Genomic DNA, 72,089 nt, shown 5'->3' with positions numbered 1-72,089 from the left:
GAGGGTGAGTATGTAGTGTTTTTTTTTTACTTTTACAATGGTAACCAGGGTAAATATCGGGTTACTAAGCGCGGCCCTGCACTTAGTAACCCGATATTTACCCTGGTTACCATTGTAAAACATTGCTGGCATCGTTGCTTTTGCTGTGAAACACGACGATACACGCCGATCTGACGATCAAATAAAGTTCTGGACTTCTAGCTCCGACCAGCGATATCACAGCGGGATCCTGATCGCTGCTGCGTGTCAAACACAACGATATCGCTATCCAGGATGCTGCAACGTCACGGATCGTTGTCGCTCTCGTTGCAAAGTCGTTTAGTGTGAAGGTACCTTTAGAGCAGTGTTTACAAGTGGGGAATGCTTGACTTGTTATGCATCCTTTCTTAACCCCTTAATGACAGAGACAAATTTTAAAAATCTGACCAGTGTCAATTTATGTGGTAATAACTCTGGAACGCTTCAACAAATCCCAGTGATTTTGAGATTTTTTTTTCTGCGACACATTATACTTTATGATGATAAATTTAGGTTGATATGTTTTGTCTTTATTTATTAAAAAAAATATCAGAAATTTGACAAATGTAAAAAAAAAAAAAAAAAAAAAAAAGCAATTTTCAAACTTTGAGTAATTATCCCTTTAATTCAGATAGTCATACCACAGCAGAACATTAAGGCTGTGTGCACACGTTGCGTTTTATTCGCAGTGAAAATGCTTAAACGCTTACAAAACTCTTTCCATTATTTTTAATGGAATTCTGCATTGTCGTGCCCATGCTGCGTTTTTTTCCGCGAAAACGCATCGCGGATAAAAGCACAGCATGTTCATTAATTTTGCGGAATTTCGGCAGATTTGCCACTATATTATTGTATTGGGAAGCTCCGAAAAAAAACGCAAGCAGATTTCCTGCAAAAGGAGTCCGGTTTTTATCAGGAAAATTCTGCAAACATTCTGCAACGTGGGCACAAAGTCTTATAAATAACATTTCCCACATGTTTGCTTTACATTGGAACCATTTGTATTTTATTTTGTTAGCATTTTAGGAGGTTTACAAATGTAGCAGTAATTTTTCATTTTTTCAAGGAAATTTACAAAATAATTATTTAGGGGCCTATCCAGGTTTGAAGTGACTCTGGGGGTCCTATATATTGGAAAACACCCAAAACTGATACCATTTTAAAAACAACACCCCCTAACATATTGAAAACTGCTGTCAGGTTTATTAACCCTTCAGGTGCTTTTCAGGAATTAATAAAAAGTGGCATGATAGGAATTAAAAAGTTGATTTTTACAACCTAAATGTCGTAGACTTTTTAACAGACAACTGTAGCCAGCAGACTCTAAGGCCGCTATTTGCTCGTGAATTGCCATGGAAAACAACAGGACCACACAGTCACGATCTCAGTGTGCTGATGGGGATAAAAAGGCAGAAGCCACACTGTTAACCATTTATATGACATAGTCGTTATTGACAGCAGAATATAAGGGATTAAACAGATATGGACGGTGACAACACTGATCGTGGCTGATGCAGCAAATTGTCAGCTATAGTGTCCAGCTGATGGCTGCTGGATTGTCTCCTGTATGGGGATGCTATTCTCTTATATCTTGGGTCAGATAAAAGACGTATCGGCGGTCATTAAGGGGTTAAAGGGACTGCAGGTATTAGCTGGTGCGGGGTCACGCAGGACAGAATCACTGAAGAGCTGCTACATAATGAGCTCACAAGAAAGACACCGGACACTGCTGCTCAGGGGTACTCACTGCCGGGAAGCGGCGTCACAAGGTGGCTACAGTCATCACATAATATCATGTAATAATGGCATAATCACCGTTGACACTGAGAAAGCTTCAACTGTCAGAGCGCCCCCATAAGCAGTCAGGGAGTACACATAAACGATGCCAGAGCGCCCCCATAAGCAGTCAGGGAGTAAAAATAATACCAGAGCGCCCCCATAAGCAGTCAGGTAGTACACATAAACGATGCCAGAGCGCCCCCATAAGCAGTCAGAGAGTAAACATAGCAATACCAGAGCACACCCATAAGCAGTCAGGGAGTACACATAATACCAGAGAGCCCCATAAGCAGTCAGGGCATACACATAATACCAGAGCGCCCCCATAAGCAGTCAGGGAGTACACATAACAATACCAGAGTGCCCCCATAAGCAGTCAGGGAGTACACATAACAATACCAGAGCGCTCCCATAAGCAGTGAGGGAGTACACATAATACCAGAGCGCCCCCATAAGCAGTCAGGGCATACACATAATACCAGAGCGCCCCCATAAGCAGTCAGGGAGTACACATAACAATACCAGAGCGCCCCCATAAGCAGTCAGGGAGTACACATAATACCAGAGCACCCCCATAAGCAGTCAGGGAATACACATAACAATACTAGAGCGCCCCCATAAGCAGTCAGGGAGTACACATAATATCAGAGCACCCCCATAAGCAGTCAGGGAGTACACATAATACCAGAGCGCCCCCATAAGCAGTCAGGGAGTACACATAATACCAGAGCGCCACCATAAGCAGTCAGGGCGTACACATAATACCAGAGGGCCACCATAAGCAGTCAGGGCATACACATAATACCAGAGCGCCCCCATAAGAAGTCAGGGAGTACACATAATACTAGAGCGCCCCCATAACAGGTCAGGGAGTATACATAATACCAGAGCGCCCCCATAAGCAGTCAGGGAGTACACATAACAATACCAGAGTGCCCCCATAAGCAGTCAGGGAGTACATATAACAGTACCAGAGCACCCCCATAAGCAGTGTCAGGTTGTCCATATAAACAGTGTCAGACCTTACACATAAGCAGTCCTAGAGAATACACATAAGTGCCAGAGTGCCCCCATAAACAGTGCCATATTGTCCCCAGTGTCATATGGTCCCCATAGACAGTGTCAGACAGTACACAAACAGTACCAGAGTGCCCCAATAATCAGTGTCAATTGTCCCCATAAACAATGCCAGAGAGCGCACAGTGCCAGGGTGCCCCATAAACAGTGGCAGACAGTACACATGAACAAATAGTGCCTAAGGGTCCCTATGAACAGTACCATTGTCCCCATAAGCTGTGCCAGCCTACCCACACTAAGTGCCAGAATGCACCATAAACATTGCCATGGTCTCCCTATAAAAGTGCCAGAGTTTGTGACGGAGCCAAATTTTTTAAATCTGACCAGTGTCACTTTATGTGGTAATAACTCTGGAACGCTTCAACAAATCTCAGTGATTTTGAGACTGTTTTTTCGTGACACATTGTACTTTACAATAATGGTAAATTTAGGTCAATATGTTTTGTGTTTATTTATAAATAATATCAGAAATTTGAGAAAAATGTAAAAAAATTAGCAATTTTCACACTTTGAATGATTATCCCTTTAATCCAGATAGTCATACCACAGCAAAACATTAATACATAACATTTCCTCCATGTCTGCTTTACATCAGCACCATTTGTAAAATGTTATTTTACTTTGCTAGCATTTTAGGAGGTTTAAAAATGTAGCAGCAATTTTTCATTTTTTTAAGGAAATTTACAAAATTTATTTTTTTAGGGACCTAGCCAGGTTTGAAGTGACTTTAGGGGTCCTATATATTGGGAAGCCCCCAAAAGTTAAACCATTTTAAAAACAGCACCCCCTGACATATTGAAAACTGCTGTCAGGTAGTTTATTAACCCTTTGCTTTTCAGGAATTATTGCAAAGTGTTATGATAGAAATGAAAATGTGTATTTTTACCACCTAAATGTCTCTAACTTCTGAACAGATTACTACTGCTGTCAGACTCTAAGGCCGCTATTTGGTCGTGAATTGCCACGGCAAACATCAGGGCCACACAATCATGATCTGAGGGCACCAATTGGGATAAAGAGGAAGCCCCCACACTCTGTTAACCATTTATAATGATGTAGTCACTATTGACAGCAGCATCTAAGGGGTTAAATAGATATGGACGGTGCAAACACTGAGTGTGGCTGATGCAGCAAGTTGTCAGCTATAGTGTACAGCCGACAGCTGCTGGATTGTCACCTGTATGGGGAGGCTAGTCTCCTATATCTTAGGTCAGTTAAAAGACGTATTGGCTGTCATTAAGGGGTTAACAGTACCCAAACAGTGCCAGGACATCCCCATAAAAGTGCCAGTGTGTCCCATAAAGGGCCTGAACCCAGGAGCTACAATCTGAGAAAATGTCTAAAAAGCCTTCACTAGACCCCTGAACAGCCGAATAATGAGGCCCAGGTTTTATAGGTAAGGGACTGGAGTGATAACAGTGGGAAGAGTAGCACTATGTGCAAGAAGAGACATTTTTTGAGCCAAAAAGAGCCGGACTGCCCATCACTAAGTGAAGTGTCCAGTGTCCACCCACATCCATACATCCCCTATCCTGGCTGCACAGACTGCTGTAGAGTCACTTATATTTGTTTTGTGTGTGCATGGTATGTGATAGTATGGTCTTCAATGAAGTATTTAAAGAAGAGGTTAGACAAGGAACTGACATCACGATTATTTCATTTATTTTTTGTTAAATAATATATCTTTATTTAGCTTACAAAAACGCATACAAATCTGCAGAGAAAGCCGCATGAAAATACGCATCCAATCCACGGGGATTTTTACATGTGTTTTCTGGCAAGAGAGGAAGAATCTGCGCAGCAAATTCCCCAGGCAAATCCGCAGCATGTGCACATAGCCTTATAGTGTCTTATAGTGTCGTTGTCTGGACTTTGCAGCCTCCTGCCCAGATCAGGACTCAGATATTTAATTACACTCCATGCGGACATCACATATTGGATCCTTCTTTGCATGTGAGTCACCCGCCAGGGCCGTGGGGTACCCGGAACCGGGTCCGGTGTTCACAGGGGGATGTCACGGTGGCGACCCGGTCCATGGCCCTGGGCGCCCATGTAAAAAGGGGAATTGAATAATGTTTATGTTCATGACGCCACCTGTGGTATTCGGCCAGTGGGGACCGACGCTGCTTTAAGGGGTCCTCTGGGGTGATGTTATGGCAGCTAGATGGTATAACTTTCCACAGGTGAAGTAGGTCCCCAGGGCTCCCGGTGTGTAGATGGAAGATGGTGAATGGTGCAGTAAAGAATGAGGACACAGGTTTGCAGTCTCTTTACCTGGTTTACTGTAGCTTCAGGGAGCCACAGTCCAGGGTACCAGATCACAGGGCAGGAGGGGTCCGGACGGCTTGGAAGCGAATCCAGAGACCCCTTTACCAGGTGGAGTTAAAAGCCTTCCTCTAGCGCGGTGGTGTTGTAGTCCCTTACTGCCTATGGCTTTAGATAAGGTCCTCACAGTTCTCAAGCCTTTTTACAGGGACTCTATCACGCCCCGGGCTCTATGTGTTACTGTGTCTTCAGGTGTGTGTGGCAGACAGGTAACTTGCATTTCAGCTGTCCGGCCGGTTTCTGATGTAAGTCTTAGAGTCCCTTACAACCTCGGTGGTCCAGCTACCGGTTATCTGCGCTTTGCCAGGGAGACAGTCTGCTCGCTGCTGTCCTCCCCCTGGTGTCACTCTCCTGTGCTTTGCTCTCCTGCACGCTCACTGAACAATGTTCGGCTTTCTGTCTGTCTCTTTCTTTAGGAGCTGTAGTACTTCAGACTACAAGGCCCCTTTGTACGTTCTTCCTGCCTCAGACTGCTCCAGTCTGCTTCCTGGCACTTTCTGACTCCAACAGAAACTGAAACTCTCTTTCCCTCCAAACCAAAATATATATGCATATGAGGATAGTCACCTAGAAATAGGATCAAAAGCTCCCCCTTGTGGCCTGGAGTGTGAACATGTTGTGTCTATGGTGATTATCTGATAAAAGATATCCTTCATCACTTCCAAACGTAACATCACTCTCCCCGTGAGGAAAGCAATGCTACTGTGATGACCAGGACCCTGGGGCGCCACACATGTATTCTGGTTATACAGTATTTCTTTCTCACTTTGACTGCTAATAATATAGGCACACAGATACCTTTGGGTTTTGAATAGCAAAATGAATTAGATGGTATTAACAGGAATATATACAACAATAGTGTTTGTGCCAGTCTTATTAGTGCATTTGCTCAGTAGAACACTTAAAATCGTCTATCTGATATTTATTGATTTAAAGGGAATCTGTCACCTAATTTTGGGCCTATTAACTGTCATCAGGGGCATTCTGTAATGCTGTAGATAAGCCCCCGATGTAACCTGACAGATAAGAAAGACCGGGAAAGGTCAGCGATGCCCCGGCTCCTGCGCACTGCAGTACTTTACGCTGCCCTCAACAGGGCAAATCAGTACGCCTGTGCAGGAGCCGCAACAGAAGTAACTAGGATGACGTCATCGTATGAAGATGGGAGGCGCTGGACGCGGACCACGACGCCCATCGGACCCAAACCGCACCGGGACCGCCCCTGGGTGAGCATAATATAACCTGTTTTTCTTATCTTTCAGGTTACATGGGGGGGCTACTACAGGAGACCCAAGCCTTAAGATGCCGCGTCACAGTGGGCCACTGCATTGTGCTTGACCCCCAGGCTAAAATTTGCCAGCCAGCCCCGGAATCTCCTGATGATAAAACTGTGATATTAGTTAAACTGCACCAAGCAGCCCAATACATGACACATTGATCAAATCAGGGTTTCTATCTCTACATTATGCTGCTCAGATTAGGTGTCAAAAACCTGCTGACAGATTCCCTTTAAAGGGAATCTGTCACCCCAAAATTGGCCTATAAACTAATGCCACCGTCATCAGGGGCTTATCTACAGCATTCTGTATCTGTATTCTGCAGTATCAAATATAAAATATGCTGCTAAAAACTAAAGTAGTTTTTAATTACTTCTGAAGAGTCCCAGGGACTATACAGATCATCCACTGATTTAGTAATACAAAACAAAAGTTCCATTTTCTTTTTTTCTTCCACCCACAATAAATTTTACAGCAATTTTTATTTGGTAAAAAAACCCTCTGAATTCGGCCAGCAGGAAGTTAATTTGCATGGTAAGAGAAGCAGAAATGTACGAGTATACAGTGTTGTGTAACTTCCTTGTCTGTTACTTCACAAACAGTAGGGTGAGGTGGAGCTGCAGAATCATGGCCATGATTGTGTTATATACAATATTGATTCGCTGCTTATGCAAACTTTTACTATTTTCCTGTCTGCATTCATTGAATGGGTCTTAGGGACCTCCCACACTATAACAAAATTCTTAAAATATCCAATCGTAACATACTCCAGATGTTGGAGTAACTAATGACTGAAAATACCACATTAAACCTTTAAAACGAAGCTTTCAACAAAGTCATGGTGCCCTTGCAATGGGCAGCATAAAAAGGACAGTTCCTTACGATTAGAGATGAGCAACTTTGCTCAGAGCCCTACAAACAGGATCTCCAAGCATGTGTCGTGGTTGTGACACAGCCGGGACACATGCAGCTGCGGCGCCGATCAGCTGGAGCGATCCAGGAAGCCGGGTTCCCTCTGCAGCTTGTCGAATAAAAGGGAACCCGAGCTAATTCGCTCATCTCTACTTATGATCAGGGAACCTATTAACTACTGTGAAACACTGTAGTATTTAAATAAAAACATAGGGAGGGTCTGACTCATTAAGACCGGAGATTCGTACACTAGTTTTTATGATGCACCTCTTAAAAAATGAAAGGGGTTTTCCCACGCACAAAGTTAATTTTGAAGTTGATTTTAATCAATAGATCTGTGTACTGTGTAATGGCCGTGTCTGACCGTGCAGGAACATGGTCTGATCATACCACAGCTCCTGGGCAGGGGAGGAAGCAAAAGAGCATACGGACAGGACAGCACAGGATCACAGCTGACTATTTTTGTGACATAAAACATTTCACTGCCTGGTTTAAAACAATGTTTTACCTCTAAGAATCAGCTGTGATCCCATGCTGTCCTGTCTGTATACTGTTTTGCCTCCCCCTCTGCCCAGGAGATGTGGTATGATCAGACCATGTCCCTGTACAGTCAGACACGGCCATTACACAGTACACAGCAGGGGCACATTTATAAGATTATCTCAGCACAGGACCATTTTATTTAAACACATCCAATTGTGGAAATTCTTATTATTCCAAAATGTATTAATTAAAATCAACTTTGTTTGTCGGAAAAGCCCCTTAGTACATCTTATTCTTGCAGGTTCATCATTATCAGTGGCGTGTGAAAATTTCAGAAAATTTGTCAGGCTCTGCTCAATTTTTGGATCTGGGTGAGCATGGTGTGAAAACCGTTGAGCACAAATGTGCGTTTTCAAAGAGTTTACACCAGAAATCTAGCAAAACGCCTTTGATGAACTAAGTCCACAGTTTTAAAAAGTGCAGGAATCATGGGGAATTGTCTGCTGGTTGGCTCCCTTCTCGCTGCTCACCACCCAGCTCAGCTGGATTGACAGGTCTTTTATTGGGAGCAGGATAGTGGACACTGCTCTGGGTGTCAGGGTGTCTATCCATATTTTATGTTGGCTATCATAGGGCACCATGAATCTGCTGGCAGGTTCCCTTTAAGAACATTTTTCCCATAGGGTGGAGTTGTTAGAAAAATGTCTGCAGCTGAAAGTACCTTGTGTCCATCTTATTGTTTCTGTAGCAGATGTGAGGAGTTTTACTGACGCACCTACTGTGGCGCTCACCCTCACTGCGGTGGACACCGCTTCTTCACTTCTGCGCTTTCATCTGAATTGAGGCAGGCTCTCCCTGGCAATCTGTGTACAGAGGAAGGTCTACGTCGGTTTATTTCTGGATTGCTGTTATCAATAAGAGAAAATCGTCTATTCAATATATCTGAGCATCCGACACCAGCAGGCCTATACGCCCGAAAATGATGTCCGACAGAACACATATTGACTGTCGGGATCAATGGTCCCATCAGCGCACACACCCAAATTCCGTTTTATGGGGGTTTGACAAGAACAAAAAAGGTAGGGAGCACTACTATAGGGCATGTCTAAGTAAGGACTAATATGAGGCTGCTGCCTCGTGCACGGAGAGGCTAAACGTGTGGAGAGGAGGAGAAAAAGATCCGTGCATACAAGGCGCACACCCAAAATCACAAGACAATGTTGAAATTATGTGCACTATTTATTAGTAGACATAATAAAACCATTAAAAGACAAAACACATAGCCAGAAGTCCCATATGACTATGACATAACAATACAATGTCAAGGCAAAGTGCAGCATATATATATACAGTGTATGTGTGCACACATGGATAATTAGCCCTGGAAAACAATATCAATGCCAATAAATCTAAAATCACATGAAGTCTCACACCGGGCGTCCCCAAGTAGACAGAAGAAAAAGGACCTTAATGGAAGATCACCATAAATCCTGATATAGAACTCTAAACCCCTCTTAGCACGTAGAAAAGTGAGCAGTTCCCTGGTTGTGTAAGAAATGGAGGACGCTGAAAACAACTGCAAAAAGAGAGGGGAAAAGAGAAAAAAAAAAAAGAGGACATCCAGGATGAAAAAGCCATGCGATTTACCAGATGAATCAGTGAAATGGGCACCAGGGCATGAAGTCCAGGGGTCAATAGCCAAGGGACCGAGGCGATGTGGGGAGCCCCACGCTTATCGCTGCAACCGGCAGCTTCGTCAGGGGAAGTTTGGACACAAGAACTTTTAGGAAAAAGCTGGAGATTATGTTTTGGAATTTTGCGCTGGCTTCGCTGCTGGAGTCTTCTCCTTGCACTTTCAATTACTTAGAGTGGGTGTCTTATGATTGAGGCCACAAAATTTTTTTTACCAATTTTAGCTTCTTATGGTTTCCAAACCCTCATGCACATTAAAATAGGTAACGAATCACTGAACATGTGCACAGTCTTTTTTTTTTTTTTTTTTAACATTGCTCTTCTTCAGTCTTTATCCACCTGAAAATAAAAAACCACATACCCTACTATGGTGAAAAAAAAGCATGCCCTCACATGTGGCTCCATTAATGAAAAAATAAAGTTATGGGTCTGAGAAATTACCACAATTTTTTTAATAAAGTATTAAATTTTGTCCTCATATGATCTCGAGCGTGGGAACTTTTCCAAGGCTCCAGTTCATGAGGACATCCAGCAGAGGGCGCATCACCGCAACTCAATGTAACTACAGGTCATTCCCCTGCAATCCATTCATTCCCGGGGGTTTTAGGGTTTGTGTCCACATTTGAGCCGTAGCGTCAAAAATGCAGCGTCCAGATGTTACAGCATAGTGGAGGGGATTTAATGAAATCCCGTCTCCATTGTGCATTAAAAAACGCATGCGGAATTCCCGCAAAAACGCACATGCGGTGCGTTTTTTCAGAACGTAGCATGTTGCTACAATGAGCAAAACACGCAGGAACACCGCAGGTGACCTGCCAGTGACCTCAGGTGCATTTTTGGTCAGGATTTTACCTGCATAAAATCCTGACCAAAGCCTGAAGCAAACCTGAACGTGGACACATACCCTAAGGGTATGTTTCCACGGTCAGTAAACGCTGCTTTTTTGACGCTGCGCAGAGCTGCAGCGTCAAAAAAGCAGCGTCCAGATGTTCCAGCATAGTGGAGGGGATTGTATGAAATCCCGTCTCCACTCTGCGTGGAAACCCGCACGCGGCGGCCCTGCGACTACGGACATGCTGCGCGTCTTTTCAGATCGCAGCATGTCCGTACACCTTGCGGGGACGCAGCGTCCCCGCAAGGCATATCACAGGGCCCTATGGGAGCGAGCGATCATCCAGGATGTGAAGAGTTAACACATCCGGCATGATCGCGTCCCAGGAAGGGGGCGGGGCTTAGCGCCGAGCGGCTTCGCCGCTGCGGCGATACCGCCGCCCCTCCGGACCGTGGAGCCATACCCTTAGGGTATGTGTCCACGTTCAGGATTGCATCAAGATTTGGTCAGGATTTTCCATCAGTATTTGTAAGCCAAAACCAGGAGTGGAACAATTAGAGGAAAAGTATAATAGAAACATATGCTCCACTTCTGTATTTATCACCCACTCCTGGTTTTGGCTTACAAATACTGATGAAAAATCCTGACCAAATCCTGATGCAATCCTGAACGTGGACACATACCCTAAGGGTACGTGTCCACGATCAGGATGGCCAGCGGTATCGTTGGAGCGGCAAACCCGCTCGGCGCTAAGCCCCGCCCCCTTCTGGGACGCGATGATGCCGGATATGTTCATTGCACACATCCGGCATCATCGCACCCCTCACATAGGGCCCTGTGTTATTCCTTGCGGCGGCGCAGCGGCGCCGCAAGGAACACGGACATGCTGCGATCTTAAAAGACGCGCAGCATGTCCGGAGTCGCAGGGCCGCCGGATGCGTGTTACCACGCATAGTGGACACGGGATTTCATAAAATCCCCTCCACTATGCTGGAACATCTGGACGCTGCGTGTTTGACGCTGCGGCCCCACGCAGCGTTACCTGAACGTGGACACGTACCCTTACAGGCACGAGCGTCGAGCACTGCTTTAGCAAAGCTGCTGGCTGTAAAATGATTTAACCCCTTCAGATGGATTTACTTCGTGGGACTTGACCTGAGCGACGGAAGGTATGAGATATTGTTGTTTTTTTATTTTTCCTTTGTTACAGAACGAGGGTCTTCAGGTGGATTACCAGTATAATAAAATATTACAACAACCTGTGTCTTTATTTCATTAAAATACTTTTAAATAATGTGTGTGTGTTTTATTAACCATTTCGTACTATTGGATTAATAATGGATAGGTGACATAATTGACGCCTCTCCATTATTAATCTGGCTTAATGTCACCTTACAATAGCAAGGTGGCATTAACCCTTCATTACCCCATATCCCACCGCTACAGGGGAGTGGGAAGAGAGTGGCCAAGTGCCAGAATAGGCGCATCTTCCAGATGTGCCTTTTCTGGGGTGGCTGGGGGCAGATGTTTGTAGCCAGGGGGGCCAATAACCATGGACCCTCTCTAGGCTATTAATATCTGCCCTCAGTCACTGGCTTTACCACTCTGGCGGAGAAAATTGCGCAGGAGCCCACGCAATTTTTTTCCGCGATTTAACCCTTTATTTTACAAGCTACAGCGCCCAAATTTTGCACATACACACTACTAACATTAGTAGTGTGGAATATGCAAAAAAAAAAAAGGGGGATATGAGATGGTTTACTGTATGTAAACCATGTCTCATATCCTGTCGCGTTTGGGAAGGAAAAATGAAAAGCCGGCAATTGAATTACCAGCTTTTCTCTATAACACCGCTGCGTATTTCTCACAGGTCACACTGCTGGTCCATGTGTAATCCGTATTTTTCTCGCCCCCATAGACTTTCATTGGCGATTTTTTTGCGCAATACGCTGACAAATGCAGCATGCTGCGATTTTGTACGGCCGTAGAAGACCGTATAATACGGATCTGTAAAATACGGCTGATAGGAGCTGGGACATAGAGAATCATTGTGCCGTATGTAATGCGTATTTTACGGATGTATTTTCTGCGCTCATACGTCCGTAAAACTCGCTAGTGTGACGCCGGCCTTAGGGTATGTTTCCACGTTCAGGATGGCCGGCGGTTTGGACGGAGCGGAAAACTCGCTCCGCCCCCTTCGGTACGCGCGGTGATTCCTGATGTGTTCATTGCACACACCCGGAATCTCCGCACCCCATACATAGGGCCCTGTGATTTACCTTGCGGCGCAGCGTCGCTGCAAGGTAAACGGACATGCTGTGATCTAAAAAGATGTGAAGCATGTCCGGAATCGCAGAGCCGACGGATGTGTGTTTGCACGCATAGTGGAGACGGGATTTCATAAAATCCCCTCCACTATGCTGTAACATCTGGACGCTGCGGATTGAACGCTGCGGCTCTACGCAGCGTTCAACCCGCAGCTAATCTGGATGTAATACGGCCCGTGGACACATACCCTAACTGAATGTAAGAACTGCAGCGTTTGTTTGAATTCTGCAGCAATGTCCAATAAATAATAATGAATAATTCTTTCAGGGTTTTTGCAGGATCTTTTCACCTACAGAAAACACTGAGGTGAAAAAATGCAACTTTTTTTGCAGCATTTTTTGTGACTGAAACTAACTGTATTATACATGTACTATAAGCAAAGCGCACATAATCTGTACCTAAATACTGCAAAAACGGTGAAAAATGTGTTTTTACTGCCAAAAGAGCAGGTTTTGGCTGCAGAGACAAATTCAGCAAAAACACTGTGTGTGAACATGGCCTTAGGAGGTTGATCCTGCTGACAAGATTTAGGCTGCGTGTCCACGGTCAGGATGGCCGGCGGTATCGCCGTAGCCGCTCGGCGCTAAGCCCCGCCCCCTTTCTGGGACGCGATCATGCCGGATGTGTACAGTACACATCCGGGATTATCGCACCCCTCGCCATAGGGTCCGTGAGATTACCTGCGTCGCCGCAGCGTCGCCGCAGGTAGCATGGACATGCTGCGATCTGAAAAGACGCGCAGCATGTCCGGAGTCGCAGGCCCGCCTCGTGCGGGTTTCCACGCATAGTGGACACGGGATTTCTAAAAATCCCCTCCACTATGCTGGAACATCTGGACGCTGCGTGTTTGACGCTGCAGCGTCAAACAAGCAGCGTTTACTTACCGTGGACACACGGCCTAAGGGTATGTGCACACGTTGTTTTTTTCGCGTTTTTTTGCGATAAAAACGCTATGAAAACTCATTAAAAACGCATACATCATGCATCCTGCATGTTTTGTGCACATGGTGCGTTTTTTTCCGCGAAAAAAACGCATTGCGGTAAAAAAAGCAGCATGTTCATTAATTTTACGGATTTTCTGCGTTTTTCCCGCAATTCTATGCATTTGGAAAAAACGCACAAAAAACGCGTCAAAAACGGTGAAAAAAACGCATGCGGAATTCTGGCAGAAATGTCCGGTTTTTGTCAGGAAAATTTCTGAGAAATCCTGACGTGTGCACATTAAATCTACTAAGCCAGTAATACAATCCCCGTCCAGGCCTCGCCCTGATGCGAACAATCATTGTCAGAGCATTTTATTTGCACAACGATCACTGTCTAAAAACGAAACAAAAAAAAACCTATTGTGACACTGGGGTTTTTCTCCACCATGTCCCGGCACTTGAATTTTCCCCTGTATTTCACGACATTATCTGGTAAAGTGATCGGTGTTAGTACAACTACAGCACGGTGAGGGGAGGGAGTTCTGGCTCTCGGTAGAAGAGCGACTACACAGCCCGTAGCCGGTGCCGGGAGCAGCCTCCGCTTCGGAGCGGGTGAGCGCGGCTCCGGCACCTCCGCTATGGGGGCCGCTGACAGTGACAGCTCCTGGCGGTGGTGGACAGCGCAGCACGGGAGGAGCGGCAGCGCGCCTGCGCCCTGCTCAGGGGTCATGTGACCTGCTCGTCACCGCCCGCGTCGCTGGTATTTTAGGGACTTTCCTGCGCTCCCGAGTTTCCGCGCCGTCCCTCCCTCTGCTGCGCTGCTCCCTATACACACTGCACTTGTTTTCCGGAGGGTCGTCACTAGCTCGGGCTGTGTGCAGTGGCGCCGGGAGACGTGCCGTCCTGTAGGTGACCACTCTTGTTTCTGGCAGAAGGAAAGGATTTCCCTCATGTCGGTCTTTAAAATGGAGCCCTATGATCCCGTGAGTATTCTATTTACAGGAGCACTTAGAAAGCTGTAGAACTACAACTCCCAGTAGTGGTGAGACTGCAGTGTGCAGTTGTGGTACTACAACTCTCAGCAGCAGTTGGACTGTAACTGTCAGTTGCTGAGGAACTACAACTCTCAGCAGCACTAGGACTGCTGTTTTCAGTCGCTGGGGGACCACAAGTTCCAGTAGTACTCGGACTAAAAGTTCTGTTTGCTGTGGAACTACAATGCCCAGCAGTGGTGGGGCTACAAGTTTTAGTTACTGGGAAACTACAACGTCCAATAGTAACGGGACTACAATTTGTGAAGTAGAACTACAACTCCCAGCAGCAGGACTACAATTTTGAGTTGCTTTAGGACTACAACTCCCAGTAGTGGTTTGGCTACAAACTGCAGATGATGAGGAACTACAACTCCGAACAGTTGGGCTACTAGTTTCAGCTGCTGGGGGACAACAACTCCCAGCAGTAGTGGACTACACATTGCAGTTGTTTTTGGAGCTTACAATGTGCAGTTGCTGGGGGACTACAACTCCCAGCATGTTGACAGTCAGCGCTTGCTGGTTGCAGATATTTCTGGGGCACGGCATTATTCCGGTGGGGAGATGGTGCAGCCTGGGGCCGCAGTGTGCGCACACAGCAGCCAATCACATGCCAGCTCTTGTTTTTCTTTATCCGTTTGGAAATGAGAGCCGCCTCCTGATTGGTCGCTATGGGCTTTGCCCCCTCCTCAGTTATCTGTGACTCTCCACCATGTTTCGGCGTAGCTTGTCTTTCCTCCCAGGTCATGTGCCAGTGAGGGTCCGGGCCTTCCTTGGATTGTCGCCAGCATTATGGGTGGTGGTACATGCTATGACGGCGTCCTGCGTGTGATTGGTCCAGTGCCCAGGGTATATCTTCTTAAGAAATCACATCCGACTCATAGGTGTTCTCCCATTTTAGAAGACGCAGACATTGTATTATGGGGGGCATCACATTGGTCCAGAAATCCATGGATTTATCAGGATTTATCAGTTCTGGGGTCAATACAAATACAGGGAATATTGTAATGGGGCAGTGTGTAGAGTAATGCAGCGTATCGGGCAGATTCGGACGCTCCGCACCCCTGGATGTGCACGCACTGCCTTCATATGGTTTTGTACCTAGAGGAGTTAAAAAGAAGAAAAGGCGTCAAGGAATAAAAGAAATGCAGCAAAGGTGGGCGAGAATGGTAGGGGTAGGGGTGTGTGTACAGATTTTGCAATCGTGTCCTAAAGCAACCAGTTACACCTCGGCACCATATCCGTAATAACTTGTGTACTGGTTTTTCTGTGCTTAAAGGGATTTTCCAGCATTATGTAAATAAAGATTAAAGGGGATTTCCCACATCAGAGCTCTGTTGTCTGTACTCCTCACCAGTGTGCTCCATGTTTCCTATAGAGTATAGTTGACTTTTTTTTTTTTTTTTCAAGGGTTTGATGGAGCAGGATTCCAGAAAGTAATTTTCCTGTGTTGGCATACTGAGGGGCCATGGTGCTGCCCATAGCAGTGCCAATGTGTTGTAGACCCAACTGCTGTAATGTATAGTGCAGGGCAGCTGTACTTGGTACATTCCCAGCCTCCCTCCTCCTCTAAAATCCGACAGACCAAAACATTTGTATTTGATCAGATGTGCTATGGGGGAATCCGTTTCTTCTATTGTTTGTATTTCATCATCTTTCCATTTTCAATGTTTTATCTTTGTATCAGAATGGCTACATTCATTCTGTGTAGTGTCGGTGTGCTGTGTGTGCGCATAGGCCTCCATCCTGACCAGTAGGCTTCTGCAGGTGTCATACTGCTATACATCAATATACCATTTTTTGCAGCTGTGTGTAGTCACTCAGTCTGCTGGCTTATACCATACAGAGGCACAATGGAGACAAGTTGCAGGGTAACAGATCGCACTGTGGACCTGCATGCAGGGCTGAATTTGCCAGTAGGCACTTTAGGGCAGGTGAACAATAAAATAACCTGCATTAAAATGAATGCCTGTCCCAGGATATGAAGAGTCCAGCAGTGTAGATTAACAATATATTTTTATTAAATGATGAAACCTCTAGGATTGCACCCATGGAATAACTTATAATAGCGCGGTATGGTCTTTAGTAGGGCACAATCTTCAATGCTTTCAGCTTTGTCAATATCCCCTATGTGCTCCCTGGTAGTGAGTCCAACATATACTTTATAGCATGGGCATTCCACATGATATAATGACGCCCTTGGATGCACAATTAAGGTGTTTTCTTATTTCATAAGTCCTGGATCCATTGACATATCATGACTGGTTTAGCCTTGACCAGACAGGCCTTGCAGAGACCACATGGAAAAAAAATCCATCTCTAAATGCCTCCAGACTTCACATGGAGCTTTTTTTTATGATGGGTCCATTCAAATTGTGTTTCTTGCCATCAATTTACTTGTGCAAGCTTTACTCCCCACCAGCGCATTACATGAACCTGAACATATCTGGGGGATGTACAGACTGACAGGTTGTGGGGTAGGTGTGAAGCGTTAGGAGTTTACCACTAGTCATACACATACTGTTGGGCTGAATTCTTAAAAACCCTGGGAGAGTCCATGGCTGCACTGCACATCTGATCTTTTTACAACCTGATTCATTGGTTTTTTGTTTCTTACTAATTTCTTGCAAAAGGAATAGTGTTCAATAGAGTCTCATCTCTGATTTTAACAGTTGGTTTTTGTTGGGGTTTTTCTTTTCTTTTCTTTTTCCACTGGTGATTTCCGTCATTCAGCCAGACGTAAGCAAACTGCTATGAATTAGAGCTAAAAAAGGAAAAAACTCCTCTAGCTGCGTCCTCTTATCTGCTGGTAACCTCATACTGGTGATCTTTACCTAGGACCCACCACATAGCAATGCTGTTAGTATTATCAGTAGGTTCACAATACCAGTCTTAGATATTTTGACAATGAAAATTGAAGGGTTTTTGGAACTACGTCCTGGTGTAAGTTGATAGTTTGGCGGGTATAAATGGGCATCTTGTAGATTGTGAGCCCTCGCGGGCAGGGTCCTCTCTCCTCCTGTACCAGTTGTGACTTGTATTGTTCAAGATTATTGTACTTGTTTTTATTATGTATACCCCTCCTCACATGTAAAGCGCCATGGAATAAATGGCTCTATAATAATGATAATAATAATAATGTGTTTCTTTCATGTTCTCATTGACAACTAAATACAGTTGAAACCAGAAGTTTACATACACTATATAAAAAGACACATCCATGTTTTTCTCAATAAATGACATGAAATCAGAATGAAACCTTTCTAGTTTTAGGTCACTTAGGATTACTGTATGGTAATTATTAATATTTGCCAAATACCAGAATATTGAGAAAGAGAGAATGTTTTAAGGCATCTTTATTTCTGAAAAGTCAAAAGTTTACATACACTAAAATTACTATGCTTTAAACAATTCTGGACTGCCCATATGATGATGTCATGTGTTTGTAAGCTTCTTTGTTGGCAACATCTGAGTTAGAGACACCTGTGGATGTATTTTAATGCACACCTGAAACACACTGCTTCTTTGTGTAGCACCATGGGAAAGTCTAAAGAAATCAGCCAAGATATCAGGAAGAGAATTGTGGACTTGCACACGTCTGGCTCATCCTTGGGTACAATTTCAAGATACATGAAGGTGCCTCGTTCATCTGTACAAACAATTATACGCAAGTACAAACAAGATGGAACTGTCCAGCCATCATACCACTCAGGAAGGAGACAGGTTCTGTGTCCCAGAGATGAATGTGTTTGGTCCGACATGTGCATATCAACCCAAGAACAAAACCAAAAGACTTTGTGAAGATGATGGCGGAAGCTGGTAAGGTTGTGTCAATATCCACAGTGAAACGAGTGCTGTATCAACATGGGCTGAAAGGCCCCTCTGCCAGGAAGAAGCCATTACTCCAAAAGAAACATAAAAAGCCAGATTTATGTTTGCAGATGCACACAGGAACAAACCTTTCTTTTTTGAAGACATGTCCTGTGGTCTGATGAAACGAAAATTGAACGTTTTGGGCATAATGATCATCGTTACGTTTGGAGAAAAAAGGGAGAAGTTTGGAAGCCTAAGAACACCATCCCAACTGTGAAACACGGGAGTGGCAGCATCATGTTGTGGGGTTGTTTTGCTGCTGGAGGGACTGGTGTACTTCACAAAATAGATGACCTCATGAGAAAAGAAGATTGTGGCAATACTGAAGCAACATCAGCCAGGAAGTTAAAGCTTGGGTGGAAATGTGTCTTCCAAATGGACAATGACCCTATGCATACTGCCAAAATGGTAACAAAGTGGCTTAAGGAGAACAAAGTCAATGTTTTGGAGTGGTCATCACAGAACCCTGATCTCAATACTATTGAAAAGTTATGGGCAAAGCTGAAAAGGCCGGAGCGAGCAAGGCGACCTACAAACCTGGATCAGTGACACCAGGTTTGTCAGGAGGAATGGGCCCAAATTCCGACCAACTATTGTGAGAAGCTTGTGGAAGAATATCCCAAACGTTTCACTCGAGTCATTCAGTTTAAGGGCAATGGTACCAAATACTAATGAAATGTATGTAAAGTTTTGACTTTGCAGTAAGTAATTAAAATATCTTAAAACCTTCGCTCTCTCATTATTCTGTCATTCTTCAAATATTAATATTCATGTCAGATATTGAGAAAAACATGCGTATGTGTCAACTGTAAATCCTGATTGCGTGTAAGATTGTAAGCAGAAGAACATGAATGGCAATTAAATTACTGTGTAATCCAGTTATAAAATATAAATATATACTGTATATAAAATATTCTTAATTTGCTTTTTTTTTTTTTTTGTCCCCAAATAGCTTATTCACAATGGGGATATTGATGAAAATGGTTATGGCTATTCACATTTAATTGACCACCATGAACCAGATTCGGATATTCGTAAGTTACCTAATTTACCTGTTATGTCACCTATTGAAGATGTTCTCTTTCCTGATTTCTATTATGTTAGCCGTATGGACATTACCATATTATGGCTCTGAGCAATGTTTTGAGTTGTATGGAGCAGTAACATGGGGCCCACAGATTTTAATGGGTTTTACTATACCTACAATACAACTTGCCATGTTTTTTTTGTGATGGATTCATATGGAATGTGCCGAAAAAAAGTAACAAGCTAAGATGGAATACTAACACTGCTTTATGATGAGCACCATTTCAGTAAAACTACACCAGCCTGGACTCCAGACTGATACCATTAAGACTGGTTCTATTCCTCTGATGTCGGCATTGTGTCGAATAGATGACAGCTGCAGCCAAACGGCAGTCACCGATCAGCTGCAGCCTTAAGTATTCAGTAACAGCAGAATTTTAATCAGCTGCGCCCTCTGGGAAATGCAGCGCTGTCATTGGAGGAACAGTGCCAGTCCGGGAGGTAAGTATAGCGTTGTTTTATTATGTGATGCATCTTGGGGATATTGAGAAGGCATGTAACTGTTACATAAAGCTGTGTTTGCCATAGGCCACAGCCATCATATTTGCATTGTTCCTACTGCCAGCTAAATCATTTTGGCTAATGCCAATCCATCAAGGAAGTGCAGTAATGTAGAGACCTAATAGTTAACAGGCAGCTGTCACAGTGGACATGTAGTCTAATGTGCAGGCGGCATGGTATAAAGCAGGAGGAGCGGAGCAGATTGATACATGTTTGTGGGAAATTGTTCAGTATAACTTTATTCAGATTCTTGCTCTTTCTGGACTTGGGGCGGATATACATTGCACTATTATCAGGAACGCGCATTCCTATGAACGCTCATTCCTGAAAATTGTGCAGTGGAATAATGCTGTCAATCACCCAAAAAACTAGCAAAATTGTTGTTCATCTTTAAGTTTTCTTTAAAAAAAAATGCTTTGAAACTGTTTTTGTTTATTTGTGTCTCTCATGTGACCTTTTTTTTTCTTTTGTTCCAGAAATTGGCCCATATCTGTCAATTATTGAACAACCCAAGCAGGTAAATATATTATACTTGTAACAAAGTTTGTTCAAGGTTGACCACTACATTTCTGAGGGTGTTAAAAACAAAGAACATATACTCGCCTAACTGACCCCTGCCATTGTCAAACAGTCCTTATCCTAAATGTATGACACCTCATCAAGCAGGCATAAAATTAATTTAGGTGGAAGTCAGAACATTGTGCCCCCCATGCTGATGAAGGGCTTCATATCCCATTCTCCACTGTGCAGCAACCCCAACACACACATAGAGGCATACCAATAAATGGGGGATATCGGGATCAGCTATGGGATATATATATATATATATATATATATATATATATATATATATATATATATATATATATATATATATATATATATATATATATATATATATATATATATATATATATTTAACATTCGAAAAACGCACAAGGGCATTATATTTAAATTGATTTGATCTTTACAGCGTGGCTTTCGGTTCCGCTATGTATGTGAGGGGCCATCTCATGGAGGACTGCCTGGAGCTTCCAGTGAAAAAGGAAAGAAAACCTATCCAACTGTTAAAGTAAGTGTATTATTATATATTAGCTGTAGTGTTATTTAAGTGTGACATTTTACTAATACTTGTACATCAAATTTTTTTTATGTTGAATTGGACACAGTGGAATAATGGATGCAGAGTGGAAGAAATAAGCCTTGTTTTCCTTCTCATTTTGCCTCGCCATTGCAGAGTTATAGCATTCAAATATTTGACATCTAATGCGTTAACACTCACTTGGAATTAACTAAAGTTATCAGACAATTTTCACTGGGGATGTGTACTTTTCCTTGTGTGATGCTGACCAATCATAAGCAGGAGCAAGACTTAAAAGAAGAACACGTCACCACCGTCGCTTACAGCAGATTTCTTAGTGAGCTGTCTAATGGCAGACAACTCTGATGACAGATAGCTCTGATCTCCTGGTTTAACCTCCTGCATGAGTCAGTGGGGTGTGGGCTCAGTACAGCTGAGTATACCTGTGTCACATTACAATCCCTTCGATCAGCTCTCCTGACTGAGTGTGTCAGTGTCACACTTATGTCTGCTGTGCTGAGGCATCTTGTAATGGCAGCCATGATCTGACAAAGCGATTTACATTTCAATCAAGAGCAGCCTACCTGTTCTGGAAAACTCACATGTGAGAGGTAATGATAGCTTGCTCTAATCTCACTACTTGAGCTGAGCACAATATGTAAATGGCAGTGCAGCAGAGCTGACAGCACAACAAGAGGAGGAGAGAGCTGAGTTTAGCTGTTCCCACCCCACAAACGGGAACCTTATCTGAAAGGTGTTAGGCTGCTTTCACACATCAGTTTTTTGCCCTCAGTCACAATCCGGCGAATTTTGAAAAAATCAGATCCGGCAGATGTTGCCACCAGATCCGTTTTTTTTTTCATAGACTTGTATTAGTGACGGATGGCCTCACGTGTCATCCGTTTTTTGATCCATCGAAAATTGTATTTCGGGCGGCCGGAGAAAACAGACATAGTAAAGTTTTTTGTGTCCGTCGAAAAAACAGACAGCTACGGATCCGTCGCCGTCCACCGTTTGCTACAGTGGTACCCTATGGCGCCGGATCCGTCAAATGACGGAATCCGGCGACGGATTCCGTTTTTTTTAACTGAACATGCTCCGATTTTTTTAGGATCTGATTAGCTGAAAAAACAGGTCAGTCGCAACAGTTTTTCACAATCTGCGACGGATCCGTTTTTTTTTCAACATTTAACGGATTGTGACTGATGGCAAAAAACTGATGTGTGAAAGCAGCCTATGTCATCTAGTCATCTCTGCTTTAATCTCTTATCCCTTTCTAATCATGCAGGAGGTTAGACCAGGAGAACAGAGCTGTCTGACATGCATCTCATATACTGAGAAAAGTAACTCATAACTTTTTCTTAAATCTAAAGGTGTTATGAGATACTTTTCTCAGTATATGAGATGTATGTCAGACAGCTCTGTTCTCCTGGTCTAACCTCCTGCATGATTAGAAAGGGATAAGAGATTAAAGCAGAGATGACTAGATGACATAGGCTGCTTTCACACATCAGTTTTTTGCCATCAGTCACAATCCGTTAAATGTTGAAAAAAAAACGGATCCGTCGCAGATTGTGAAAAACTGTTGCGACTGACCTGTTTTTTCAGCTAATCAGATCCTAAAAAAATCGGAGCATGTTCAGTTAAAAAAAACGGAATCCGTCGCCGGATTCCGTCATTTGACGGATCCGGCGCCATAGGGTACCACTGTAGCAAACGGTGGACGGCGACGGATCCGTAGCTGTCTGTTTTTTCGACGGACACAAAAAACTTTACTATGTCTGTTTTCTCCGGCCGCCCGAAATACAATTTTCGATGGATCAAAAAACGGATGACACGTGAGGCCATCCGTCACTAATACAAGTCTATGAAAAAAAAACGGATTTGGTGGCAACATCTGCCGGATCTGATTTTTTCAAAATTCGCCGGATTGTGACTGAGGGCAAAAAACTGATGTGTGAAAGCAGCCTAAGTCATCTAGTCATCTCTGCTTTAATCTCTTATCCCTTTCTAATCATGCAGGAGGTTAGACCAGGAGAACAGAGCTGTCTGACATACATCTCATATACTGAGAAAAGTATCTCATAACACCTTTAGATTTAAGAAAAAGTTAACTCTTATTATGTGCCAAATACTTTGATTGCAAATGTCTCTATAATGGAGAGAGTTAAAAAACTAAGTAAAGAAACAAAACAAAAACCCATAAAACCTTTTATTCCGCTTTGCAAGATACTATCACAACATGTCCTAGTCAACATGAATAATTTGGAGAAAGAGTTTATTTAATGGAATATTTTTACCCATTGCCAAGAACATATCTTTGGTAATTTCACCAAACTTGTTGGTGGTTTTTGGTTAATCAGTTAGTGACACTTAGTATATGAGGGTGGATTTTATAGCATATGACTGTTCGGCGCACATCTATCCATTTGATATAATGTACAGTCTCTTTTGTTCATCTTGTAGTGACAGCTTATTTTATTTCAGATCTTCAATTATGTTGGCATGGCTAAAATCGAGGTAGATTTAGTAACGCACTTAGAACCAGTTCAAGTCCACGCTCACAGTCTAGTAGGAAAACATGCCACCGAAACTGGAAATTATGTGGTTACCGTAGGACCTAAAGATATGACTGCACAGTGAGTATTTTCAGTTTTCAATATGAGTTCTTAAAATATGTCCAAAAATGCACTGATAGAAGTTCCATTGATTTCAATAGAGCTGTATTGTGCATGACTTCCCAGTCCTTTTTCTATCTCAATGGTGTATCGGCAGACTGCTAAATGTGAAGGCACGCCAGAACCCACTGCTTCAGTCCTAAATCCTTTCACATGCATGTTCTGCGTTAATGTTACCATTTTTAGCATCTTTGACAATATAAGTCAATATATAGGTATGATTGGACTGTTGGCACTTTTTATTTTTTCCTTCTAATGAATACACAAAATTTAAAATATATATCCTGTATATAAATGTACAAATCTAGGAAACCTGACAAACTGAGACCTCATAAAACAAAAAAAAAAACCTATAAAACACACTTCATGATGTAGGCACAGAAGCAGTTCATGGTCCTAAGTAGCAGGAAGAGGAAAAAGAAAAACTGAGAAGGAAGGACATTTTTTGGTCAAAATATCATTATTTTTTAAAATTTTTACTTAGTCTTTTTAGAAAAAAAAGCTGGGTCTTAACGTGAACCTGTCACCAGGTTTGACTGATATGAGATGAGACCACCACCTTTTAGCCCCAATATGCAGCATTCTAATATGCTGTATATATGCCTTCAACCCGACCTGTAAGAGAAGAAAAAGAGCTTTTTTTATACTCTCCTCCAGGGTGGTCCGGTCTGACAGGCGTCACTGTCTTGGTCCGGTGCCTCCTTTCTTCTTGTGATGCCGTCCTCCACCTGTGCTTTGTGTGGATGACACATCCCTACGTCATCTATGGGACAAACCTGATGACAGGTTCTCTTTAATGAGGAATTCAGTGCTTTTTTTATCCTTCCAAAACACACCCTCCAGTGTGTCATTGAACTAAAAAAATAAAACTCAAATAACCAACTGCATCTGTAACACATTATTTAGGACTGTGGCCACTCAATGTTCCCACCAGAAGAGTAGATTCATAGACTGTCGGGGACCAGGCAGATATATAAGTGCTTCTCACAAAATTAGAATATCATCAAAAAGTTAATTTATTTCAGTTCTTCAATGCAAAAAGCGAAGCTCATATATTATATAGAGTCATTACAAACAGAGTGATCTACTTCAATTGTTTATTTCTGTTCATGTTGATGATTATGGCTTACAGCCAATGAAAACCCAAAGGTAATGACTCTATATAATATAAGTTTCACTTTTTGTATTGAAGAACTGAAATGAATTAACTTTTTGTTGATATTCTATTGATATTCTAATTTTGTGAGAAGCACCTGTAAATGGGTGGGGATCAGCATATAATTATTTTTTTACTTTCTTTTGGGCTATGCTGGGATGTTTTTAGAACAAAAAGTACTGAACAACTGTCTTCTTTTTCTTTATATTCAGGTTTAATAACTTGGGCATTGTTCATGTTACAAAAAAGAGTCAGGTTGACATATTGAAAGACAAAATAAAGCAACAACTAATGAGAAAAGGCAGAAGAACAAACACATTCACAGGTATGGTCTCATTTATGCCTTCTTGTCTTGCACTACTGATTAGAGTTAGCTTAAACTGTTACAGGGGGATGCAGAACAATGTTCATATGTTGCATTAAAGGGAATATGTCACACGATTCATGCTGCCTGAACTAAGGGCAGAATGGGTCAGATCTTGCCTGCACGACTACATGCTCCGAACATACAGCTCTGGCAAAAATTAAGAGACCACCACATCAAAACCCCGTCATAGGGAGCCCAACCTCCAGACCTGCACCTCATTGAAAACCTCTGGAATGTAATCAAGAGGATGATGGATAGTCACAAGCCATCAAACAAAGAAGAACTGCTTACATTTTTGCGTCAGAAGCAGTGTGAAGGACCGGTGGAAAGCATGCCAAGACGCATGAAAGCTGTGATTAAAAATCATGGTTATTCCACAAAATATTGATTTCTGAACTCTTCCTGAGTTAAAACATTATTATTGTTGTTTCTAAATTATTATGAACTTTTTTTTTTGCATTATTTGAGGTCTGAAAGCACTGGGTTTTTAAAAAAAAATTGACCATTTCTTTGTCTGAAATAAAAAGCAAAAATTATTGCTTGGAAATTCGGAGACTTGTTGTCAGAAGTTTATAGAATAAAATAACTTTTTACATTTTACTCAAAAATATACCTATAAAGAGAAAAATCAGACAAACTGAACATTTTGCATTGGTATTTTGCATCCGACTGGGGAACATAGCTGAAGATGAGACTAGTCCGCTGCAACCCCTGGCTGCTTCTTCCAGCGCCGCTCTCCTGTTGATTGTCAGAACTTTCCGCATGGCCAATCACGTGGAGTAACACTGGATTAGTCTCAGATCGTCCATATTTTCTATGAGTTGCTGGAGCTTTTCAGAGAAACATATACCTGGCTGCTTGTCGTGCAGGCCCAGATTTGTGCTTCCTGTGGTTGGGCAGCATAAACCTGCTGACAGGTTTCCATTTAAGTGTGACAACCCTTCTAAATTTACTCTACATGAAAGGGAAAAGAACATGCTCATTGTTACTTTATTAAGCCATTGGTTTTCCAGTTGAAGAATGTGATAGTAAATGCACAAATGGTGCATGTCCTGCAAGGATTCTACCTGGGGATCTATAGTCTTCCATGTGGATACATTTCAAGTGATGCTGAAACTTGCGAAAAAAAAACCTGTGTAGTATTGTGTCCATGTCAGTCCTAGATATTCCAATATCCAATTACAATGCTCTACATTTTAGGTAGGGCTCTTTACTGCTTTGGATGGTTAAGAAGCCCTGCTTATCAGAGATGTAATTTTCTAGCTTCGGACACCTATATATTATTTATTATTCTACTTTCACAGAGATTGAGGAGAGGAAAATTGAGGCACAAGTGAAGGAGCTGAAGAAGGTTACAGACTTAAGTATTGTTCGCCTTCGGTTCACAGCCTATTTGCCGGATAGCTCAGGAGCTTTTACACTACCCTTAAAGCCAGTTATTTCGGATCCCATCCATGACAGCAGTAAGTAAAGTAGACCTCCGGTCCCATTATACTCCTTTATCTTTACGCTGTTTATACTTGGTGTGTCCTCATTGCATTCTCTTCATATCTTTCTTTTTCTATTCTTATCCGTCTCCCATCAGTGCACAGGCGTTTTACATCCTAATAGACTGTACCCCTTTCCATTATGAAGTGAAAACCCAGCACATCTTCATCCAAGGATGGTGATCCCAGGGCTCCTTCTGTGTAACAGTGCTCACTCCCTGCTGCTAGCACACAGAACAGCAGTAAATGAGTGTGGGTGGTTCGAAGGCCAAGTAATTTTATACTAAGCCCGGGATCACACATACGCGAGATACGGCCGAGTCTCACAGGTGAAATCCCTCCTCTGGCGCCGGCACTCTGGAGTGGAGCGTGCAGCTCCATGTGTTGCTGTGCGGCTGCACGCTCCGCTCCGGAGTGCCGGCGCCAGAGCTGGATTTTCACCTGCAAGACTCGGCCGTATCTCGCATATGTGTGATCCCGGCCTAACTCTGTATCTATTTAGTCCCATAATCTAAGCTTTTTTGTAATACACTTAAAATTCCCTAACTACACTGTCTAAAATCTAGTGTTTTTCTTTCCTCTTTCCAGTCTGATGACTATTTGTTTGAGTATCCCCAGTGTACACTAGGATACTCAAACAAAGCGTCATCCCTGAAACGAAGAGTCATCAGTGACGCTCCTTTCAGGAGCTGTGCTGTCCCTGCGCTCTCACCCCTGTGCACAGCGCTGTCCCTGCGCTGTCTCCACTGTTCACAGCGTTTGCTCTGCTGTCGGCTTATGATAGTAATAAGCCAGCAGCAGAGCGGTATCACTATACCCAGCGTAGCAGGAGACTAGTGCTGCCCCCTCAGATGATTCAACTAGTCTCTGCCGGGTACAGTGACACCACTCTGCTGCCGGCTTATTACTGCCGGGTTATTACGCTGTGCACAGGGGAGACACCGCTGGGACAGCACAGCCCCAGAAACGAACGTCACTGATGACTCTTCATTTCAGGGATGGCGTGGGCGCTGCGGCTCTGGTTGCAGCCTCTGCCTTCTGACGCTTCGATTGAGTATCTCAGCATGCACTAGGACTACTCAAGCAAATTGTCATCAGACAGTAAATAGGAAAAAAATACAATATCTGTTAGACAGTGTAGTTAGCGAATGGTGGGGAATTTTTAAAGCAAGTATATTAGAAAATGGCTTAGATTATGGGACTGACCCCTTTAACTTCTTACTTGCCACAGTCCATAGCAACCGCTGCATGTAAATAGTTAACAGAAGACTATCAATCCTCTCGCTCAGGATGTGAGGAGCGCACCCAGAGAAGTGGGGTGGTCACAGGCCCCGCATCGGTCTGGCTCGCTGTTTATAGCTGTGGGAAGCCGTGTACAGGAAGCCGTGTACTTTCCATAGCAGGCTGGGAATTACACTGCTGCCATGAGCTGGCAGGCCCCAATGTTACCTTTTAGCTTTACATAAAGAACACCAATGTTCAGAAATTAGTCAGTGTTGTAGAGATGTCAGTGCTGACAGTAACAGCAGAGATTAAAGGATCTTGTGCAAGTCGACTGCTGGTTTCCGTTTCTCTTTGATGTGTAGCATACCTTCTGCCATGATGTGCTTGTTGGCTCTTTTCATGTATTTAGGCTGAACTAAATAATGTACATTGTGCATAAAAGCTCTATTCCTCCACATGAGGTTTAGTTTGTGCGTAAACCCCAAATGAGGGTGGATTTAAGAGTACACCCAGCCGCCTGGTACCTGATTCTGTCCCATCTAATACCTGCAGGCTGAACTAGTGGGTGTGAAGTATTGGAAACTTTTTTGCTGCTAAATGTAAAGATTCTGTGTTCACTTCTACTTCAGTCTTCTGTCTTTGCACTAGAGCAGAATAGGAAATGATGGCCATATACTGCACACAAACCCTGTGTGACCTTCCATAATGCAGTGTTGTTCCTCCTTTCTATCTGCCTTTTGATCATCCAGTAACCCTCACCCCTTTCCATCTCTCCCATGTCTCCGGACATGTTCACACACTTTAACCTCCGAAAAAAATCACAAAAAAAGACTGATTTTAAGCAGAGGATGATTCAGGTTTGCAAAATTGCAGACAAAAGGAGAGTTTCTTAAAGGAGACTTTTGCTGTTTGTTTTTTTGTTTGTTTTGTTTCCTGAGCGTTTTTTTTTACCGGCAGTTTCCTGACCTTTTCTTGTGGGCAAATGCCAAAAAAAAAAAAAAAAAGTTCAAAAGACCAGCTGGTTGCACACAGTGCCTGATTCATTCTGCCTGTGGTCTGTAGATTCATGAATCTGATCAGATTTATTTTTTTTTTTTAATGTTTTGATGTAATTTTCACGTTCATTGCCTAGTAGAGAGCCTGTCACCATCCCTTTCATAAAAGGGATGTAACCCTACCAACAACAGTGATTGGAAACTGGAGAAAAATCCAGTCACAAGTTTATCATCTAAACATAGTTTCTCCTTGCGGAGAGGGACACGTCAAGGTGAGGAGACTTTTAGGCCTTGCAATGCTCCTCATATAAAAATACCCTCTCGATATCCTAGAAAGCCTGCAAAAAATAGTACCTTGCCCAATATAGACTATAAGTGATTTGTATTACTTAATAAATAGAATAATGTTTTAAAAATGGAAGAAACACATGATGTAGGACAACAACCCAGAAGGATAGATTACCAATCAATGATGTTATGTATTCATGTATACATACAAATAATATGTGGTAACTAGTGGTAAGCATGTGAAAAAGCCAAATAAAGAGGTAACTACATGCATGCTGTTTGAGAGATGGTGTTTGATAACAAGAGCCTATCATGTACCCTGCAACAAATCTAGATTGAGGGAAAACTCCACATTGATTAAAGTGGATGCATCAGTAAAGGTGGCAGTGGCGCATGTCCATGTAGGACTCTGGATGGCACCAGCCCCAACCCGCGTTTCGGCGCAAGCTTTTCTCAGGCTATCTGCTTTTTGAGGATTTGACCATCGAGATGCGCAGTTTCCTGGCCAAAGACACAAAATGTCAATGTTTAGTTACCACTTTTGCCTGGTGACATGGTCTCCATGTTGGAAAAACCAAATTGGTCCTGGATCGTTGGGAACAGTTGCTCTGGGGAGGATGTTTAGATCCCATTAATTATTAATAGCAGTGGTCTTAGGCAAAATTGTGAGCGAGCCCACTCCATGGATGTAAAGCCCCCCACACATGGGTGGTCAGGGTGCTTTAGGGTACCGTCACACAGTGCCATTTTCATCGCTACGACGGCACGATTCGTGACGTTCTAGCGATATCGTTACGATATCGTAGTGTTTGACACGCTACTGCGATCCGGATCCCCGCTGAGAATCGTACGTCGTAGCAGATCGTTTGAAACTTTCTTTCGTCGTCTAGTGTCCCGCTGTGGCGGCATGATTGCATCGTGTGACACAGGTTGTATACGATGTGCGCACAGTAACCAACGGCTTCTACATCGCAAATACGTCATGAAATTATCGCTCCAGCGCCGTGTATTGCAACGTGTGACCGCAGTATACGACGCTGGAGCGATAATCATACGACGCTGCAACGTCACGAATCGTGCCGTCGTAGCGATGAAAATGGCACTGTGTGACGGTACCCTTACTGTTGCATTGCAGAGGACTGATAGTAACGCTCACCTTTTTCTTTTCTGGGCAATCATTCTTCCAGATGAACCAAGCACTCTGAAGGGAGCTTCATCAAATAAAGCAGCTTTGTAGCAAGTAAAGGTATAGGTCTGCAGAGGACGAGGGTAAAGTTATTTACTCTGATGAAGCCCCCTACAGACTGTTTGGGACATCAGGAAGAATGATTGTCTGGAGAAGCAAAGGTGATCGCTATCATAAGTCTTGTCATGTCAACAGTAAATCATCCCGAGCCCTTTCATGTGTACGGTCACTTTTCATCCAATGGTGGGGGCTCACTCAGTTTTGCCGAAGAACACTGCCTTGAAGAAAGCATGGGATCTAAACCTCTAACAAAAGCAATGATGATGGTGATGAACATTGCTTTTATTCCAGCATGATGGAGACCATGTCACAAGGCAAAAGGCTCAGTTAACTAAACAGTGATATTTTTGATCAATGGCCTGGAAATTCCCAGGATCTCAACCCTTTTGTGAATCTGTTGTGGTCAACAACACTAAGAAAGGGGCAAACATAAACATGGGCTATTTGGATACAGTTTCTGCTCCAAAATCTTAGCAATAAGTCTCAGTTTTTGAGGAGTTTTAAGATTTGAAAGACTTTGGAGAGTTTTTCATTTTCTGCTTCAAAAGATCCTCAAAATCTGTATGTGCACATAGCCAAATTGTGATAAACTCGAAGCAGTGGTTAGACAAGGGTTGTCATCAGGATTTGGCCCATAGGCTGTTGTCCAGCTGCCAGGGCGAATTACAGAGGTCTTGGAAAAATAAGGGTCAACTCTGTAAATATTGAGACCTTACATTAAACGTGATGTATTTGTCAATAGAAGTTTAAAAACCTATGAAATGCTGATAATTGTACTTCAGTAACCATAGAAATAACCAAAACTGTATCTGACCAATCGCAGATGGTTATGGGGCTAGTGGAAAGACTTTTTGTCATGACACTGAGTACTTAAAGGGGTTGTCCACTACTTTCAATTAACCCCCCAATGTATCCCCCCAGGGCCCCTAATGAATTTTGTAAATACTTTATGTTGGCGTTTTAGCCTGCGAGGGGCGCTATGCCAGCGGCTGAGTCCGGGTCCGGGTCACGTGACCCCCCCAGGCTGCAGCCGCTGCTAATTTCCGCCGACGTCACATCAATTTCCAGACTCTGGAAATTGATGTGTCGTCATCAGTAGGAGTGACCCAGCCTCCACAGACAGCAGTCACTCATCAAGAGAGACTAGGCTCTGGGCGGTGCTGGGGGCTGCTTGCGGGGCTGTGCAGGGATCTGCAGGGGGTGGGGTGTGTGTCTGCAGGCGGCGCTGGGGTCCTCTGGCGACACTGGGATCTGCTGGTGGCGCGGGATGTGCCGGCGGGGGGGGGTCATGTCACGGGAGTACTGGGTAGACTAAGGCTGGTTACCCGGGCCCCTGCGATTTCCCTTAGGCTAGGGAAACCCTGTCTGTCCCTCTCCCAGAAGTTACACTAAAGGTGTGCATGTCTGGGTCGCCAGGCCTGACCCGGTCTCCTGTTTCAGCCCTAAGCTGAAACCGCCACCCAGTGAAGAGACAACACACCAATCCCCACAGAAAGCACAGACAGGGAAAACTGAAAAACGCACCACGCCACAGTCACACAGGAATACACTATAATGTGCACAGGGCAAAACAAATACAAATCTAGGAAGGAGAAATATGACAAAAGGATAATACACCACCAGATACGATATTCCTTTTCCTAGACCACCACTCCAGACCGAGATCACCAGGCACAAGACACAAGCTATAATCGGCGACGCCCCTAAGTCCAGCACAACTATTTAAAGGCCGTGGGCGTGACCCAGCCTCCAACCAAATTACCAGCTAGATTAACCTTGAGCAAGCTGAATAAAGTCTAGCCAACGCCACTGAGCGTGTAGTGGACGTAAGTGGAATTACCGCTGTCTGTCGGACGCCCTAGTGTGAACAGCGTCCGACATGACAGTACCCCGCCTTCTACGAGGGACCCCAGGGCCCTCACGACTTATAGGACCCGGCTTGTCCGGATGGCGGCGGTGAAACATACTGACCAGCCGGTCCGCATGTATGTCCGAGGCTGGTACCCAGGACCTCTCTTCCAGCCCATAACCACGCCAGTGTACCAGGTACTGTAATGTGCGGCGCACTACTCGAGAATCGACCACCTTGGAGACTTCAAACTCCAAATTGCCATCCACCAAGACTGGAGGTGGCATAGGCGCCGTGTCCACAGAACCCACCACCTTTTTTAATAAAGATCTGTGAAACACGTTGTGAATTTTATATACCGTAGGGAGCGCCAAACGGTAGGCTACCGGGTTAATGATGGCGGCAACCCTAAATGGACCAATAAACCTTGGACCCAATTTCAAGGATGGAATCTTGAGTTTTATGTTTTTTTGTGGACAACCACATCCAGTCACCCACACTCAGGTCCGGACCTGTCACACGTTTACTGTCAGCCACTTGTTTGTACCTTGCACCTACGCTAAGCAAGCGCTGTTTCACTCTCCTCCACATGGATGCCAGTTGTGCTCCTAACTGGTCCTCCTCCGGGACGCCAGTAGAACCCCCTTGAGGCAGAGTACAAAACTGAGGATGGAGCCTGTAAACACAAAAGAACGGGGACTCCCCAGACGATTCCTGACGGTGATTATTTATAGCAAACTCAGCCAAAGGAAGGAACGTCGACCACTCCTCCTGATTGTCAGAAACAAAACAGCGTAAGTACTGCTCCAAATTCTGGTTCATACGCTCGGTCTGACCATTTGACTGAGGATGAAACGCAGAAGAATGCGACAACTTGATCCCCAGCTGTGAGCAAAAAGCTTTCCAAAATTTTGCCACAAACTGAGTACCCCTATCAGACACTATGTCAGACGGGACCCCGTGAAGTCTGACCACCTCCTGCACAAATACCTGAGCCAGAGTCTTAGCGTTAGGCAACGAAGGCAAAGACACAAAGTGCTACATCTTTGAGAACCGATCAACAACCACCAGAATGACCGTGTTCCCACCAGAGGAGGGCAAATCTGTGATAAAATCCATGGAAATCTCCGTCCATGGCCTACTGGGTACCCCGAGAGGATGTAGTGTGCCAGCAGGATGAGAGCCGGACGTCTTAGCCCTAGCACACGTGGTACATGCTGATGTGTACGAGACCACGTCCTGTCGGATTTTGGGCCACCAAAACCGACGCGATACCAACTCCAAGGTACCCCTAACCCCTGGATGGCCAGCCAGGACAGCATCATGATGCTCACCCAACACCTTTAGTCGAAGATGGAGCGGTACAAACGATTTATTAACGGGAAGCTCTGGTGGTTCCTCCTCCTGAGCCTCGGCAATCTCAGCCTCAACTTCGGTCATGAGAGCCGAGACCACTACACCCTTTTGGATGATGGGTACCGGATCTTCCCGAGGTTCTCCCCCCGGAAAACACCTGGACAAAGCATCCGCTTTAGTGTTCTTAGACCCAGGTCGGTACGTAACAAAAAAGTTGAACCGTGTGAAAAGCAATGCCCAGCGAGCCTGCCTGGGGGACAGACGCTTGGCTGACTCCAAATACAGCAGATTTTTATGGTCGGTGATAACTGTAACCTGATGGACCGACCCCTCCAAAAAGTGTCGCCATTCCTCAAAAGCCAACTTGATAGCCAACAACTCCCTGTTGCCGATATCGTACTTACGTTCAGCAGACGACAGCTTCTTGGAAAAGGCGGCGCAAGGACGCAACTCGCCCAAGGATGAGCTTTGTGACAGCACCGCCCCCACTCCAACCTCAGACCCATCAACTTCCACGGTAAATGGTTTGGATACGTCCGGTTGCACCAGAATGGGGGCCGAAGCAAAACTGTTCAAAGAAATTCAAATGCGCGCACAGCAGCCTGAGGCCGGACAGAGAAATTGGTACCCTTTTTCGTCATGTCAGTAAACGGTTTCGCAATGGTAGAAAAATCCTTGATAAACTTTCTATAATAGTTGGAAAACCCAAGGAACCGCTGGAGCGATTTTAGGTTATCAGGCCGTTCCCAATGCAGCACCGCTTGCACCTTAGCGGCGTCCATTTTAAACCCTGAAGCAGACACAATATAACCCAAGAAAGGCAACTCCTGAACCGAAAATACACATTTCTCAAGTTTAGCATACAGCTTGTTTTCCCTGAGTAGCTGTAACACCTGCCTCACATGCTCTAAATGAGTATCACGGTCGCATGAATAAATGAGAATGTCATCTAGGTACACAATAACAAATTTCCCCAGAACATGCGAGAATACATCATTTATGAAATGTTGAAAAACTGCAGGCGCGTTTGTCAACCCAAATAGCATCACCAAATTTTCAAAATGACCCTCGGGAGTATTAAAAGCCGTCTTCCACTCATCACCTTGATGGACTCTTAGGGTACTGTCACACAGTGCCATTTTGATCGCTACGACGGTACGATTTGTGACGTTCTAGCGATATCGTTACAATATCGCAGTGTCTGACACGCAGCAGCGATCAGGGACCCTGCTGAGAATCGTACGTCGTAGCAGATCGTTTGGAACTTTCTTTCGTCGCTTGATCACCCGCTGACATCGCTGGATCGTTGTGTGTGACACCGATCCAGCGATGTGTTCGCTTGTAACCAGGGTAAACATCGGGTAACTAAGCGCAGGGCCGCGCTTAGTAACCCGATGTTTACCCTGGTTACCAGCGTAAACGTAAAAAAAACAAACAGTACATACTTACATTCCGGTGTCTGTCCTCCGGCGTCTCAGCTTCTCTGCACTGTGAGCGCCTGCCGGCCGGAAAGCGAGCACAGTGGTGACGTGACCGCTCTGCTTTCCGGCTATGGTGCTTACACAGTGGAGAGAAGCAGAACGCCGGGGGACAGACACCGGAATGTAAGTATGTACTGTTTGTTTTTTTTACGTTTACGCTGGTAACCAGGGTAAACATCGGGTTACTAAGCGCGGCCCTGCGCTTAGTAACCCGATGTTTACCCTGGTTACCCGGGGACTTCGGCATCGCTCCAGCGCCGTGATTTTAACGTGTGACCGCAGTCTACGACGCTGGAGCGATAATCATACGACGCTGCGACGTCACGGATCGTGCCGTCGTAGCGATCAAAATTGTACTGTGTGACAGTACCCTTATGAGGTTGTACGCCCCCCTGAGGTCAAGCTTGGAATACCACTTGGCACTAGCCACCTGGTTGAACAAATCAGGTATCAGTGGCATAGGGTATGGATCACGAACCGTAATCTGGTTTAACTCCCTGAAATCCAGACACGGGCGTAGTCCGCCATCTTTCTTATGAAGAAGAACCCCGATGCCACCGGCGAGGACGAAGGCCTGATGTGCCCTTTGCTCAGACTCTCAGCAATGTAATCTTATAAAAAATTGCCTCTCAGGAGCAGAGATGTTGGACACCCTAGCTTTCGGCTAGTTGGCCCCTGGTTGAAACCTAATAGTACAGTCATAGGGGCAATGTGGTGGCAATTCTGAGCAACCCTTCTCTGAGAACACATGCGCAAAATCCAGCAGTGACTCAGGAATGCTTGGAGTCACAGCGGACACACATGTGGCCAGGCAATTCTCCTGGCAAAATCCGCTCCACTGAATTATGTCCTGATTTTTCCATTCAATCACCGGGTTGTGCATAGACAACCATGGAAAACCCAGAACCATTTGTGCAGGAAGATTACTGAGCACCCTACATGTAACCTGCTCAGAGTTTAACCTCAGCCACAAACTCAGTAATCTCCCTCTGTGGGAGAGGGGTGGCATTGATGGTGACCACCCGGATAGGATGAGGCAATTTTTCGACCGTGAACCCGGCCGTGGGCGTGACCCAGCCTCCAACCAAATTACCAGCTAGATTAACCCAGAGCAAGCTGGATAAAGTCTAGCCAACGCCACTGAGCGTGTAGTGGACGTAAGTGGAATTACCGCTGTCTGTCGGACGCCCTAGTGTGAACAGTGTCCGACATGACAGGTCATTAGTGTGTGTGTCTCTGTGTGCAGGCATCGTCCAATGGGACTACAAGTCCCATCGGGCGATGCCTGCTACAGTGACAGTGAGTGACACATTAGCCAATGATGGGACAGTAGTAGTCCCATCATCCGGCTAATGTGTTGAATGTAAAAAAAAAAAAAAAGAAAAACACACACATATACAGTACATACATACAACATACATTACACACATACTGTACGGGGCGCAGTGGATAGCACAGCAGCCTTGCAGCGCTGGAGTCCTGGGTTCAAACCCCACTAAGGACATCATCTGCAAAGAGTTTGTATGTTCTCTTCGTGTTTGCGTGGGTTTCCTCCGGGTTCTCCGGTTTCCTCCCACATTCCAAAGACATACTGATAGGGAATTTAGATTGTGAGCCCCAACGGGGACAGCGACGCTATATAAAAATAAAGATTATTATTATTATTCAGTACATGCAACATGTGACATACAACATGCGACATGCACTATGCGACCTGCAACATGCACCATGTAACATGCGACATGCACCATGCGACATACAACATACGACATACAACATGCGACATATGACATGCACCTTGCGACATGCAGCATGCCACATACAGTACATACATACAACATACATATAGACATACAGTACATATAACATAGATTACATACTCACCATCACCTTGATCCCCAAAGCCAGTGTCACCTGTAAAAAATATTAAAATAATAAAGAAACAATATACTCCCTGATCTTTTCTCATGTACAGCACCATGGCATTAATGGTGCTATATAAATAAATAATAATATTCAGAAATCCAATTAAAACTAGTGTCCCACGACGATTTCCCGTAGAGAGCAGCAGCATCAGCTGATGCGACTGCTCTTCAGGGGCTCCAGGAATACAATGACTGAAGGTATGCTTCCGCACTGTATTCCTCCGCCCCTGTGAGAAATAGTCTCTAGTCTCACTTGTGGCACTGCTGTGTGAGAAAATTCCCATGCAGCATTGCCATAAAGTGAGACCCTGAACTAAGGTAACCTCTTCAGTGATACACAGCAGGAGCCATTGTCTCCTGTCAGTTCATCACTGGGAGGTCCTATAGAGCAGTGACGTCACCCGATGTCCCTGTTCTATAGGGGAGATCGTCGTGGGACACTCGTTATTAATTGGACTACGGCGGATAGGTACTGTTGGTTTATTATTTTAATTTTTTTTTGCAGGCGATCGAGTATGGTAAGTATGGTTTAAATTAAGAATATTAAAATACTTTTTTTCTGGCTGTCTTTAATTTTTTTTTAACCCTTTCACTACTCTAGGATTAATAATGGAGAGGCGTCTTAGTGACGCCTCTCCATTATTAACCAGGCTTAATGTCACCTTAACCGGGCTTAATGTCAACTTACAATAGCAAGGTAACATTAACCCCTTATTAACCCATATCCCACTGCTACAGGGAAGTGGGAAGAGAGGGGCTAAGTGCCGGAATTGGCGCATCTTACAGATGCACCATTTCTGGGGCAGCTGTGGGCTGGTATTTGTAGCCGGGGGGCCAAGAACTCGGCGAACTTGGCTTCAGGAAAATGGCCGCCGCGATCTCCATCTGCGTACGCGCGGCATCCCGCGGCCATTTTCCCGAGGCCCCGGGAAGCAGAGCACTCCAACTGCGCACGTGCGGCCTCAGGAAGTTGGCCGCCCCCACCGATAACCCTCTGAATAACACAGATCGCGCACTTTTTTTGCCGTTGCGCAGTGCATTCGGCTGTTGCGCATGCACAAAACACTACGCCAACGCCGGGAAGATAAGCAAGAGGTGGGGGAGAAACGGCCATTTCACCACGCCCTTTTGACCAGACCAGCGTGATTGACAGGCGAAAATGGCGACTTTTGTAAGGTATTTCGGCAGCATAGGTGGGGAATCAGGGGTCAAAAAATATACTATTGTAAAGCACAGCTCAGGCCCTATTTAACGGTATTTTTATCTCATACTGAAAAAACGGGGTGACAGGTTCCCTTTAAAAACATCAGCTCGGCACTCAAACAAATAGCCCTCACCCAGCCCGATATCTCAGAAAATATAGACTACGGGTATCGGAAAATGGCGCAATTATTTTTTTATTTATTTTTTTGAAGCAAAGTTTGGAATTTTTTTCACCACTTAGATAAAAAAAGCACCTAGACTTGTTTGGTGTCTATGAACTCATAATGACCTGGAGAATCATAATGGCAGGTCAGTTTTAGGCTGTGTGCACACGTTGCAGATTTGGGTGCAGAATTTTCTGCACAAAATCTGCATCTCCTGGCAGAAAACGCAGCTGCGTTTTTGATGCTTTTTTGGTGCGGTTTTGATGCAGTTTTTGTGCGGTTTTGATGTTTTTTTTTGCGCAAATTTGATTCAGTTTGTTATGCAGTTTATGGTGCGTTTTTTGCACGGTTTTGATGCAACTTTTGGTGCAGTTTTGATTCGTTTTTGATGCAGTTTTTGAGCGGTTTCGATGCATTTTTTTAAATTCGTTTTTGGTGCGTTTTTTGCACGGTTTTGATGCAGTTTTTTGGTGCAGTTTTGATGCGTTTTTTGCGCGGTTTTGATGCAGTTTTTAATCCGTTTTTGTGCGTTTTTGTATGCATTTTTGAAAGCTAAATAAAGATGTATCATTGAAAAAAAAAAAAAAAAATTTGCGATATCATTATTGTCCAACCTCCTCTTTTACATTTGTCCAACCCACACTCCATTACACACACAGATAGATAGATAGATAGATGAAATGGATAGACAGATCTACATATAGATAGATCTATAGATATAGCATACATCTATCTATTCATATATCTATCTATAGATATATCTGGATAGATATATCTATTGATAGATGTATGGATAGTGTAGGGTCCGTGTCCACTGTCCAGATTACATCCGGATTAGCTGCAGATTGGATGCTGCGTACTTGTAGTCCCATCAGATGATGTCTGCACACACACCCCCAAAGACGCACACCCGAGCAGCCATGCAAGCACCCGAACAGCCAGGCCCACACCCGCACAGCCCTGCACACACCCGAACAGCCAGGCTCACACCCGCACAGCCCTGCACACACCCGCACAGCCCTGCACACACCCGCACACATCCGATCAGCCCGCAGACCCCGCCCGCACACACGCGCACAGTCACCGCCCATATTCCGCCCACACACTTCCCTCCTCTCGAACTGCAGCGTTTCTCGGACCCACATCCGCAACAAAACTGCAGATCTTTTTTACATCTGAGGTTTTGCTGCGGATGTGCCCGACTCAATGCAAGTCTAAGGCCATGTTCACACTTTGCGGTTTTTACCGCGGATCCGCGGCGATTTTGATGCTGCGGGTCCGCAGCAGTTTCCATTGCGTTTACATTAACATGTAAACCCTATGCAAACCGCAGTGCACATGCTGCGGGAAAAACCGCGCAGAAACGCAGCGGTTTACAACCCGCAGCATGTCACTTCTTTGTGCAGAATCGCAGCGATTCTGCACCCATAGAAATGCATTGATCCGCTTACTTCCCGCATGGGGCTGTGCCCACGATGCGGGAAGTAAGCGGATAATGTGCGGGTGGTACCCGGGGTGGAGGAGAGGAGACTCTCCCCCAGGCCCTGGGAAGCCTAAATAGTGTAAAAAAAAAAAAAAGAATTAAAATAAAAAATGATGCTATACTCACCTCTCAGCGCTGCACGCGGCCGTCCGGTCTTAGCTGCTGTGCGAGCAGGACCTGCGGTGACGTCGCGGTCACATGACCGTGATGACGCCGCGGTCACATGACCGTGACGTCACGAAGGTCCTTCTCGGCACAGCATCTGTGGAACTGGATCGCCGCGTGCAGCGCCGAGGAGATCCGGACATCGGAGGGTGAGTATAACCAATTTTTATTATTTTTAACATTACTATTGATGCTGCATATGCAGCATCAATAGTATAGGAGTAATCCCGCAGCGGAAACCGCGGAACAAACCGCGATAAATCTGCAGGGATAACCGCAGCGGTTTTGCCCTGCAGATTTATCAATTCCGCTGCGGGAGAACCCGCAGAGCACACCGCAAAGTGTGAACGAGGCCTAAGGGTGCAGAAACGCTGCAGTTCCACACAAAAGAAGTGACATGCTGCAGAAAAAAAAAGCTGCGTTTCGGTGCGGCTTTTTCCGCAGCATGTGCACAACAAGTCTGCGGCTCCCATAGACTTACATTGGTTGTGCACTACGCTGCGTATTTGATGCAATTCCGTGCGGCAAAAAACGCTGCAGATCTACAATCAAATCCGCAACGTGTGCACACAGCCTTAGCATTTAGTGAACCTAGCAAAAAAGCCAAGCAAAAAACAAGTGTGGGATTGCACTTTTTTTGTAATTTCATCGCACTTTGAATTTTTTTCTCATTTTCTGTTACACGACATGCTAAAATCAATGGTGTCGTTCAAAAGTAGAACTTGTCCCGCAAAAAATAAGCCCTCACATGGCCGAAACATTATGGCTCTGGAAAAAAGGGGAGCGATAAACGAAAAAAGCTCCAGGGGTTAAGGGGTTTAGAAACATGGATCTGGACATATCTATGGAAATAGATATATCTCTGTATGTATTTATCTATCTATTCTCAATCTATGTAGTGGAGAGTGGGTTGGACAAATGTAAAAGAGGAGGTTGGACAGAAATGACATCACAAATCTTTTTGAAGCTAGAGGAGGGAGGGGTTGGGGTGTGTTTTGGAGTGGGTGTGGTAGGTTCGTGCTTAGTGGCCAGTGCAATGCATCATGGAACTTGTAGTATTAGAGCACAATAAGTCAGGAGAAAGGAAGTTGTCGATTAACCCCATGAGAGCTGGAGCCAGCACTGAGGATGTGCTGCTACAGCATGATAAAAGGTAATATTGCTAAAATAAACACCGTGGATGTTTTCAGTGGCACATAATAGCAAGATTTATGAAAAAAAAAAAAAAAGTTATAGTAGTGGACAACTTCTTTAACCCCTTTCTGACCTTGGACGGGATAGTACGTCCGAGGTCAGAAGCCCTGCTTTGATGCGGGCTCCGGCGGTGAGCCCGCATCAAAGCCGGGACATGTCAGCTGTTTTGAACAGCTGACATGTGCCCGTAATAGGCGCGGGCAGAATCGCGATCTAGTTAAATGCTGCTGTCAAATGCGGGCGGCCGGAAATGATGGCATCGCCGACCCCCGTCACAGGATCGGAGGTCGGCGATGCTTCAGAATAGTAACCATAGAGGTCCATGAGACCTCTATGGTTACTGATCCCCGGCAGCTGTGAATGCCACCTTGTGGTCGGCGCTCACAGCACACCTGATTTTCTGCTACATAGCAGCGAACATCAGATCGCTGCTATGTAGCAGAGCCGATCACGATGTGCCTGCTTCTAGCCTCCCATGGAGGCTATTGAAGCATGGCAAAAGTAAAAAAAAAAAAGTTTAAAAAAAATGTGAAAAAAATAAAAAAATATAAAAGTTTAAATCACCCCCCTTTCGCCCCAATCAAAATAAATCAATAAAACAAATCAAACCTACATATATTTGGTATCACCGCATTCAGAATCGCCCGATCTATCAATAAAAAAAAGCATTAACCTGATCGCTAAATGGCGTTGCGAGAAAAAAATTAGAAACGCCAGAATTACGTTTTTTTGGTCGCTGCGACATTGCATTAAAATACAGTAATGGGCGATCAAAAGAACGTATCTGCACCGAAATGCTATCATTAAAAACGTCAGCTCGGCACGCAAAAAATAAGCCCTCACCCGACCCCAGATCATGAAAAATGGAGATGCTACGAGTATCGGAAAATGGTGCAATTTTTTTTTTTTTTTTTTTTAGCAAAGTTTGGAATTTTTTTTCACCACTTAGGTAAAAAATAACCTAGTCGTGTTAGGTGCCTATGAACTCGTAGTGACCTGGAGAATCATAATGGCAGGTCAGTTTTAGCATTTGGTGAACCTAGCAAAAAAGCCAAACAAAAAACAAGTGTGAGATTGCACTTTTTTTGCAATTTCATCACACTTGGAATTTTTTTCCCGTTTTCTGTTACACGGCATGGTAAAACCAATGGTATCGTTCAAAAGTACAACTTGTCCCGCAAAAAATAAGCCCTCACATGGCCAAATTGACGGAAAAATAAAAAAGTTATGGCTCTGGGAAGGAGGGGAGTGAAAAACAAACACGGAAAAACGGAAAATCCCAAGGTCATGAAGGGGTTAAATTCAATGAAGGGCCATCGCTTGGATGCTGTAGTGGGGTAGTCACCGATCAATAAGTGAGGCTCTGATGACCTAGATCCAGGAAACTAGGCTGATGGCTATATTCCTTGTCAGGAAGGAATTCCCCTCTACCCTCCCCCACCTGAGGACTCACTGGGGTTTTTGTTCTGTCTGCTATTGTCATGTGTATAATACGTCTTCCGTTCTATACAGGGAGAATTTAAGGGGCCTTTGTTCAATCTTAGATTCTTGACTGTTTCCTACAAATAGGAAATCTATAAACTGTAGGGACGATTTACACGTTCTTTGATCTTTTTTCTTGGGAGTAAAATAAACGGCTGCAGGTTGAAAGCAATACTTTATTACATAGAGGAGTCTTACAAATGCTTCCGATTATTCCCGACCTTACATTTGTGGGGCCTGGATGAACCCTGCAATCATCGGGGAGCCTCTGCAGGGATCTGCAGTGAAACAATTGGTTATAGCAAAATTGCTTGGGAAAACTACATTTACACACGTGGTCAAAATTGTTGGTACCCCTCATTTAATGACAGAAAAACCCACAATGGTCACAGAAATAACTTGAATGTGACAAAAAATATTAATAAATTAAAAATCTATGAAAATGAACAAATGAAAGTCAGACATTGCTTTTCAACAATGCTTCCACAGAATTAAAAAAAAAAATAAAACTCATGAAATAGGCCTGGACAGAAATGATGGTACCCTTAGCTTAATATTTTGTTGTACAATCTTTTGAGGCAATCACTGCAATCAAACGATTCCTGTAACGGTTAATGAGACTTCTGCACCTCTCAACAGGTATTGTGGCCCACTCCTCAAGAGCAAACTGCTCCAGTTGTCTCTTGGTTGAAAGTTGCCTTTTCCAGCGGCATGTTTCAGCTCTTTCCAAAGATGCTCAGTAGGATTTAGGTCAGAGCTCATAGAAGGCCACTTATGAATAGTCCAATGTTTTCCTCTTGGCCATTCTTGGGTGTTTTTAGCTGTGTGTTTTGGGTCACTATCCTGTTGTAAGACCCATGACCTGCGACTGAGACCAAGCTTTCTGACACTGGGCAGAACATTTCTCTCTAGAATCCCTTGATAGTCTTGAGATTTCATTGTACCTTGCACAGATTCTAGACACCCTGTGCCAGATGTAGCAAAGCAGCCCTAGAATATAACAGAGCCTCCTCCATGTTTCACAGTAGGGACAGTGTTCTTTTCTTGATATGCTTCATTTTTCTGTCTGTGAACATAGAGCTGATATGCCTTGCCAAAAAGTTCCATTCTTGTCTCATCTGTCCATAGGACATTCTCCCAAAAGCTTTGTGGCTTGTCAACATGAAGTTTGGCAAGTTCCAGTCTGGCTTTTTTGATTTTTTTTTTTTTTTTTTCAACAATGGTGTCCTCCTTGGTCGTCTCCCATGAAGTCCACTTTGGATCATACAATGACGGATGGTGCGATCTAACATTGATGTTCCTTGAGCTTGAAGTTCACCTTTAATCTATTTAGAATTTTTTCTGGGCTCTTTTGTTACCATTTTGTATTATTCGTCTCCTTGATTTGTCATCAATTTTCCTCCTGCGGCCACGTCCAGGGAGGATGGCTACAGTCCCATGGAGCTTAAATTTCTGAATAATATGTGCAATTGTAGTCACAGGAACATCAAGCTGCTTGGAGATGGTCTTATAACTTTTACCTTTTAACATGTTTGTCTATAATTTTCTTTCTAATCTCCTGAGACAACTCTTTGCTTCGCTTCCTCTGGTCCATGTTGGGTGTGATACACACCATGTCACCAAACAGCACAGTGAGTATCTGTAGCCCTATATACAGTCCCACTTACTGATTCCAAGATTGTAGACACCTGTGATGCTAGTTAGTGGACACACCGTGATTTAACATGTCCCTTTTGTCACATTATTTTCAGGGGTACCATCATTTCTGTCCAGGCCTATTTCATGAGTTTCATTTCTTTAACAATTCTGTGGAAGCATGGTTGAAAAGCAATGTCTGACTTTCATTTGTTCATTTTCATAGATTTATTTATTATTACTTTTGTCAGATTCAAGTTATTTCTGTGACCATCGTAGGATTTCTGTCATTAAACGAGTGGTACCAACAATTTTGACCACGTGTGTAAAACACCCTTTTCATGAAAGCTGTACCCTTTGTGAATGCATTTCATGGTTTCTTAGCCCCCACCGATAAGGTATGTATCTATCTGGGATTCCCCTGATTTAAGATAATAAAGGTCATATGAAGTACTCAGGAAATGCTTCTACTTCCTTATTGTGTAAGGTTATCGATGAATCATGTTTATAGTTCAGTTAAAATATTTCTTTAGGTGGAGATAAAAGCAGTAAATTAAATTATCAGGGCAGGACTGCAGATGACCATAAATAATTTGTAATGTTCCATAAAGGACTCGCTGCTTCCAAGGCCGCCATAGTGCGCAAAGCCTCACTATTGTAAATACTCCAGACGTTTCTTGTTTTACATGTCTGACCTCTAGTGGCTGCTTAGATAACTGCAGCTGACTGTTCAGACAGGTTTACTACAAGTGGCTCTGTTTGTGTCACTTATGAAAGTGCCTCTAATTTTCTGTAAGTATTTGTCATTTTTATAGCAATATACTTATGCATGACATTATTTACATACTGAAGAGAAGCGTATAGTGGTTCGGTACAATCCAATATTCTAATATAATGCCAGATTGTATTCATTGAGTACAAGTTACTTACTTCAATTTTACTCTTGACAGAATCTCCTGGTGCCTCCAATCTGCGCATTTCCAGGATGGACAAGATATCTGGGTCTGTGAAAGGAGGAGATGAGGTGTACCTGCTCTGTGATAAAGTGCAGAAAGGTAAGGTAATCACAGTTTATTCCCTGAATTTTAGAGGTATACATTGATGTGGACATAAATCACCAAGAGGCGCTCAGGAGAACACAGATAAGAGCAACAAACTCCCTGGATTCTCACTAAACTTTCTGATGCCACCAATTGACAGTGCCACTCTGATAATATAGAATGCCATTTTTTTTTAATGAAACCCAATTGCAAAAATTATTTTTAGACCAGAAATAAAAGCTTTAAAGTACAAGAAAAATAAGGTGTCTATAGAAACTTTCTCCTTCGTATCATTGGGGGATAAAGGACTGTGTGTATATGCTGCTGACACTAAGGAGATACAAAGAGATTAGCTGCTCCTCTGCAGTATACACCGAGCACACAGCCGAACCAGTGCACGCTTAGTGTCAGTAGGAGACACGTGTGTTCTGATCTTCAGACCACATCTACAGCTTTTATTATTTTTCATTTTATCTTCAACATCTTCAGAAGATTACAGGGGCGACTGATCCCTTAAGGGCTCCGCTGTCCCCAAACCTTTTTTGTGTACTTTTTAAAGTGAACTACATTTTATTTATTATGCTTATATAGCGACATCATATTCCACAGCGCTTTACAGACATTATCAGTACTTTCCCCATTGGGGCTCACAATCTAGATTCCCTATCATTATGTCTTTAGAGTGTGGGAGGAAACCCACGCAATCACGGGGAGAACATACAAAACCCTTGCAGATGTTGTCCTTGGTGGGATTTGAATCCAGGACCCCAGCGCTGCAATATTGTCCTTTTTAAAGTGGTTGTATCCAGGATTTTTATTTCTATGAGGCACTGGATTGATTAAGCAGGGGTTGCCCAGTAGTGGACCAGCCCTCAAAATAACTGCAACGATTTAGTCTCTGTATCAGAAAAACAAATCTGACTGCTACAAAGATATACTAGGCAATTCATTAGCACAGAAACTGGGACCTAAAAAGGAACTGAAGATAAAAATGTGGTGCTTCAGTTTATTGCTGTTGTTTGATTGCTTGTTTTGTTGTGAACATAAATTAAAGATTTCCCCAAGTATTGACATCCTGTAATATGTATATTGTGTGTTTGCATCCAACTATCTTTAGCATCAATTTTTAGTTTTTTTTTGTTTTAATTATTGGTTGGCAATGTGTTTGCAGAGTGGGTGACACGACAGGGTAATTTACTCACTGGGTGTTGTGCATATTCATATGGATTCCTGCTTGTTTCAGATGATATTGAAGTGCGGTTTTATGAAGATGATGAAAATGGATGGCAAGCTCTCGGGGATTTCTCACCAACTGATGTCCACAAACAGGTATGGATGACCAGTTCCTCACTATCCTCGTGTGTATGAGGAAGAGAGGAAGAGGACTAGTACTTTAGTGTCACCTAATAGAAGTAGTAATCCTAAAAGTCAATATTGACCCTTTAACGAGCCTTGCAATATGACTTGGGATAAAAGACAAACCAGAATCACAATTTGCATACACTGTGTTTCGGGGTACTGCCCCTCGTCAGTGCAAAGTGTAAGATCTGGTTTTGCTGGGTGAGAGGCGTCTGACTGTCTTTGCGAAGAGTGACATGTCATGCCTGACATGCCAAGGTAAGAAGCCTTTTAACCTTGCAGTGTTTCCCTGGAAAATGTAAATATGCAAAGTGTCTCTTCAGAGAGGAAGAGGACTAGAATTCTATACCAGAAGGAGCCATTGAAAAAGTCAATATTGACCCTTTAACGAGCCTTGCCTCATGACTTAAGGTACCGTTACACTAAACGACTTACCAACGATCGCGACCAGCGATACGACCTGGCCGTGATCGTTGGTAAGTCGTTGTGTGGTCGCTGGGGAGCTGTCACACAGACAGCTCTCTCCAGCGACCAATGATCAGGGGAACGACTTCGGCATCGTTGAAACTGTCTTCAACGATGCCGAAGTCCCCCTGCAGCACCCGGGTAACCAGGGTAAACATCGGGTTTCTAAGTGCAGGGCCGCGCTTAGTAACCCGATATTTACCCTGGTTACCATTGTAAAAGTTAAAAAAAAACACTACATACTCACATTCCGATGTCTGTCACGTCCCCCGCCGTCATCTTCCCGCACTGACTGTGTCAGCGCCGGCCATAAAGCAGAGCACAGCGGTGACGTCACCGCTGTGCTCTGCTTTACGGTCGGTGCCGACAGTGCGGGAAGCTGACGGTGTGGGACGTGACAGACATCGGAATGTGAGTATGTAGTGGGTTTTTTTTTACTTTTACAATGGTAACCAGGGTAAATATCGGGTTACTAAGCGCAGCCCTGCGCTTAGTAACCCGATATTTACCCTGGTTACAAGTGAACACGTCGCTGGATCGGCGTCACACACGCCGATCCAGTGATGACAGCGGGTGATCAGCGACCAAATAAAGGTCCTGATCATTCCCTACGACCAACGATCTCCCAGCAGGGGCCTGATCGTTGGTCGCTGTCACACTATAACGAGATCGTTAGCGGGATCGTTGCTACGTCACAAAAAGCGTGACGTTGCAACGATATCGTTAACGATATCGTTATGTGTGAAGGTACCTTTAGGATAAAAACCAAACCGGAATCTCCATTTGCAGACATGGTGTATATGTATGTAATGATGGCACCAACTGATCAATTCCTCTTGTCCATCCAGTATGCCATTGTTTTCCGGACTCCTCCTTACCACAAACAGAAAATTGACCGTCCAGTCACTGTGTTCTTACAGCTGAAGAGGAAACGTGGAGGAGATGTTAGCGACTCCAAACAGTTTACATACTACCCAATAGAGCAAGGTAACCTGCCTATGTTCTTGTGTCTGTAGGGTATCTATTAAGAGGTATCTCTGCAAGCCAATGTTATAGTTGTAGTAATGTCCAAAATCAATTATCGTTAATTGCTAGTATTAATCCCCATTATTAAGTGTAAGTTGGCTCTGAGGTCCCTTTATTTTTCCCCAGAGCAGGTTCTTGTTCATTGTTAAATACAAATATATCAGTAATTGACGTTTTCTTTATTTACAGACATAGAAGAAGTGGAAAGAAAGCGAAGGAAAGACTTGCCATCACTAAATCACTTTGGAGGGGGAGCACCTATGGGTGGCGCAGGAGGAGGACCGGGAGCATTTGGTCATGGAGGTGGTAAGTTCAATTTACATTTGTCACTCGTCTATTTTGTTTTGTTCTTAGTTTATGGAAGACTGGCATGGGGGTAGGATTCAGGGAAGTGGTGTTTGCTATACTTTCTAAATTTGTCAATTTTTAGTACATCATTCCTTTTTGGGTATTCTCCTATATATATATATATATATATATATATATATATATATATATATATATATATATATATATATATATATATATATATATATATATATATATATATATATATATATATATATATATATATATATTCGGTAATTTGTGCACAGTAACATTTCAATTATTTTTTCCTATTTTTGCACTTCTGTTTTTCCTCCCCTTTCTTGCAGGACGAGTTGTAATTTTGAATAACACCATTCACTTTACTATATAATGGACTTAAAGAGGTTTTCCCACAAACAAAAGTTCAATTTTACTCAATAGGTCTTGGAATAATAATAATTTCCACAATTGGATGTGTTTAAATAAAATGTCCCTGTGCTGAGATAATCTTATAAATGTGCAATGTCTGTCTCTGACTGTGCAGGAACATGGTCTGCTCATACCACAGCTCCTGGGCAGAGGAGGAAGAAAGTGAGGATGCAGACAGGACAGCAGGGGATCACAGACCATTCTTTATGTGAGATGAAACATTTCCCTGCCTGTTTTTAAAAAAGGTTTTACTTCAAAGAAAAAAACAGCTGTGATCCCATGCTGTCCTGTCTGTATACTCTTTTGCTTCCTCCCCTGCCCAGGAGCTGTGGTATGATCAGACCATGTTCCTCTACGGTCAGAGACGGTCATTACACCAGTACACAGCAGGGGCACATTTATAAGATTATCTCAGCACAGGAACATTTTATTTAATCGCTCCCTATTGTGGAAATTATCATTCCAAGATCTATTGACTAAAATCAACTTTTGTTTGTGGGAAAACCCCCTTTAAGTATGGGAAAAAAATCTTTATAGTGTAGAATAACTGAAAATGATGCACGATAACAATTCTTGATGAGTAATGACTTCCTGTTTCCTTTTAAAAGGTTGTTCCTATTTTCATAAATGGAAATTGTTGAATGACGCTTGTAAAAACAAGCACTTTTGCGATTTACTGCTTATTGAAATTTGCAGCCATTCTATAGAGTTTTGCACTTTTTTTTACAGCTCGTTGCCTAGTAGACGAGATTAGAAGGTAACCTCGTGCTCCAGCAATCCCAGGCGGCATCAAAGCTGTGCTCCAAGCTCAATAGACAGCAGATCATGCAGAGTGTTTACCAGCTGTTCTAACAGCGGTGGTCAGTCTCCAAGGCAACGCACTGTAAACAAAGGGAAAGTGTTAATTTCTCCAGAAATGGCGGAAATTTTAACAAACTGAAAATTGCTAAATTTATTGTATTTACAAGCACTAACCAACAATATCCATTTATGAAGATGGGAATAACCTTTAAAATAAGTTCATATTGCATGTATTTAATTGTTAGGAAACCAAATGAATTTTCCACTTGGAGGCTTTCACACTGGATACTACTCGCACACTGGCGGGGCCTACCAGAGTGGCGGCTACAACATAAACGACGCATCATCGGACTTCAGTGATACAACAAAACTATCGTCAAACCTGAAAAAAGAAGAGCCCCCAACCAGCCCACCCCCAGAAAACTCCGCACCCCCACATCAAGATTCTCAGGGCAGCACACAGCAAGGTATGGAGAACACACTCACTGTTTTCTATAGCTGATTGGCCCCATTATATGATGGTACATTATTCATTTCCGTACCATTACCTGGTTTAAGATAACACTTCCTCCAGTTTAGTTTTGATGCATATTTTACCTCTCCTTCACATTTTCTGCAGCTGAAAAATTCATTTTATTTTCTTTTTTTTCCATCACAGTTCACATATGCAACATGAGAATGCTGTCTCTTGCCCAGCGCACATCCAGAGCCTTATTGGACTATGCAGTAACTGCAGACCCACGCATGTTGCTGGCTGTACAGAGGCCCTTAGCGGCTGCACGGGATCAGAATGGGGACACGTAAGAAGTTCTTGTTGACTTTAATAGTTTGATTCACTTCATGTGTAGTAGTTTATCTTTCTACATGACTGTGTGAGTTATTAATACAGTGTATTAATTCCCCAGACCGCTTCATCTAGCCATCATTCATGGACAGACCGTTGCTGCTCAGCATTTGGTAGACGTCCTTCGCAGCGTACCGAACCAACAGATCTTCAATATCCGCAACAACCTTCACCAGGTACGTCTGCTTTTCTCCACATCGACTTTTACATTTACCATCGGCACTGTCTGTGGGGAATATAATATTCTTGTGGCTCATTTAGGAGAAGCGACTGTAAACTGTAGAAAAAAAATAGGCGACTTTATCAATACTAATAATTTTTTGCACAGTCTTTTAAAATGGGTCAGATGTATCATGGCGGCTCATGCTGTGATATGGGGCATCTTTACATTTTGATTTGTAAGTTACCACCTATTAGTTGGCATATCTCGTGTTTAGGAATATGTGCTTTTTTGGTGCATGTATGGCCATAACCCTTCCTGTTAGACCACTCTCGTGAGTGTCAAAGGTTCAGATAATGTCTATATATATAATGCAAGTCACGAATTACAGGTTTTGTTTTTCTTGGTGCAAATAGTGCCAGAATTGTGGAACATTTATCGTGATATCCGCCCCCCTCCATTGTGCATAGACAGGCTGCGAGAGGACAGTAGGGTCAGGACTATAGGTCGTGGGAAGTCGTGAGGATTTTGGATTCTTTATGGCAACTCCTTCATAGTTCAATAAATAAAGTAGATTTAGCGAATTGCATATACAGATGTTCCCTCATATATTAGCTAGGTGTGCCTCCAGAAGCCACGTGCAAAATTTGCAGGTTTTAAAGTAAAGAAAGTAAAAGGTTTCTGCTCCAGGCCCTATTTTATCATTAATGGGTAATAGGGATTTATCTGATATATTTCCATTTTTGCCACCAGTACCACATCTGTTTGTTTTTACAGGAACAAGTAAATAAAAAAATAGCCAAATACAGTTTCTTATCTTTTATAATTGTAATGTATCTGTGAAATACACATGACATAAGGGTGGTAACACATGATCCTTTTTAATGCCCCCATTTACATGTAATGAGCGAGTCTCATCTGAAAAACAGATCTGAATCGTGCATGCTGTGATTTTTCTTTTTACACACGTACCCTCGGTCTGTGTAATAATGTTCTTGTGAGTGGCCACATTGACTTGCATTGCTCCGTGTGCTCCGTATTCTATAAGTTTTGCATACGAACATTTAATACGTTCATCTAATACGAGCGGCTCGACGACACCGATCACGTGTGAGTCTTTTTCAGTAGGCTCCACTTCTGATTTTGGTTTACAAATACTGATGGAAATTATTCACTAATTACTGATATAACTACTGTTGAATAAGACTTTAAAGGGTATCATGTCAGGTCACCATGAAAAGGGGCCAGGGCCATCTGTAATGGCCCCAATTAATCAACATGGGCATTTTTATATCGGTCTTGATGAAGAGTGTGCTGGAGTAAGATGTGCCAAAGCATTAAGACACATGTGCTTGTGCATCTTCTAGTTGCCGTTTTCCACCATGGGCTGGAGAACGTTTGTCGTGATTCACTCCACTTTTTGTCATAAATTATCATGCATTTGTTGGCCACGCTTACCGCACTCTCCCACTTAAGCCCACTTTTCCTAAGGTGGTGGAGCTGACCAGGGCTGGCATGGAAATGCAAAAGGGGTACGTTTTTGCATAAATACAAATTCCATAAAAAATTGCGACATTTTAAGCCAGTTTTACACAAGAACACTGGCGACAACTAATTGAAGAACCAGTTCTCATTTGTATAACTGAAGCTACACAGACGCCTACTCTGTAATTCTTTTCAGTTTTCCTTTTAAAGGGGTTGTCCGACAGTAAAAATGCATTTTTTTTTTTATTTTTTTTTTTTTTTTTTTTTTAAGCCTTTGAGTAATAAATGGAAGCATATGCTCCTTCCATTGCTCCTGCTTCTGCAGCATTGGTTGCTTAAAAAGTCTCCAGTGGCTCCATAAGTGATGTCTGCCCTTTTGAAAGTCCCAGCACCGCTGCCTCCAATTTCACTGCGTCATCAGAGAAAGTTCAATGATCCACTCTTCCAATCACAGACTGATTTCCAAACTGAACCGAGACCTCTTTGGAGCTGGCGCTGACCTCCAGAGCGGCCTGTGCTGGAATGGGAGTGTACCTCTATTTATTGTTTTTTAACCCCTTCCCGACCTGTGACACAGCGTATGCGTCATGAAAGTCGGTGCCAATCCGACCTGTGATGCATATGCTGTGTCACAGAATGATCGTGTCCCTGCAGATCGGGTGAAAGGGTTAACTCCAATTTCACCCGACCTGCAGCGACAGGGGGAGTGGTACTACAGCCCAGGGGGGGGGGGTGGCTTCGCCCCCCGTGGCTACGATTGCTCTGATTGGCTGTTTCACTTTCAACAGCCAATCAGAGCAATCTGTAATATTTCACCTATGAAAATTGGTGAAATATTACAATCCAGCCATGGCCGATGCTGCAATAGCATCGGCCATGGCTGGAGACCCCAATCTGGCCCCCCCACCGACTGACGGCGGCGATCTGCAGCCGCCGTCATTGTTCCCTACCCCGCCATCCTGTCCTAAGCGCCTTCCTCTCCCCTCCGACCCTCCCCTCCGCCGCCCCCGCTGTCCGATCGCACCCCCCCATACTTACCTAGTCCCAGTGTCCCTCCCATTGTCCTCGGTCTTCTCGCATGGGCGCCACCGGCAGATTCGTTCCCTGTACATTTTGATCGCAGTGACAGGTTCTATCATAGCGATCAAAATAAAAAAAATAGTAAATAACCCCCCCCCCCTTTATCACCCCCATAGGTAGGGACAATAATAAAATACAGAAAATATATTTATTTTTGTTTTTCCGTTAGGGTTAGGGCTAGGGTTAGGGGTAGGGCTAGGGTTGCACTTCGGGCTAGGGTTGCACTTCGGGCTAGGGTTGCACTTCGGGCTAGGGTTGCACTTCGGGCTAGGGTTGCACTTCGGGCTAGGGTTGCACTTCGGGCTAGGGTTGCACTTCGGGCTAGGGTTGCACTTCGGGCTAGGGTTGCACTTCGGGCTAGGGTTGCACTTCGGGCTAGGGTTGCACTTCGGGCTAGCGTTGCACTTAGGGTTAGCGTTGCACTTAGGGCTAGGGTTAGGGTTGCAATTAGGGTTAGGGTTACAATTAGGGTTAGGGTTACAATTAAGGTTAGAATTAGGGCTAGGGTTGGAATTATTGTTAGAATTAGGCTATGTGCACACGGTGCGGATTTGGCTGCAGATCCGCAGCGGATTGGTCGCTGCGGATTCGTAGCAGTTTTCCATCACGTTTACAGTACCACGTAAACCTATGGAAAACCAAATCCGCTGTGCCCATGGTGCGGAAAATACAGCACGGAAACGCTGCGTTGTATTTTCCGCAGCATGTCAATTCTTTGTGCGGATTCCGCAGCGTTTTACACCTGCTCCATAATAGGAATCCGCAGGTGAAATCCACACAAAAAACACTGGAAATCCGCTGTAAATCCGCAGGTAAAGCGCAGTGCGTTTTACCTGCAGAATTTTCAAAATCCGCACACAAATCCGCAACGTGAGCACATAGCCTTAGGGTTAAGGTTGGAATTAGAGTTAGGGTTGGAATTAGGTTTAAGACTAGGGTTAGGGGTGTGTTGCGGTTAGGGTTGGGATTAGGGTTAGGGGTGTGTTGGGGTTAGTGTTGGAGTTAGAATTGAGGGGTTTCCACTGTTTAGGCACATCAGGGGGTCTCCAAACGCGACATGGCGCCACCATTGATTCCAGCCAATCTTGCGTTGAAAAAGTCAAATGGTGCTCTCTCCCTTCCGAGCCCCGACGTGTGCCCAAACAGTGGTTTACCCCCACACATGGGGTACCAGCGTACTCAGGAGAAACTGCACAACAACTTTTGGGGTAAAATTTCTCCTGTAACCCTTGGGAAAATAAAAAATTGCGGGCTAAAAAATTATTTTTGAGGAAAGCAAAAATAATTTTTATTTTCACGGCTCTGCGTTATAAACTTATGTGAGGCACTTGGGGGTTCAAAGTGCTCACCACACATCTAGATAAGTTCCTTTGGGGGTCTAGTTTCCAAAATAGGGTCACTTGTGGGGAGTTTCTACTGTTTAGGCACATCAGGGGCTCTGCAAACGCAACGTGACGCCCGCAGAGCATTCCATCAAAGTCTGCATTTCAAAACGTCACTACTTCCCTTCCGAACCCCGACGTGTGCCCGAACAGTGGTTTACCCCCATATATGGGGTATCAGCGTACTCAGGAGAAACTGGACAACAACTTTTAGGGTCAAATTTCTCCTGTTACCCTTGGGAAAATAAAAAATTGCGGGCTAAAAAATCATTTTTGAGAAAAGAAAAATAATTTTTTATTTTCATGACTCTGCGTTATAAATTTCTGTGAAGCACCTGGGGGTTTAAAGTGCTCACTATGCATCTAGATAAGTTCCTTGGGGGTCTAGTTTCCAAAATGGGGTCACTTGTGGGGGAGCTCCAATGTTTAGGCACACAGGGGCTCTCCAAACGCGACATGGTGTCCGCTAACGATGGAGATAATTTTTCATTCAAAAAGTCAAATGGCGCTCCTTCCCTTCCGAGCCTTACCATGTGCCCAAACAGTGGTTTACCCCCACATATGAGGTATCAGTGTACTCAGGAGAAATTGCCCAACAAATTTTAGGATCCATTTTATCCTGTTGCCCATGTGAAAATGAAAAAATTGAGGCTAAAAGAATTTTTTTGTGAAAAAAAAAAGTACTTTTTCATTTTTACGGATCAATTTGTGAAGGACCTGGGGGTTTAAAGTGCTCACTATGCATCTAGATAAGTTCCTTGGGGGGTCTAGTTTCCAAAATGTGGTCACTTGTGGGGGAGCTCCAATGTTTAGGCACACGGGGGCTCTCCAAACGTGACATGGTGTCCGCTAAAGATTGGAGCCAAATTTTCATTCAAAAAGTCAAATGGCGCTCCTTCCCTTCCGAGCCCTGCCGTGCGCCCAAACAGTGGTTTACCCCCACATATGAGGCATCAGCGTACTCAGGACAAATTGGACAACAACTGTCGTGGTCCAGTTTCTCCTTTTACCCTTGGGAAAATAAAAAAATTGTTGCTAAAAGATCATTTTTGTGACTAAAAAGTTAAATGTTCATTTTTTCCTTCCATTTTGCTTCTGCTGCTGTGAAACACCTGAAGGGTTAACAAACTTCTTGAATGTGGTTTTGAGCACCTTGAGGGCTTGAGGGGTATAGTCTTTAGAATGGTGTCACTTTTGGGTATTTACAGCCATATAGAACCCTGAAACTGACTTCAAATGTGAGGTGGTCCCTAAAAAAATGGTTTTGTAAATTTTGTTGTAAAAATGAGAAATCACTGGTCAAATTTTAACCCTTATAACTTCCTAGCAAAAAAAAATTTGTTTCCAAAATTGTGCTGATGTAAAGTAGACATGTGGGAAATGTTATTTATTAACTATTTTGTGTCACATATCTCTGATTTAACAGAATAAAAATTCAAAATGTGAAAATTTTTTTCACAAATAAACGCAGAAATCATCGACCTAAATTTACCACTAACATGAAGCCCAATATGTCATGAAAAAAACAATCTCAGAATCGCTAGGATCCGTTGAAGCGTTCCTGAGTTATTACCTCATAAAGGGACACTGGTCAGAATTGCAAAAAACGGCAAGGTCATTAAGGCCAAAATAGGCTGGGTCATGAAGGGGTTAATCAATTGTGCCTCTTTTAAAAAAATTATTTTACCGTCGAACAACCCCTTTAAGTCCGCTTAAAGCCTGCAAATGATTTTGACAGGTATGTCAGAGCTCAGGAGTCCGGAGCAATCATTATTAGAAATGTTACCACTGTGGCGAGTTTTTTTTTTTTTTTAAGGGGGAATGTAGGTGTCCCGGTGCTTTTTATGAATTGGCTCATCATTGACATGCATGTATATAAAGGGCCTCCAAACCTGAACTCCATGCTCCATAATTTGTAGATCTGTCATGATGTTATCGGAGCGACCGGATAAGAAGAAGAAAGGCGGCCATTGGCAACAACCTGTATGTTGTGACAGTGCTGCAGAAGGGGCCAAGTGTCTGACTTAGAGCTCCAGGTTACTGTATGATGGATGTAAATACTTGTCTTCTTGTCCTGTTTCTTGTCGAACAGACTCCTCTGCACCTCGGAGTAATCACCAAGCAGTACCAGACCGTTAACATTCTGCTAAAAGCCGGAGCAGACCCCACAATTCTCGATGGCTATGGGAACTCCGTGCTTCACCTGGCAGTTCAGGCTGGAGATGTTAAAATGCTTCAGGTTCTCTTGGAAAACACATTTTCTGGATACAAAAATCTTCTGAACATGCCAGACTACAACGGTAAGCAGCGAGTCTGAGTTATCACATTCCCTTATATGTGCACTGTTCACCTTAATGGGAACCTATCGGCATTGCCCTAACCATAGGCAACATGAAAAGTAGGAGCCGGGTATGGGGAGGGAGTTTACTCTTTAGCTCCTTTCCGGTGTCATTTCACCTGCCTCTGCTTGATTTACAGATGTTTCCCCATTTGTACTGAGATAGGCCTGTCAATCATCACCGCGGTTTAGAGTAAAACTTATTTCACTGCAGTGAGAGAGCCTGCCGCTTCTTCATGCTGTTAGTGGTAAGGGCAGCAAGAAACTGCTGGCAGGTTCCCTTTAAATCTCTAACAAGGGTTAAAAAGCTTTACAATGGCAGTAATTATTGCATACTTTGCACTTGTCAGGTAGGAGCATCCATGCAAGTACAACACCATGACAATGTCCATTGCAGTCGCATCCATTACTGTATAAATGCATTCATTTCTAGGGAGGGTTTGCGTTTTCTACATGGGAAAGCTGTGTGTAAGGACCCTATATAGCGGCACACAGAATCCATATGGGTCTGTATTACAGGCCTGTACGGATTGTATGTCCCTCCATCAAGATATTGGCATGTGATTGATTAGATCACAATTTTTTCATTTCATGCTTTTCTACAGCATTTTTTTTTATGTGCCTATATATGAAAGAATAATTTTCCTTTTTCAATACTTGATTCAATGCATTTGTCCCAGGAGCGCATGTACTTGCAATAGGAAAGTGAGTAGATACTGATTTTGATTAGTGTGCTTTTACTTTTATGCATAAATCGGAATAGCATTTGAAAACCTGATCAGCCGGGGACATATTCCCTAGGGAAGGGGGAGAGTCAGTATTACACTGTGTCCATTCATATGAATTAATGTCCTGTCCAGCCACATTCACCTTGTATCTGAGCCAGCTCATACATGACATCTGTACAACTTTCCTAGGTTTATACCCAGTTCACTGGGCCGTTAAAGTGAAAAGTGATAAATGTCTGGAACATCTGGTGAAAAGTGGAGCTGAAGTCAACGCAGCCGAACGCAAGAGTGGAAGATCCCCCCTACATATGGCTGTGGAGATGGACAACCTTAATCTAGCCATGTATCTTGTTAAGAAGGTAAGAATGGGAATATTTTTGTTTTCCTATGACAGATAGGCTTTATTATCCACCATTGTAGACACACTTTGCTTTTTTCACATGTAGTGTTCAAAAATCTATTCTGGACACTTTTTAAATAACATTACATATATGGAAATGAATGGTGAAGCTTATTGGTTACTTCTGGTAATGTAGATATTTAGCAAGGAAGTTTTTAAAAAAGGGAATCTATCATAAAGTTTTTGCCACCGAATCTTAGAGCCGTATAATGTAGAGACAGAGACCCTGATTCCCGCTATGTGTCACTTATTGGGCTGTTCGCTGTATTTTTTATAAAGTCGCTGTTTTATCAGCAGGAGATGATCACTAAAGGACTAGTAAACCTGCTGCCATGTAGTCCTCCATGTTCATGAACTCTGTATAACCCCGCCACCACCACTGACTGGCAGCTTTCTGCCTATGCACAGTGTACATGGAAAACTGCTATTCAGTGATGTGGGCGGGGTTACACAGAGCTCAACATTCAGAGAACTGCTAGATCATCTGCAGATAAAACAGGGATTTTGTTAAAGCTGCAGCAAGCAGCCTGGTGAGTGATACATCACTGGAATCAGGGAATCTTGTCCTACATTGTGGTGCTCGCAAAAGGGAATCTGTCACCAGGATTTTGCAACCCCATCTAAGACAACCACCCTAAACTACTAAAACAGTCTTCTGGCGAGTAGCCCACTGAAAGCGAAATGCAAAGTTTCTATTGCTTTTGTTCCATTGCTCACCACCTCCCAAAGGCCGAATTCACACAATACAATATCATTCAAGTTAAATCCAGTTGTTGTATTTTTTTTTTTTTACCGAACCATTTACAGTTTTCAATATTACAAAATTGCAATGTATCCGTAAAAAGGATGCTGTATGGGATCAGTGTATTATTTTTTTTTTTGTCTGCACAACCATAGACTTGAATGGATGAGTGTGACCCGACCTGCAGAAGAAACTAGTGTGTGCTAGGATTCCCCTCCCCCACAAGCAGATTTGGTCTGTGACCACAATCTCATCTGCACTGCCCCATTGAATAACATTGGTCTGAGTGATGTCTATTTTTCACAGACCGCAATTGGACCAAAAATACGTTGGTGTGAACAAGCCCTAACTGAGGAAAGAGTCTTGCGTCTATCCAGAGGCTGAAGCTTGCACTAACCTGAGACATGGCAGTTCAGGGTTGTGTACACACAGCACAAATCTCTCCTCTGTCCTTATAGCTTACTTCAGTTTATATTCAATCAAGACGACGTCTGGACAAATTCTGATATTATTGTCAAGCCATTGTAAAGATCTCACTTCCAGAATGTTACATTCCTCACTTGTTTGTATATTCTTTTTCAGCTGGGTGCAAATGTCAATGCTCAGACATTTGGCGGCAATACCCCTCTGCATCTGGCTGCCAGCCTTGGTTCTCCAGTCCTCACAAAGATGCTCATCAATGAGGGTAATTATAATGTGTTCTGCAGATTGCAAAACTGATAGGGATGAGGAGCCATGCTTACAAGGATGGGGATGAGGGGGGCATGTATACTAGGACAGGGATGAAGGGGCCATGTGTACCATTATAGGAATGAGGCGGCCATGCATACCAGGATGGGGGCTATACATACCAGGATAGGGATGAGGAGCCATGCATACAAGGATGGGGATGAGGGGGGCATGTATACCAGGATAGGGATGAGGGGGGCATGTATACCAGGATAGGGATGAGGGGGCGGCCCATTCATACCAGGATAGGGATGAGAAGGGCATGTATACCAGGATAGGGATGAGAGGGGCATGCATACCAGGATAGGGATGAGAGGGGCATGCATACCAGGATAGGGATGAGAGGGGCATGCATACCAGGATAGGGATGAGGAGCCATGCACACCAGGATAGGGATGAGGAGCCATGCACACCAGGATAGGGATGAGGAGCCATGCACACCAGGATAGGGATGAGGAGGCCATGCATACCAGGATAGGGATGAGGGAGCCAAGCATACCAGGATAGGGATGAGAGGGGCATGCACACCAGGATAGGGATGAGAAGCCATGCACACCAGGATAGGGATGAGGAGCCATGCACACCAGGATAGGGATGAGGAGGCCATGCATACCAGGATAGGGATGAGGAGCCATGCACACCAGGATAGGTATGAAGGGGCCATGTCTACCAGGATAGGGATGAAGGGGCCATGTGTACCATTATAGGAATGAGGCGGCCATGCATACCAGGATGGGGGCTATACATACCAGGATAGGGATGAGGAGCCATGCATACAAGGATGGGGATGAGGAGCCATGCATATCAGGATACGGATGAGGGGGCCATGCATACCAGGATGGAGATGAGAGAGCCACGTGTACCAGGATAGGGATGAGGGGGCCATCCATACCTGTCTTATACTCGATAAGTTTTCCCAGTTTTTATGGTAAAATTAGGTGTCTCGGCTTATATTCGAGTATCTACAGTATGCCCGGGAAATATCTGATTCCCATGGCCAGTGATACGATTCCAGCAGCTATGTATCAGCACAAGGTTTACATTACCAAGTTTGAGCACAGTTGTGGTATCTCCTTTTAAAGTTTCTTTAAAGATGTCACCAGGTCAATTTTTGCTATTTTTATTCCTGCTGCTGTGTTTTTTTGTCTTGTTTTTTAAAAATCTGCCATATGCTTCTAGAGATGTGAGGCTTTTCATTTAGTACAATTTTTTCCTCTCGGGGAGGGGGGGGATGGGTTGCTGTCAACACAGGATTTTCTGGGGTGTGTCTATAGGATGCTCTGCGTTATTTTTCCTCTCTGATTCACTAGAGTTTGCTGAATGCAGACTGTTTTAGCATGGCGTTTTAACTTTTTTATAACCAGAATTTGAGATGTTTCATGTTACCTGAACCATGAGCAGCATCGATCAGGGACATGCATTTATGCTTCATCCTGAATTGCTGCGGCACTTCAGAGAAAACACAATTTAAAGTGGAGTCAGGAGCTGGACACTAGTCATCTGTTCAGGCCCCTGCTGGCTTCTGCTTGGCTTGATTGACAAGTCTTTTGCGGCACATGCTTATCAATTACCATATATACTCGAGTATAAACCGACCCGAGTATAAGCCAAGGCGCCTAATTTTGCCACAGAAAACTGGGTAACTGCATTGTCCCCTCATCCCTGTCCTGCTATGTGTGGCTCCCCCGGTCTCCTAGTTGTATGCATGGCTCGGCGTCCTCCCCCCTTGCATTCATGGCTCTGCATCCTCCCCGTCCTCCCCCTTGTATGTATGGCTCGGCGTCCTCCCCCTTGTATGCATGGCTCGGCGTCCTCCCCCTTGTATGCATGGCTCGGCGTCCTCCCCCTGTATGCATGGCTCGGCATCCTCCCCCATCATACTCGCCCTCCTTGCTCGGCCGCTGCATGTCCCTGCATCTCCATTGTCCTGGCGCAGCAGCGAGCTCTTCCTGTGCTGAGCGGTCACGTGGTACTGCTCATTAATATAATGAATATGTGCTCCACCCCTATTGGAGTGGAGATGCGTGCATATTCATTACCTTAATGAGCGGTACCACGGGACCGCTGAACACAGAAAGAGCTGCCACACCAGGACAACAGAGATGCAGCAACCGTACGAGGAGGAGTATGATGTCACGGCTCCTGCCGCGGCTCCCCCTCCCCTGCCGGCTTTCTGGACAATAACTCGTGTATAAGCAGAGGGGGGAGTTATCAGCACAAAAAAAATGTGCTGAAAATCTCAGCTTATACACGAGTATATACAGTAAGCAGAGCTGGGTGGTGAAAAAATGGTCGTGGCCCAAATGACTGGTTTCCCTCTTCCTAGGGTCCTCTGGCCTCCCTTTTCTTAGGATCATTTGGTCTCCCTGTTCCTAAAGTCCTCTAGAGTCCCTCTTTCTAGGGTCATGTGATCGCCCTCTTTCTAGGGTCGTGTGATCGCCCTCCTTCTAGGGTCATCTGGTCGTCCTCTTTCTCGGGTCGTCTGGTCGCCCTCTTTCTCGGGTCGTCCGGTCGCCCTCTTTCTCGGGTCGTCCGGTCGCCCTCTTTCTCGGGTCGTCTGGTGGCCCTCTTTCTCGGGTCGTCTGGTGGCCCTCTTTCTCGGGTCGTCTGGTCGCCCTCTTTCTCGGGTCGTCTGGTCGCCCTCTTTCTCGGGTCGTCTGGTCGCCCTCTTTCTCGGGTCGTCTGGTCGCCCTCTTTCTCGGGTCGTCTGGTCGCCCTCTTTCTCGGGTCGTCTGGTCGCCCTCTTTCTCGGGTCGTCTGGTCGCCCTCTTTCTCGGGTCGTCTGGTCGCCCTCTTTCTCGGGTCGTCTGGTCGCCCTCTTTCTCGGGTCGTCTGGTCGCCCTCTCCCTCTTTCTTGGGTCGTCTGGTCGCCCTCTCCCTCTTTCTCGGGTCGTCTGGTCGCCCTCTTTCTCGGGTCGTCCGGTCGCCCTCTTTCTCGGGTCGTCCGGTCGCCCTCTTTCTCGGGTCGTCTGGTGGCCCTCTTTCTCGGGTCGTCTGGTCGCCCTCTTTCTCGGGTCGTCTGGTCGCCCTCTTTCTCGGGTCGTCTGGTCGCCCTCTTTCTCGGGTCGTCTGGTCGCCCTCTTTCTCGGGTCGTCTGGTCGCCCTCTCCCTCTTTCTTGGGTCGTCTGGTCGCCCTCTCCCTCTTTCTCGGGTCGTCTGGTCGCCCTCTTTCTCGGGTTGTCTGGTCGCCCTCTTTCTCGGGTCGTCCGGTCGCCCTCTTTCTCGGGTCGTCTGGTCGCCCTCTTTCTCGGGTCGTCTGGTCGCCCTCTTTCTCGGGTCGTCTGGTCGCCCTCTTTCTCGGGTCGTCTGGTCGCCCTCTTTCTCGGGTCGTCTGGTCGCCCTCTTTCTCGGGTCGTCTGGTCGCCCTCTTTCTCGGGTCGTCTGGTCGCCCTCTTTCTCGGGTCGTCTGGTCGCCCTCTTTCTCGGGTCGTCTGGTCGCCCTCTTTCTCGGGTCGTCTGGTCGCCCTCTTTCTCGGGTCGTCTGGTCGCCCTCTTTCTCGGGTCGTCTGGTCGCCCTCTTTCTCGGGTCGTCTGGTCGCCCTCTTTCTCGGGTCGTCTGGTCGCCCTCTTTCTCGGGTCGTCTGGTCGCCCTCTTTCTCGGGTCGTCTGGTCGCCCTCTTTCTCGGGTCGTCTGGTCGCCCTCTTTCTCGGGTCGTCTGGTCGCCCTCTTTCTCGGGTCGTCTGGTCGCCCTCTTTCTCGGGTCGTCTGGTCGCCCTCTTTCTCGGGTCGTCTGGTGGCCCTCTTTCTCGGGTTTTCTGGTCGCCCTCTCTTTCTCTGGTCTCCCTGTTCCTGATGTCCCTAGGCATTGCTTTGTTTCAGAGTAAATTTCTGCTGCCTATGTTCCAAGCAGTATTTAATCACCTGGAAGGTTCTCATAGTCACATGCCATAATAATAAAACATTATACATTCAACTCACTCTAGTGGTGGTTAAAAGGTGCTGGAATCAGTAAGTGAAAAACTTAAGGTGTTGCTTAAAGTTGGCCATTAAGTTTGGACCGTGCTTCCCTTAGGCTGGTGTTTGCATTGACATACATTTTTTTTAGTTTGTTGTTTTTCTGGGTCTTGGAGAATTTACATATTTTATTTTCTGCTTGTCAGGTGCAAATGCTCTCTTAGAAAATGATGAACCCGTGCATGCAGCTGCCTCCAGCGACAGTGATGATACCGACAGCGAGTCAGATGTGGAAATGGATACCGACTCTGACCAGCAGGGGGAGACTGAATCAGAAGAGGATGACACCATAGACACCGAACAGGATAACGGAAGAATACACTGTGGTGTCAAGAGGCGGCATCCTGGACACAGACCGCTAGATTTAACCAAAAGTCAAAAGGTAAGCCTTTCACAGTGTTGTCAATACAAGGTATTTATTACTTGAATTATTCTATACACAGTAAGTTGGATAATTCTACAATATACAAGTACAGTTCACAGTGACAATTGTGGTTTCAGGTGGCTTTTCAGAATAGACTGTTATGTACATAAAGGAATAACATTATTTCTGGCCTTTTATATGACTTGTAGCCTTCAGTTTCATCCATTTGCTCTTGTCACTAGAGGCCACAACAGCAGCTCTTTGTGTCTGTTTGCTTGCTTCTCTGTCCATCTCCTTTGCTCCTCCCTTTACTATACACTTTGGCCATGTGCACATGTTCAGTATTTTTCGCGTTTTTTTCGCGTTTTTTCGCTATAAAAACGCGAAAAAAACGCGAAAAAAGCTAACATATGCCTCCTATTTACAGTGTATTCCGCATTTCTTGTGCAATTGTTGCATTTTTTTCCCGCGAAAAAAATCGCATCACGGGAAAAAAAAGCAACATGTTCATTAAAAATGCGGAATTGCGGGGATTCCACACACCTAGGAGTGCATTGATCTGCTTACTTCCCGCACGGGGTTGTGCACACCATGCGGGAAGTAAGCAGATTATGTGCGGTTGGTACCTAGGGTGGAGGAGAGGAGACTCTCCTCCACGGACTGGGCACCATATAATTGGTAAAAAAAAAAAGAATTAAAATAAAAAATAGTCATATACTCACCCTCTGATGGCCCCCGAAGTGTTCCCGCCTCTCAGCGCTGCATGCTCTCTCTTCGGTTCCTATAGCTGGTGTGTGTGAAGGACCTGCGATGACGTCGCGGTCTTGTGATTGGTCGCGAGACCGCTCATGTGACCGCTCACGTGACCGTGACGTCACCGAAGGTCCTGCACGCACCATCTATAGGAACGGACGCCGCTGAGGAGATCAGCTGTCTGCAGATGAGTATAGCCATTTTTTTTTTTATTATTATTATTCTTAAACATTCTATCTTTTACTATAGATGCTGCACAGGCAGCATCTATAGTAAAAAGTTGGTCACACTTGTCAAACACTATGTTTGACAAGTGTGACCAACCTGTCAGTTTTCCAAGCGATGCTACAGATCGCTTGGAAAACTTTAGCATTCTGCAAGCTAATTTCGCTTGCAAAATGCTAAAAAAAACCGCGAAAAAAAAAAAACGCAAAAAAAAAAATGCGGATTTCTTGCAGAAAATTTCCGGTTTTCTTCAGGAAATTTCTGCAAGAAATCCTGACGTGTGCACATACCCTTAGGCAACCACTGTAATCTGATCCCTCAGTGAAGACAGATGTGTGCAGTTTTGGAGATTGCATGATCAATGCAGGGGGCAGATAAGAAGTGACTGCATGTAGAGGGAGGCATTTTTCACTTATAAAATATATTTCTAAATTTCTTCTTTTAAGCAAAAAATTGGGCGATCATTCTACTTGTAAGGATATTGGCCCTTAACGCTAAGGTGGCCCTTTACTTCCAGTGTGAGATTCATTCATTTTCCTTTCTTATATATCTGAAATGCAGTGACTAGAAGGTGCATCTGTTGCAGTTAGTGCGACATTCACCCCTTCCTCTGTGTGTCACTGTATTGTACTCTGCATCTTCAGCCCTGAGTCCTTGAAGCGAATTGATGGATATTGTGTAAGCGCTTGGCTCGTGTCCCCCAACCTGTCAGCTACGTGACGCAAGTCTGCTTTTTGCAATCTGTCATTTGGATAAAACTCGCAGCTCGGAAGAAACGAGAGTGACCATTTAACTGAAATATCACAGCTGATTTTGCAGCTTCATGTCCTCACGGCACAGAACAAATTGTACATCAGAAATGCCGGCACGTAGGGTTCCTGGGTGATAAATGGTGACATCTAAACCTGTCGATTTCTTGCATAAAAGAGAATAAAAATGTCTTTGAGCCATATTACCAAATATAACGCACAAAACTGCTGTAAGCAGCTGAAAATCGGATAATGTCGGATACATGAGACCAAGGATGAGTTTCAAATACATTTTTGAAGGCAGCACAGACAAATCTGGACTGCTGTCCCTAAACGTACACATGCTATACTATAGATTGTACCCCATACTAATGATGGCTTGCCTATAAATCGCTTTGTATCTTAGGTGCGAGATATCCTGTCTAAACATCCACCTGGAGGAACAGCTAGAAAACCAGTGGGACCAGAGCCAGGTAAATTTGCACATCACAACCCCTTTTATTGCTGAAGAATAGTCCTTCATTCCTATTGTCCATTCATTACCATTATCGGCACACAAAATAATAGATTGTAGAATTCTTCACCAGTAGTATGGGTGAAATCTGCAGAAAAATTGCTGAAAGAATAGACATGCCTGACAAGTAAAAAAAAAAAGAAATGTTTGCATGAGACTTCAGGAATGACATTCACTTTACTAAGACTAGGAAATTCTTCAGGTTTTGTGACAAAACTGCGCAGAAAAAAATACGTGTGCCTAGATGCTAGGGAAAGTACATCAATTACCTTTGCATTTTACACAGTGTAATACATGAATCCAATAAAATGCCTCATAGCCTCCTTGTTGGGGAAGATCTCAGTTGGGCTTTGTTCTCCAAGAAGCCACCAGGAGGGTTGTGTGTTGGAGAGTTTTTTTAGGGGGTCACAGGAGTCAAGCGCTTACAATACCCCAGCACTCTTGATGACTTGTACGGGTGTCACCTTCCCTCTAACTCCACATATTTCAGCAAAGCAGATTCAAGCTATCGTGGAAACACAAGAAGTCACAATTTCTGCACAACTGCAGTGCGCCAAAATTTAGCGACCTTTCAAAGCTTTTATGCCTTTTTTTTGTCTTAAAAGCTTTGATCAGTCAGCCCCTAAATGTGTGCTGGGTACAATGCTGGATTGCAGGGTTGGTTGGTTTTCTGCTGGAGGCCATAGATGGTTAGTTATGGCAGTGAGTGGAATAAATACTGCAAAATTCTATGGAAATCGTGGACAAAAACCTGCTGCCGTCTGCAATAGGACTGGGATTTTAGGTGATTTTTAGGGAAACAAGAAAAAAAGACCGATAGTCAAGTTCTGAGATGACCGAGTCACAGCCATCTCTTCGAGCTTGGATTTTGTCGGTGGAGCATAGATGTCCACTTGTAATAGATACAAAGGTTCAAAGTAGCTTGTGATGGTTAGAAAGTGAAATGGGCTTTAATTTACAAATGGGCGGTATACATGTGAATCCAGAGAAATAAGACAGATGAGGCCGAGCCGGCAGACTTCAGTGTGGTGGCATCGGTGGATTTCAAAGAAACCTTTTTGCTTTTTTATTTCAGTGAATGTCCTCTCCCTGGAGACCAATACTGTGCAGCGTCTTGGGAGACTGTTAAATCAGGGTCAGACCGGATCTGATTGGACTGAACTCGCCTCACGTCTACGACTTCAAAGCTTAGTCGACACTTACAGGAACACTTCCTCCCCGACAGAAAGTCTTCTTCGAGGTTATGAGGTAGGTTGGTAGCTTGTGTTACACTTCTGTGGATAGCCTTTTCTGTTAAGTAGCTAATACTCTTCTTTGTTTATTAGCTTGCTGGTGGAAGCCTAAATGAGCTAATCCAAACTCTACAGTCCATGGGGTTAAATGAGGGGGTCGAGCTCCTACGGAAATCTGACACCTACATCAAGCAGGAGACTCAAGGTAGGCCTTTCTACTTGTACAGTGAGTGATAGGCCCATCCTGTATGGCGAGCAGCTGGTGTAGAGGAGTATCCTTATGCCATATACATTGCATTTTGTTCCAGAATTATTCTTTGTGTAGCCTTTGTGTAGCCTAAATGCACCAAAATATTATTGATACATGATAAAACCTTTGTGTAGTCACCTATATTCCGGGAGTGGAGGGAGTCTGTATTCTGCTAGTGGTGCTGTAGATGTGGACTGAATCTACCGGTTTACATAAGCTTCAAATCAATAGTATTACACTGATTAACCATCCATATAGGGGACTTGCAGTTATATAAAATTCATACCAGTCATCTGTATTTTAATGTAATTTTTGCACAAAAAGCTACTTTTTTAACACGTAGATTGCTTGGTGCACTGTTACCTTCTTCGATTTGCATATTAAGCTCAGTCCCTTACCTTGATTGTCTACATTCGCTTGGTAAGGGCAAATGCTGATTAAAAACAATCCCTGTGTCTGAGATTGAGCACTGACACTGAAGGAGCCGAGCACTATTCTCCGTGTCGGTGCAGGCGCGCACACAATGCGTTCTGCTGCCGTTGCTGAATATTCCCGGAAGTGTTGAGCGGAGCTCCCCCAGTGTCAGTACGCAAGTGCAGAAACTGTGATTGATTCTAGAGGGTGTTCGCTATTACCAAGTAAGCGATGTCAGTCAGGGTAAGGGACTGATCTTAACATGCAAGTCAAAGGGCGTAACTGCACGAAGCCATCGCCCACCCCAAGGGTGCGGTGAATTTCCCTCATTTGCATATTAAAAACATTTCTGCAAATATAATTCTAAAATGTAGATGCCTGATATAGTTTTTTTTGAGGGGCCAGGTCCCATATATATAAATGTTTAAATGGGTTGTCTTGTCTTAGATTACAAGTCTGCGGTCACGCTATGCCTTCAGATTTGTGAATCTTCACATCGCGCAGTGCTGGGAGAGGTGGGTGTCTGACATATGTACGGTCACACACCTGACTCGCCTGGCACCAGAGAATCCACAGTGTGCGCGATGGGAAGATTCACAGATCTGCTGTCACTGTGTGACTGCAGACTTGTACCCGAAGGAACCATAGTTTTAGCAATATTTGTATGTTCAGTTGGAATTGCATGCGTTTCCAAAGCCCTATGTCGGCTTACCTGCTAACCAGAGGCAATAAGCTTGGTTATTTGCATGTGAAATATGAAGAGCGGATTCTCTACAGTGTTGGTCTGGTTCATTAACATAGGTTACTATTCCCCAAGGAGTAGCTACTTGATACTTCTGTGATATCAGAACAGCCAGATGCAGATTTTCTCCACCTCGTTATGCTAATGCCTCCTATTTAGTTTACACATCTTGAAATCTTTAAGATCAAGGAAAATATTTAGAATTGAGAGTCCTCAGTGGTTGACCACTGAGGACTCTCAATTCTAAATATTTTTCTATCTACTGGCTAACACGGTACCAAGATATATATCTTTCCTGTATTAAAATCAAGGAGGCATTTATCTACATGTACACAAGTCTACCTATTTGTAGACCTAAAGCATAGGGTCCATTTTATCTTGAAACTCCTCTAATAAATATGTAAACTTGAAGGACCAGACATGTTGAAGTCCAGTGTGCCCAATCTGCCTTTTCCTGAATTCGGTTGTGGTTAGCATGTTGAAAAACCACCCATTTAGAGACTCATCTGATGCGTAAAGTCACTGTCAGTCAACCTTGCTCCATTTTCCCCCTTGCAATAAGAGCCTACTAGTAAATTGTTTGCTAGTGAAACCTTTAACGATATCAGATCATTTAGATATTCACGTTCATTATTTGTATTTAATAAAAATTAATGGTTGGGTGTGACGTTAAGGTCTATATAGTCATTAGGCTGCAACATCTCCGTGTACTTTAGGACCATTTCTGGAACTGCATACTGACATTGTTGGGTAGGGAAGACTTTAAGAGTTCTTCAGAGTAAGCGGGATCCGTTTACACATACGGATATAAGATTCAATCTACAGTGAGAGAAAACCTTTGTTTCAGATGTCATTTCAGGCTGAACTACATACAGATCTGGTGGTGACCATTGATGTTTTCATTTCTAGAGTCAAAGGTGGACAGCGCATATGGAAGCCAGTCTGTGGACAATGACCAATCTACGGCTTCAGAACCTCAGAAGCCTTTCCCCACGGGGTGTACAAGGAGGTCTCCTACACAAGAACTAGCACCACAGACAGAACCAGCGAGCGGACAGTAACCGGTCACCTGATAATGATAAACTCTGAGGAGATCTATTAATGGTAACAAGGAAACCTTACACTTGGTGGCTGATGGGATGACCTGAGGATGAGTTCTTTCCTAGGGATGCAGTTGGTGATAATCTAGAATACATCCTAAAATCACAATTTCATCTAATTCTGATGGACACTTTCCTGCCTTTGCCTGCCCCTCCATCCTGTTTGTGTGCTCACATGCAGAAGTGCAGTAACTGATGAGAAGACCCAATACGACCAACATCAACATGAGCCTGGAGTTCTGCACAAAGACTGGAATAATATGTGAACCCTTCCCTTTGTAGACCGTATGAATGAAATGCAAGTTAATTGGAAACTCAAGCACCAGCAAATGCAAACTATGTCATAATGAAGTGTCTGCAGAAATCGGGAGTAAGCGGCTCCTGGTGTTCCCGTGAAATGGAGCACAATATCCCTTAAATTGGTCATTTCCAACACATGGCTGTCCAGTAGTTGTGAAACTACAACTTCCAGCATGTCCTGGGAACTGCTGAAGAGCCACAGGTTGCAAATCACTGTTGTAACCTCTAGTTTATTCGCTCTTATTACTGTTATTTAAAGGTTTGTTTTTACTAAAAATAAATATCTTTTATATGTGACACATTTTCGTAATCTAGAAATGTGTAAATTCTCTGTCTAGAAGCGGTTATTGCTTTCTTTTAAGATGTTCCAATGTGTGGGGATCCTATAAGCTAAAAATTCAATAAAATAGCAGCAGCCACTTTTATCCATGTCTTGGAGTGAAATCTTGCGTTATAAAACATGTACTAATCTCCATCTGAGATTTATACTGGTTCCCAATACAGCACATTGTATTAGGAACAGTTAGATTGATCCTTTGTGTAGCAGACATTTCTCATACTATTAACTGTGCTTTTGTAACTACTGATAAATGATTGATCAGATGTGTGCAGAAATCTTGTGTCGGTAGGCTCCACTTCTGGCTCCAAGCACATACGGCAACAAAATGCCAAGTTGTCTTGGGTTACAGAAGCGTCCGCAGTAAAGATAGGTGGGTAAATGTCAAATATCACATTTATTTGGACCAATAAAACCAGAGTGAGCCTGAAACGTGTAGACCCGGTGTCTCTCACTCCTCCCTCCCTTCTGTTTTTCTCATTGTGTTTTTCATTTTTTCTTGGTTTTAATGGTCCAGATAAATGGTATTTTAATTTCCTTCCTATTTTTGCTGTGGATGCTGGATTCACTCCCTTGTTTTGCTGCATTCATCGCCCAGAAGCCGGTCTGGAGTCTCTGTGCACCGCAGCCCGATCGAGGCATTTTCCCGTACTAGGTGAGCTGATATAAATGCTTTTTATATGTGTATGTATGCATGTAATGTAGTGCGAGCGTGTTAATATACTCTCCTACCATCGCTCTCTCCGGTGTCCAGCGCTGTTCTTCTGAATGACCTCAACGCTCTGCAGATTCCTCTGGGTCTCGCTGCTGCTCTCTGTCACTTGGATGTGACTTTTACAATGTAAACCTATGGAGCTTCAGTCCCTATGGCTTTCGTTGTAACAGATTGAGCCGGCAGGTGACGTCACTGAGAAGATCAGGAGAACAGCGCTGGACACCGGAGAGGGCTATGGTAGGTGATTATATTAATACACTTACACTACACTACATGACGCGATCACTAGCGGGTTGGGGAATACTCACTTGGCTGTGAGATTTAAGGCACACAGGAACACTTTCCAGTTTAAATAGTCTATGCGGTTTATTATACAGTCATAAACTGTACCACGACCAGTCCATTACACACTGTATCGGAACATGACATTAGGTTGCGGTCACTAAACATGCTGGACCTCACTCCGTCCAGTTACTATGGCTGACCGCACATTTCATTAACTGACCCTCGTCAGTACACACAGTCC

The 72,089-nt window shown here is 44.1% G+C and overlaps 1 protein-coding gene across 1 annotated transcript; it reads left to right on the top strand.

Annotated features, from left to right (window-relative positions):
• Positions 1-14,315: 14,315 nt before the first annotated feature.
• NFKB2 (nuclear factor kappa B subunit 2) lies at positions 14,316-70,936 on the top strand. The gene is made up of 22 exons (XM_077259195.1): positions 14,316-14,629; positions 19,503-19,584; positions 20,614-20,654; positions 21,111-21,209; positions 23,706-23,857; positions 25,265-25,377; positions 26,724-26,882; positions 45,547-45,651; positions 46,880-46,965; positions 48,309-48,447; positions 48,676-48,792; positions 50,271-50,492; positions 50,684-50,825; positions 50,931-51,045; positions 57,069-57,276; positions 58,232-58,401; positions 59,767-59,869; positions 64,015-64,250; positions 66,366-66,432; positions 67,549-67,721; positions 67,799-67,910; positions 70,021-70,936. The coding sequence occupies exons 1-22, from the start codon at positions 14,597-14,599 to the stop codon at positions 70,170-70,172; spliced, it is 2,826 nt and encodes a 941-aa protein (XP_077115310.1). The 5' UTR covers positions 14,316-14,596; the 3' UTR covers positions 70,173-70,936.
• The last annotated feature ends 1,153 nt before the right edge of the window (positions 70,937-72,089 follow it).

Source organism: Ranitomeya variabilis, chromosome 4, assembly GCF_051348905.1.
Source record: "Ranitomeya variabilis isolate aRanVar5 chromosome 4, aRanVar5.hap1, whole genome shotgun sequence".
In the NCBI taxonomy this organism is placed as follows: domain Eukaryota; kingdom Metazoa; phylum Chordata; class Amphibia; order Anura; family Dendrobatidae; genus Ranitomeya; species Ranitomeya variabilis.
Note: the sequence above shows the minus strand (reverse complement) of the source record. Positions and strands in the feature narration are given on the sequence as shown.

Bases quoted from the DNA above. Each gene is read 5' to 3' on its own strand.
- NFKB2 (XM_077259195.1), top strand. From the start codon at position 14,597: ATGTCGGTCTTTAAAATGGAGCCCTATGATCCC. The intron at 46,966-48,308 runs GTATGGATGACC...TTGTCCATCCAG, and splicing joins CAACTGATGTCCACAAACAG to TATGCCATTGTTTTCCGGAC. The intron at 50,493-50,683 runs GTATGGAGAACA...TTTCCATCACAG, and splicing joins TCAGGGCAGCACACAGCAAG to TTCACATATGCAACATGAGA.